The 60,948-nt window shown below is 39.0% G+C and overlaps 1 protein-coding gene, 2 non-coding genes and 1 pseudogene across 3 annotated transcripts; 2 read left to right on the top strand and 2 right to left on the bottom strand.

Moving 5' to 3' along the window:
* Nucleotides 1–706: 706 nt before the first annotated feature.
* LOC146137264 (uncharacterized) lies at nt 707–6,613 on the top strand. The gene is made up of 2 exons (XM_083393695.1): nt 707–1,280; nt 1,359–6,613. Exons 1-2 carry the CDS (start codon nt 707–709, stop codon nt 6,611–6,613), a joined length of 5,829 nt encoding a protein of 1,942 aa, XP_083249821.1.
* A 3,837-nt stretch (nt 6,614–10,450) lies between these two features.
* On the bottom strand, nt 10,451–23,217 carry LOC146137263 (fatty acyl-CoA reductase 1-like; annotated as a pseudogene).
* Nucleotides 23,218–41,316: 18,099 nt separating this feature from the next.
* Nucleotides 41,317–41,391, bottom strand: Trnaa-ggc (transfer RNA alanine (anticodon GGC)). Its single transcript has one exon. It is a non-coding gene; the product is annotated as a tRNA-Ala (tRNA).
* Nucleotides 41,392–41,829: 438 nt separating this feature from the next.
* Nucleotides 41,830–41,904, top strand: Trnaa-ggc (transfer RNA alanine (anticodon GGC)). Its single transcript has one exon. It is a non-coding gene; the product is annotated as a tRNA-Ala (tRNA).
* Nucleotides 41,905–60,948: the final 19,044 nt, after the last annotated feature.

The raw sequence follows: 60,948 nt of genomic DNA, 5'->3' as shown, positions 1-60,948 counted from the left end.
CCCCTGCTGTTAAAATATTACATGGGATGCTTGGTTGCCCATCGTGATACTTTATCATTTTGTTCGCCATTTTTGTAAGCTGTTTCAGTTGAATTCGTTGTAAGTTATTCTGCTTGTTGTTGACTGGTAAATATATACTTAAAGGTGTTTAAGTAAAAGTAAACCATCAAGATAAGTTTATTAAAGTAGCTGTATTTGTATACTGCAGATGTACAATAAGTAAATTGTGGCTGTAAATGCAACTGTTATGCCAAAAAACTATCGATACTCGGTAAGATACTTTGCATTTTTACTATTTCTTGGTTACAACATAAGTGACTTAGTTAAACTGAATACATTATTTATTTCCAGTTTGAACTTTGAAGTATTGTTGACCAAACTCTTGGTACTTTTCGTTGTTTTCCTTCCACGTTTTTGGTGAGTTGATTTGTACATTGTGACGTCATAGCGTTGCGTTGTGCTAATGATAATTATGTTTTCACAGCTTGCTGCGCTGCCACTGTGGGCTATACGTCACGGTTTTTAAACTGTTGGTGGTTACTACACTGAAAATAAAGTAATTCGTTTGAGGTTTTACGTTTTCCGTGGAAACTTCGATCACGATCGGTATTAAACCTTGAAAGCAGAGGCAGCGTGTGACGTAGCTAGGAAACTAGCCACTTCCAAAACAGGCCGCGTTACATCGTTTAAAAACCTTGTACTAATCATGTCTGTTGACAAGACAGCAATTGTTGCCGCAATGAAGGCACTGCAAACCAGCTACTTGCGTGCCGAAACCTTGATGATTAAACCTGAGGGCGCTGTTCCACTCCGTGGTTTTCTTCCAAAGTTGGACTCGGAATTTGACGTTTTCATGGATCTATGCGATGCCATGTCGGAAACGGACACTTTGCCGGAGACGGTGTCCCACAAGGGTGACTGCCGTCGGGAAAAGCTAGAATTCGATCAAAGGGTAAAGCAATGGTTTGCCAGTTTTAAAAAGGCCCATTCTTTGCCACCTGCTCAAAACTTGTCTATATCTGAAGATCAGATATCTGTTCACTCAAGCCGAATTTCCACCTCGAGCTCAATAAAAAGTGAGATACGACGTAGTCGAGTAAAGTTAAAGCTTGCACGGCTGGCAAATGATCAGGAGACAGCAAACTTACGTCAAGCTGAGGACACAGTGGAAAGGTTGCGACGTGATGCAGCTGAAAGGGCTAAACATCTTAGAGCAAAGGCTCAACGCGCGACAGAAGAAGCTCAACGTGCCGCTGAGGAAGCAGCCGCGAAAGCTCAACGTGCCGCTGAGGAAGCAGCCGCGAAAGCTCAACGTGATGCGGAAGAAGAAGTTGCCAGACTGCAGCGCGAATCAGAAGAAGAAGTGCGACGTCTAAAAGAGGAAGCTTGTCGAAACGCCAATGAAAGGCAACGACAACTCGAGATGGCCGAGGCCGAAGCGGACGCCTGGGACGAGGAGTCTTCATATTGTACCCCACCGCCGCCAGTTGCCTGCCATGCTCACCGCGCGCAGATAAGGTTTCGGGAACCACAGGTCAGTAAACCGTTGATAGAACCCCTACCAGCAACTGTCACTAACACCACAGTGACCCCAGTTGTAAGTGGTTACGATTCATACCCCCCCAAACTTTCTCCAACACATTCCAAACCTGTTGTCCAGACAAATAGAAACTTACTACCACGACCAACACAATACGACTTCCCGGATATAGGTGAACGCTTTCTGCCTAGACCTGTTGTAAAGAAATTCGACGGTGATCCGATGAACTACTGGTCGTTTGTTCGCCAGTTTGATTTATATATTGCTAAAAAGGCACAAAGCGATGACATGCGTTTGTTGTTTCTGCTTCAGCACTGCGAACCGCATATTTGCGAGAGGTTAGATCGCTTTAATGCCAAAGAACCTTCAGAGGGATACAAGCTCGCATGGCAAACTTTGCATGAACTTTATGGCCAACCACATGTAATAGCACAGCGTTGTGAACGACTATTAAAGGATACCCCAGCGATTGAGGCAAAGGACCCTGATGGTTTGATGCAACTATCGGTTCTTTTGGACAAGTGCTGCACCTCCTTGCACGATATAAAGTATGCGTCCTGTGTGGACTCAATGGATGTAATGCTAACCGTGGCAAGAAAGCTTCCTGTGTCGCTCCGCGAAAAATGGATAATCAGGTCAACCGAGATAGAAGAGAATACAGGAAAAAGAGCAAATTTTGTGGCCTTAGCCGAATTTGTTGGACAAGAAAGCAAACAGGCCAACTCAATATTTGGAAAGGCGCTTTTTCCGTCCAAAGAAGGTAGCAAGCTCACTAATCGCCGAGTCAAGGTGACGACTCACAACACAGTAACTTCTGTTTCAAGTTCCGCTAGATGCGCATTATGTTTGGATGCTCATGACCTTGAAAATTGCTCCGACTTTAGGAAAATGACCTACGTAGAGCGTCGTGGTCTAGTCAGAAACAGGGGCTTGTGCTTTAGGTGTCTCAAAGATGGTCACGTCGCCAATGAGTGCAATGCTGAAGGTAGCTGTAGCGTAAGAGACTGCTCAGCAACACTTCACCACTCTCTTTTACACAACCCAAACTACCGGCCAAGATTTACTGCTAATTCTGATGAAAGAAAGGCGTGCGCCGAGATACAGGAATATAGCGCGAGCATAAACGCCTCCAATGTCCTTCTGAATGTCGTTCCCGTCGTTGTGCGATATGGGGACACAGCAATCAACACCTACGCGTTTTTGGACCAAGGATCCACGACTACGTTTTGCGAACGTAAACTGGTGGACAAGCTTGGTGCATCCGGCAAGCCCAAACAGATCTTGTTGAATACCCTGACGACGCCACGTCAGTTGGACACCATTGCTATTTCTGTTTCAGTGGAACCGCTAAAGGGCGGAGAACCAATCAACCTCAATGAGGTCGTCGTTGTTGATAAAATCCCGGTGAAACCGAACGCGGTTCCTACTTCGCAGACGTTAAAGGCACATCGTTCACTACGAAATTTACAATTATCCAGCATTCCCGGAGGAACCGTCACCCTTCTAATTGGAGCTAATGTTCCAGTAGCTCACAGAGTGAAGTCTACTCGTCCCGGGAATGGATCCTGTCCGGATGCCGTGAAGACACCGCTCGGCTGGTCTTTACTCGGTAGCAACTTTGATTCCACAGATTATCATGCCTGTATCAACTATATATCTGCCGTTGAAACCGCGAACGCTATGTTTCTAAGTGACGAGAGTGATCTACTGCCTACTGATGAGGAGGTTGAGAATCTTGGAATGGCACTCTCTACTGAAGACCGAAGAACGCATCGTTTGATGAAAGATTCTGTGGAATTTGTCGATGGGCACTATCAGTTGCCACTACCCTGGCGGCATGATCACCAAATCATGCCCGACAATCTGAAAATGGCAAAGAAGCGACTTGGCTGCCTCGAACGCCGTCTGACTAAAGATAATGCGATGAAAACAAAATACGCTGAGCAGATGCAAGCTGCCATCGACAAGGGTTATGCTGAAGAGGTGCCAGAAAAAGAATCGTCCGGAAATGGTCGCGTCTGGTACATTCCCCACCATGGAGTTCTGAATCCAAACAAACCAGGAAAATTACGTATCGTTTATGATTGCGCCGCTCAGTATCGCGGTGTGTCGCTAAATCAATCGTTGATGCAGGGCCCCGATCTAGTGAATAGCCTAGTCGGCGTGTTGCTCCGTTTTCGTAAGGAACCAATTGCCCTAGTGGCTGATGTTGAAGCAATGTTTTACCAAGTTGGTGTTGCTCCGCGCGATCGCAACTGCTTACGTTTTTTATGGTGGCCCGAAGGGGATTTGTCCCTTGAGCCAACTCCCCACAGAATGAAGGTACACCTCTTTGGTGCAACTTCTTCTCCCAGTTGTGCTGCGTTTTGTTTAAGGCAAGTTGCTAGTGACTTTGGTGGCGAATTTGAGCCAATCGTTACATCAACTGTTGAACGAAATTTTTACGTGGATGATTGCCTTACATCCGTTTCTGATGTTAAAGCTGGAGTGTCTCTTGTGGCAGGATTGCGGTCCTTGCTAGCTAAAGCCGGATTTCGTTTAACCAAATGGTTATCCAATAACAAAGAAATATTGGACAGTTTGCCAGAGGAGGAACTGTCCAAGCCTCTAAGAACACACACTCTTGATGGAATGCAAGAGAGGATTTTGGGAGTACATTGGAACGTACACACTGACGAGTTCAAGTTCACGGTTTCTCTACCGATGAGACCACGCACCCGCCGCGGAATGCTCTCGACAATGAACTCACTGTTTGACCCACTCGGATTTGTTAGTCCGGTTGTGTTGGAAGCACGCTTGATTTACAGAAATCTGTGTCGACAAGAAATGGAATGGGACGAGGAGATGCCGGCTAAGGATCTACGAAAATGGGAAAAGTGGTTAGTTGGCCTGATAAACTTACATGACGTTTCTATTCCTCGTTCTTTTCACTTGCATGCTTACGACAACATACAGAGGAGCCAGCTTCACGTGTTCGCCGACGCATCAAAGGAAGCATACGGTGCTGTGTGTTACTTGCGTTCGGTCAGTGAGGATAACCAAGTAACGTGTAGCCTGGTAATGAGCAAATCGAGGTTGGTCCCGCAGGAAGAAATTTCTATACCCAGATTGGAACTAATGGCTGCCGTAGCAGCGGTAAAATTGGAGCAGACCGTAAGAAAGGAACTTGCCCTAGATCTGCGCCCATCAATATTTTGGACCGATTCATCGGTTATTTTACAAAGCATACAAAACGACAGGCGGCGATTTCCACTATTTGTGTCGCGCCGCCTCGCCTTTATCGAAAAATGCACATGTACACGCAATTGGAAGCATGTACCAACCAAACTAAATCCCGCTGACTTGGCGTCGCGAGGCGCAACCGCCGACGTACTCGCTCATTCTGATTTGTGGTTCTCTGCACCAGCATTTCTAAAAGAAGGGCCTGATAATTGGCCGAAATTGTTTGAAATCAGCCATGCAGGTGTTGACGTAGCCGTATTTGAAAAGAAACCTACTGGGGTATTTACTGTCGTGGTGGATTCCCCAACAAATCTGCTGTTGGAAAGATTTTCGGTCCTGTATAAGTTAAAGTGCGCAGTGTCGTGGATGCTACGTTACAAGTCTTATCTATTGGCAAGGGTCCGGAAAATTGCTTACAGCGCGCCGTGTTCATCATTGACGGTCGATGAGTTAAAAAACGCGGAAATGGAGTTGGTTAAGTATGAGCAACGGAGTCATTTCGCCCAATTGATGATCGGAATTTCCGGACAAGATAAACTCACAAGAATACCAAGGTCGTCACCGATGTTCCGACTGGATCCAATTATGGCGAATGGGGTTCTCCGTGTCGGGGGCCGTCTAGAGAAGGCACCAATTGCATACGAAGCACGTCATCCGGCCATACTACCTCATAATTCGTTACTGACGGATATGATCATCGTTCACTTCCACGAAAGATCGGGTCATTCCGGATTGAATCACACGCTCAACTTGCTAAATCAGCGTTTTTGGATTGTGAAGGGCACTGTCGCGATTCGTCGCGTCCTTACTAAATGTTTGAAGTGTCGCCGCCGTCATGCTAAGCCTGCAGGTCAAATCATGTCCGACTTGCCTCCTGCTCGTCTACAGATCAATTTGCACCCTTTCGCATACACTGGAGTGGACTATTTTGGACCGCTGCTTGTCAAAAGAGGACGCAGCGAAGTAAAAAGGTACGGATGCTTGTTTACATGCCTTACGACACGCGCAGTTCACCTCGAGGTTGCATTTGATTTAAGTACTAACGCCTTCATAAATGCGTTTCGCCGCTTCGTTGCTCGGCGTGGTGCTGTGTTGCACATGTACTCGGACAACGGAACCAACTTGGTGGGAGCTGAGCGAGAACTTCGACAAGGCATTCGCGATTGGAACCAGAGGCATATCGAACAATACCTGAAGCAGAAGGAAATTCAATGGACATTTAATCCTCCTTGCGCCAGCCACATGGGGGGAGCATGGGAAAGAATGATTCGTTCTGCCAGGTGCATTCTCTCCTCCCTGACTAACGAACGGATCCTGACCGATGATCAACTTCAGACGTTGCTTTTGGAGGTGGAGTCGATTTTGAATTCTCGTCCATTGACGCCAGTCACGCTGGATGTCGATGATGAGACACCGCTAACTCCGAATCATTTGCTGAGAGTAAGCCCTGATGCTGGCTTACCACCCACCGCCACAAACGACCGGGACTGCTATGCACGTCGAGGTTGGCGACACGTTCAATACCTTTCAGATCAGTTCTGGAAGCGTTGGGCGCGCGAATATTTGCGCACCATCATTGCCCGTCAAAAATGGCATCATGAGAAGAGGAACATAAGAGTCGACGATATCGTCCTCTTGGTCGACAACACAACTCCGAGGTCGTCGTGGTCGCTTGGAAGAGTCGTCGCCGTCCATCCTGATGAGCATGGAGTTGTACGAAACGTACTAGTTCGATCGAAGGGAAACGAATTACGGAGGTCAATTCATAAATTGTGCCTCGTCGTTCCCGCTGAACCCGGGGCGCCTGATGACCCTGTGGCACCTGCACTGCAGGCAAACGAGCAAAAATGAACTCAGTCGCGTAAACTGGTGCATTTGGCGAGCGAGTCAAAATTTGTGTATTGAAAATTGAAAGTGAACCCGTGCGACTTGTCAATTTTGGGGGGAGTGTAATAATTTCTCCACGCTCCCCTGCTGTTAAAATATTACATGGGATGCTTGGTTGCCCATCGTGATACTTTATCATTTTGTTCGCCATTTTTGTAAGCTGTTTCAGTTGAATTCGTTGTAAGTTATTCTGCTTGTTGTTGACTGGTAAATATATACTTAAAGGTGTTTAAGTAAAAGTAAACCATCAAGATAAGTTTATTAAAGTAGCTGTATTTGTATACTGCAGATGTACAATAAGTAAATTGTGGCTGTAAATGCAACTGTTATGCCAAAAAACTATCGATACTCGGTAAGATACTTTGCATTTTTACTATTTCTTGGTTACAACATAAGTGACTTAGTTAAACTGAATACATTATTTATTTCCAGTTTGAACTTTGAAGTATTGTTGACCAAACTCTTGGTACTTTTCGTTGTTTTCCTTCCACGTTTTTGGTGAGTTGATTTGTACATTGTGACGTCATAGCGTTGCGTTGTGCTAATGATAATTATGTTTTCACAGCTTGCTGCGCTGCCACTGTGGGCTATACGTCACGGTTTTTAAACTGTTGGTGGTTACTACACTGAAAATAAAGTAATTCGTTTGAGGTTTTACGTTTTCCGTGGAAACTTCGATCACGATCGGTATTAAACCTTGAAAGCAGAGGCAGCGTGTGACGTAGCTAGGAAACTAGCCACTTCCAAAACAGGCCGCGTTACAATAACTACTACACTTGAGCCTTTGAACGAAAACGCATGCATATAAAAGCCTTGACTAATAGACTATTGTTGGAAATGTGTCATTTAAATGGGCGGCAAAATCACAGTCACCCGTATTAGGCGGTATTTTAGACCGTGATGTGATTTACAAAGCATTCAATAATCATTGAAGGATTCACTAAAAATAGAGAACAAAAAGCTTAAATACCTCATTAAAGTAGACTTGCAGCTTTCAGCAGCAAAACTTAACACAGAGGTCAACTACAACACAACACAACTAGCTCAAGTGATACTCAAATACTTTTATCGTGTGATTGCTTACGGCTCATTCTGCACCAAACTGATTGCGTTTGCTTCGGCGCCTTTAATTCGTTGTGCTCAACATAAATCGGCCAGTTTAAATGGCCGCTTTCGAATAGCCGGCTCCTTTTTCATCACGTCTTGTCGCTTCATATAAGGCACAAAACGCGGCCAAAACAATAGAGCCGGCAGAATTAGAAACAGCCATATAAAGTGTCCGATTGCTTTGCAAGCCGAGATTACGAAACAACAAGCCAGAGTGCAATAAGGTGAGATTTTGTGGGGACAAACTTTAAAAACAAAATCATTCCAACATCAGGCGAGCCAAATTAAAATTCACAGTGGGCCGTAATTTGGTTAATTTACGATTGCAATTACCACAAAGTGATTTTGGATTTTATTTTTTATTTTTTACCAACTGTTTACCACAATAGTGATAATAAAAGTAAAGCAAAATAAAAACCATTTCACGACAGAATAAGTTTGTAAAACTTGTCTATTATTACTCTAATCAACATTTTTCAATATATTGATGGCTTCTAATACAAAAACTTCTGAACAGCTATAATTCAAATTAAAATTTAAACATAGTTCAGTATAATAAATAATAGATTCAATCTTATCCACCAATATATTGATTAATTTTAGTTTTAATAAAAATATTTCTTTGATTGCGTTGTTTTTTAGATTATTATGCCCTAAAAGTATTTTGTTATAGCTTTACGATTATTGCCTGCTTTATGGCAATCGGTAATAAAAAGAAAACAATATTATCTAATTTTTGTAAAATAGTCCAAAATTTTGGGTGGGGTATATATGTCCCCGGGCTTCAAAGTACAGGGGTGCCAAGATGCGGCTTACAAATGCCAAAATAAGGCTTTTTTTCTTAAAATACAATGTTCTAATAAAATTTGAATTGTTTGCCGTATATGAAGCAAGGTATATTATGTTACGTAATAGAATATGTGATTAAACATGGAGGAGGGGGCGCCAATTTTATAGTTTGCCCCCGGGCGCAAAATATCATGGCTACGCCACTGGGTACAATCAAGCCCTTATAGAGGTGTCCCTAAAAATCCAGCATTTTTATCCTGATTGTGTTATTTCTGTGTTTCTCAACGAACCTTAACTCAAGTGCTACGTAATATCGTAAATGCCAATGGAACGCGAGAAATTTGAGTTTAGCAAAATTACCGCAAATATAAAAATATTGTAATTGCCGTGAGTTGTATTCTCTATCTGTCACAATAATTTGTTACTTTGGTCTTGTGTTAATTCAGGGGTTCCCAACCTTGTTACGATCTCGTACCACTTGGACGCTCTTTACTGTCACGCGTACCACTTTAGCAGAAAAATAATTTAATTGAATCATATTTTGATCTATTTTTAGCTTTAAGGCTTAAGCTATAAAACTGTAGATTATATCTATCAAAAGCAATCATTTTTGACCTGAAAAACCTACGCGTACCACTAGTGGTTCACGTACCACAGGTTGGGAACCCCTGTGTTAATTGGATCAGAATGGCTTGCTGTGAAACCCGGCGGTACGCAGCAAAACTAAAAGCCACTATGCGATGTACACTGCCGGAAAAACGTACAGGTAAAAAAAACAAGACAGTGACTTAAATGTACGCCAAGGCTACCAGGCGCGGACCTAGGATGTTTGTTTGGGGGGCAATGAATTGTTTCGAATATGACGTCACAAAGCTGTACAACTAACCTCAAGAAAACCAGTTGGTTTATTTCCAGGTTGGAGAAGTGGTGCTTTTAATACAAAAGTCACATTACAAAGCTGTAGCACGAAGCGAAAAATTGCCTTTATATCTTTTAAGATGTCAACAGCATTTATATGAGGTGATGAGACTAACGATGCCTTCGGTCTAAAGCAACTTCAATAAAGCGGGCCAAGAGTTATACAAGAAGCTTAAAGATTCGCGAATTCTTTTCCATTTTATAGTTACCCTAGTGACAAAAATACAGTTTTTTTGGAAGCCATTTTGTGGTATTTGTGGAAACCAGAAAAGTACCACAATACTTCAGCTTTTAATTCCAGTATAATATGAAAAGCAACTTAAATATAAAACACAAAAAAACGGCTGTATTTATAAAAACGATGCGTTTCTACACAGTATTAAAATCTTTGTGATTTTTACAGTTACCTACATTTGAAAGGCATTGAAATAGAAAAACAAAGTCTATGTTAACACTAAAGAACAAGTATAAAGTCAAGTGTAAACTTTGAAACAGAACAATAACGAAGAAATAATTACACAGTAAAAATGGAAAAGTTAGCATTTGCACAAATGGATGACAACACTGAAATATTTGTTCTTCCTGTACAACATACCTTCTGCATAGCTGTTTAAGCCCAGAATACAAAGAAAGCTCTATTGCGATGAGATTCAAACCAAACGAAATCTTTACACGCGGGAAAATAAAACCGCTCAATGCTTCTTTGTAAGCCCCGAGAGAATGTCAAGTGAGCCACAAAACTTTTTGTAATATTGGAAAAGAAATTATTTGTATTACCAATATGCATAGACACAATCGTTTTAGACTTAAATACGCACTATCCATGAAAAATTATTAATATTGAGACATTTAGATACAGTTTGTCGTGGATTTAGGTTTTTGCATGCCATAAAGGTAACCCACTTTAGGTTTTGCAAGTCGTGGCTTATGTAAAACACAATGAATCGTGTTGCGATAAAATTGAACGCAAAGAGAATACTTTTGAAGTTATAGAAGGGCGAGTGAGTCGCCGATGAACTCTGTGAGTTGCCAGAGCGAACTCGTCAATCCACTTGCAACGGCGAGTCCGCAAACTCCTAAGGCAGCTCCCGAGTAGAAGCACTTCTCAACCAAACGCAATCTGAACAAATTAAACACAAGGTTAAAACGGGCTCAACCATCTTGTTTTAGTTGCAATGTTTTCTGGTTAACTAATCTTCTTAGGTTTCAACTAACATTAAAACGCAATCTGAATAAATTGAACACAAGGTTAAAACGGGCTCAGCCATCTAATCGCATTTTAAGATTAAACGCATGAATAAACTTTGTTTATTTTAACTTTTTGTGTAATACTTTTTAATAAAACCACAAAACAAAGATTAAATGGACACATTTTGGCGCCGATACTACGTCAGTATCGGACCAGTAGCGATACGATAAACCTGATACTATCGGACAGCCAAAAGTATAAACATAATAAAAACGGGCCCAACCATCCAATAGAGTTTTAGATAAAAAGGGAATTCGGTGATGAATCGGCGAAACTAGGATATGAACAAATATGAAGGCAGATTTTAAGGATTTCAATATTTTGGCGAAAAAAGTGTGATCTAATGAAACCACTACGAATTCTAGGGCAGTGGTCAGCAAACTTTTTTTGTCGCGGCCCAAAGTATTTTTTTCAGAGCTATTGTAGGCCCACTAAAACCACTACGAAGCAGTGTCGGATTCTGAATATTTGATTTTTAGGTGAAATATTACACGGCGCCTTTATGCCCAAAACTCTGCCATAGCATATTATAAAACATACTACACAACGAAGAATATACGCGCATAGCGAGAAAAATTTTTCAATTACACATAGTTAAAGTTGACAAAAAATATATTTCGACAGGCGTTTAGGACCACATTGGGCACGTGTCTTTTCAAACTGAGCCAAATTAAAAATTCTATGCCACACCAAATATTTACAAATAAAGTGCAATGAATGTACGGCTATCACGCGGCCCACAACTACATGATATCACTCAGCTGCTCAAAAGTAACTCGCGGCAGACATCTGGGCCGCGGCCCATAGTTTGCCGACCACTGTTCTAGGGATTTCGATATTTTGGTGGAAAATGTGTATAATGAAGTCACCACGAATCTTCTTTAGAAAAATGCATTGTTTTACGGTTACAGTGTTATGTCACAAATAAACATGAAAGCATTTATACGATCAAAATTTCTGGTTTAAACAAAAGTTCCACAAGCATAAAGTTCCTTACTTGGTTAGTTTTTGTTTCGACTGTAGATCGTTGTTCTTCTGCTTAAGAATGAACTGGTTGCAGCCGGCGATGTAAGTTGTGAAGTAATCTTCCCACTGATAAACCCCGCAATCAAGGTTGTAAGCCTGAGAAACAATTAACAAATAGCTTGATAATGAGTTTTAAAGCCAAAAAGGTCGAGTAAATCCACATCATCTTGATTAAGACGTTTCGATTCACACTTGTATCATCGTCAGTTAATCTCATTGTTTTTTAACAGCACTTTCTGAACACATAACTTATACTGAGCATAAAATTAATTCAAAGACTGTTCAAAAAACGTTGAGAAAATAAGGTTCCACAAAATATAGAGCTTTTTTCAGAGACTGATGATGCCAGATTGGCGAAATATATTTCTCTATTAATAACTAGTCTAGAACTTATAAATGACTGATTATGACTCGGACAAGAAAGTCTAAAGTATATTGCTACCATCCACTTGGAGTTATTGTCGTCATTAACGTGTATTAGGGCGAGGAGATTTCTTCTTTTTTACATATTCAGTTTGCGTTCTACAAAGACTTTTCAATACGCAAATTAATTCAAAGGCATTTAAACGCTTTTAAAAATTCAAATAATTTGTGACAAACGTGCAACACACAAATTTAACCCTATGATTAGATGCTCTGAACTAGAAGACATTTTCATGTTTCACCTTTTGGTCTTCAGCATTCAGTGAGGAACGCAGCTGATCGACATTCGTGTTGCTGAACTTGAAGTTCGTCGTATAAAAGAATTCCATCACTTCCATGGCGCTCATGATCTTTTCATTGAGTCTTGCCATTCTGAAAAAATTAGGAAATGTTGTAAGTCTTTGCCATTCTGAAATTAAACATTATATTTTGTAGGATTAGCGTAGCATTGGGTTCAGAATAAAGTATTTTTGTGAACTGGGACCAATAATTTCAAGCTAAATAAAATCCTATATTCTTGCCTAACTGGTGATAAACTGATAGTTATTCAAACAAGTAATCCAATTTTATGTCATATTGAAAAAAAAAAACAGACAATAGTTATAACATAATAAAGGAAGTTTAAATCCTAACAGTTTGAGATTTGTAAAGACAGGTTGACAAAAAGCTAGATATTGAATGATAAAATAAAGTTCCATCTAGATTCTAGACTAGGGCCTTAAATATTAAAAAAAAAACAATAATAAAACTAAACAAAACATTGCACCATTCAAAAAAGCAAAAATTTCAAAAAAAAGCAAAAATTTCAAAAAAAAGCAAAAATTTCAAAAAAAAAGCAAAAATTTCAAAAGTGTTCAATCCACAATAAAGCATAGGTGATAAACTAGAGTTTTCAGCTTCTGCTTGGACTTTATTTGAAAGTATAACTCACTTTTGTTTTTTCCTCATAAGAGCCAGACCTGCATCCATCGCATGGGCAGGAATAGTTTGCGAATAAAAGGTGGTGAGCTCGTACAGCTTTCTGCATATAAATAAAAAAATTGTTTAAATGAACACAACTTTGCCGAAAGTGTTAATGAAAACTATATCTCTTAAATGTTAGATAGGATACTAACTAATCAGGTGGCACTATATAAAGACAAATTGTATAAAATGTCCGACAAGCAGCTTTCGCACAACCGCGCTTTATCAGGTCAAATTATACAAAACTGACAACTTTTGTTTTTACATTAACCTGATAAAGCGCGGTTGTATGAAATCTCAAGAGAAATTAAATATAATTTGTCTTTATATAGTGCCACCTGATTACCATATTTAGAATTAGACAAATACGGTGATTTATAAAGACTCCTAATGTTAAACAATACTAACTGATTACCTGATTTAGAGCAAGACAGATATGGAAACCAACAAGGACTATATTTCTGGATAACACTAAATTACGCTAAAATTCTCCTAGAATTTTTTTTTTTGGGGGGGGGGGGAAACTATATTTAGCATTTTTGATAAATTGTGACAATCACTAAAGCAAAACTAAAAAATCTATTTCACCTGTTATTCGTGCATAACACCCAAGGGGCACGGAATGGGTCGCTTGGATTCTCTGCCACATTGTTCTTTGCAAGTGAAACTGGAAACAAAAATACAAATTGTAAACGATGAATTTAAGCCAGGGTTGTGGAGTCGGGACTCAACAGAGTCGGTTTATTTTGCTGGAGTAGAGAACACGGGGCTTAAGTTAGAAGTTAGACTACCCTTATAGGTTAATGAATTATATGACACACTACAAGCGGTAGGTTAAATATATCCACCTTATTTTCGTTAAATAAATGTGTGAAATATAGCTGTATAGTAGTTTAAATCGGGTTCATTTTTTTGGCTGTGTCAGACTTGTTTTTTAACAGACTTCGAGCCCTGCTTGAGTTTTAAGACTTCTGATGTATTGCCGTAATATTAATATTGCAACAGGGCTAGGTTATACCGTAATACATATCCATGCGGATTCCATTGTTTGCTAAACAGGGCTTCACGCGAAGTTGTATGTAGGAATTCTGTTTAGCAGGCAACAGTGCTATAGTCGGTAGATTAAGAACCCCACTGCAGGCGATTTGTTTTTCTAGCCTGGCAATGCTTGCACTACCACCATTATAAGGTGATTGCGGTAAAATTAGCCATGCCAAAGGCACCAAGGTAAAATTAGCCATGCCAAAGGCACCAACGTAAAATTAGCCATGCCAAAGGCACCAAGGTAAAATTAGCCATGCGACAGCACACAGAAGAAATGGACCAATATTTCTTGAAACGAGGTTTGGTAACTTAGTAAATATAAGTAGGTGTTTATTCACTTACTTCATACTTGCTCAATATACAATCCGAGGCAAAGTTATAATTCTAATCAGTGTTTCTCAAACTTTTTCACAACAACCCAAATATTAAGCGCATGAATCACATTAAAACTTTGTCGACCCAATTCGTTTAACTGAACTTTAAGTGATCAAAGCCATAAGACATCAGCATAAATAAAAAAAAAAAAAAGTTTGATTTATATGAGCAATGTCTTTAATTTGCCTAAAAATTTCGCTCAAATTTCGGCAAAATTTTGCCCAACCTAACTGAACAATTTTAGATATGTAAACTGCTGCAGCCTGGAACCCAAGAAAATCAACATGGCAACACAGTTTTTCCCATGAGTTGAGAAACACTAAAACCTACATTTACTGATATAACACTTTTAGTTAAAGTTATCCATTCTTACTCAAGCGGTCCATAGCAAGGCCATTTTTGATGCCAGAGTTGACGTGGTAGATGGGAAGCGATCCATTGACCCTTGGAATTCGGTCGCAAGTAAAGGAGCTGGTGCTTTCATTGTCCGAAGATGAATCCCCTGGAAATTCATGTTTAACTGGTTAAGTTTTAAATTGGTCAACAATAAATATAGGTGGAATTAGTTCTTCATAGTAAACAGCCTAAATACCTCTTGGTAATATAGAATGAACACACTAGAGTAAAAATCCAGTTTTGGAACAGATTTTTTATACAGGACTCAAAATACAAAAAGAACTCAATATTAAATTAAAACAAAATTTACATGTTTTCGAACAGGGGTTTATTTATCAAATGAATACGAAATTAGTGGTAATAAATTCAATCACTGGCTAGATACAAGCGTTTTTTTTCTTAAAAAATAGTTTTGTACAATTTAAAACAAAGTAAATTGTAGAATGAATATCAAGGCACATGTATAACTAAGTAGCATTTTGTGGAAATTTAAAAAAATTCTTCGTTGATTTTCACATGGTCAGATGACAAAATGCAACCTACTTCTGTATGGGCTTTGATATTCATTCTACATCTAACTACAACACCAGCGGATATGAACAAAAACGCCAACTTTTTGGTAATCTATCTGTATTTACAACCTTGTAAGCCAGTTTCCCCAAGCGATGAAACTGCACTGTCACTCTCATAGCCGAATGAGCACCTTCTTTCTGCTGAGTCACAAGCGGTCTTCATCGCTGCGCAAATCACGCCGTTCACTACAAAGTCGACCGGTATGAGGTCACAGGTTATCGAGTTGTCGACAATCACAGAACGAAGCACACCCTTGGCGTACGCTATTATGAAAGCGGTGGGTCCGTACACGTTTGTACACCAACCCTGGAGAAAAAGCAGTAATTTTTGCTATGAAAGATAATTATGCAGTGAAATTTGGAACACGATTAAGCAGTACACTGGAAGCCTTTAATAGACTAACCCAGTGGTTCCCAACCGGGTGCCATTTGGAAGCTTAAAGGGTAATTGAAGTTCCTTAAAAACATAATTATCGCTCTTTTTAAAATCCTATTAATACAACTTTTTGTGTATGATTTGGGTACAGAAATCAAATGATATGTTTCTACATGCAAATAAATTTGATTGCGATGTCCCAGTTCCGTTTTTAGTGACACTACAGAAATCAACTTTCAAGATTCAAGTAGTTGTGTCGCAATCTATTTGTTGTTCCTTATGGGTGCCGCAAACCATAAAAGGTGGGAACACCTGGAGTATCAGAATCAGGAACACTAAACACGGATCTGTTGATTATCTTCAGTAGAAAGAGAGTGGCCCAAATAAATGATAAAAGATTCGTTCTTTTATGAGCAAACGTTTCGGCAATTTCTTTTGCCATCATCAGTGCAGTAAGTGAGACTAAGATAAAAACGAGTCACTATATAGACGCTCGGACGTTTTAGAACGTTATATAAACAGAAAAGGAAGTCGCAAAGTAACGGAGATAAGAACTGCAACGAAAAATTACATCCGTAAGGCGAAAGTAGGGCAAAGATAAGACAATGAGGTCAATGGGAAGCAACAAGATACACGTAAGAGGGAATTAGTAATAAATTAAAAATAAAATATGAACACGACGATGGAATTGCGCGAATATACCATTTAAGTATTAAACAAATACAGGGGGACTGAGACCGTGTCAACATTGAGAGCGGGCTTGTGCTGCTGTATAAGCAGCGACTCCAACAGAAGGAGGCGGTAGCGGTCTCGTGCCGAGCCCAAAATCTCTGGGGAAGTGAAGTCCACTCGGTGGTTAGGATTGTTCTGCAAATGTTTGCAGACTTCGGAGGACGCCGAACGCTGGTGTTCATGCATATATAGTGACTCGTTTTTATCTTAGTCTCACTTACTGCACTGATGATGGCAAAAGAAATTGCCGAAACGTTTGCTCATAAAAGAATGAATCTTTTATCTATTATTTGGGCCACTCTCTTTCTACTGAAGATAATTATCAGAATCATTCGATCAACTAAGAATTTTTGTGCAAGCAAGGCCAGGCTAGAAATGCAACTGCGGTGTGGTTTGCACTCCAAACTGGCCTTGCTTGCATGAAATCCCTAATTGGTTGAATGATTTCATTATTCTTTATCAGTGATTTAAGTTTTAAAAAAGGGCAATTTAAAAAAGCTAGATTTATAATTATTTGTGTCACTTACTTAATTTTACAGGAATAATGGCTTGGGGAGAAATTGATAAGGAAAGTAAAATAAATGTAAATTCATTGTTCGCAAGTATCTCGCTAATGCACAGTTGAATAAATATCTGTTTCAAAATATGTTATGCTGTTTTTTGTTCTAAACCTATTTCTTAGTTCTTTTTTATTTATAAAAAAAATATTGAGCCACAAAATTTTTATGCAACGAAAATGTTATTTGCTTAAATTGGCAAACCCTTGAATATAACAGTGCTTTAAACCTAAGTTTCAAAGATTGAATAGGACTGCTTCAAGTTATTTAATCCTTCTAAATGTTTAACATCAAGAAACCACACAAAAAATTTTAGTATTTTAAACACATTTAACTCTTTTCGTGTTCTTTCTGCACTGAAAAAATATCTAACTTATAGCAAGTCTAAAAACATACCGGCAGGTTCTTTGTAAGCTGGTATTATCATGCTTGGCCTGACGATGCAGATTGGAAGATGAGATCCTTCTCTTGCAACGACGTCCTCAGCAAGCGCCTTCGTCAGCGTGTAAGTGTTCGGTCTGAAACGAAAACGCAACAGGTTACATTTCAGTCAAGAGAGATATTTTGATACAAAACTGTTCTTTTTTGAAGCATTTGGCTTAGTTATTTCACAAAAACATGTTGTATTTGTGTGATGTGATATGTATAAATTGTTTATTGGAAAGTTTGTATGGTCCCTGTTCTGAGGCGAATTTTTTTTTTTAGATTTTTGTTTGCTTGACAGTTTTCAAGTTACGTCAAAATACGACTTAATAAAACAATAAATTTATAAAAAAAAGTTTTTCCAGCGAACTTGTGCACAAATATGCAGCTGAACAATAGCTTAATTGCGTGAAGGACTAAAAAATTTGTATTTTCATAGTAAAAGAACTTGAAAATATAGTTTTTTGGGAAAATTTGAAGTAGTCTCTGCTAGAAACTAGAGAAAAGTGTTACGAAGGTCAACACAAGAAGAAGGACAATCGTGCAATATGCCATGAGTCCAGTTTTTGAGATATATATATATAGTTAATTATTGCTACCGCTAGATGATAACAAAAACGAACATAATGGCCAAGGTATCTCAGGCAGTGCATATTAAATATGTGGTGTTAAAACATTCTAGCTTGTGGCACATTAAGTATAAAGTATTTTAGGCACTGTTTTCTCCTAGCAACACTTTTAAAACTTGGTATTTGTCCTTAATATATTGGCAAGAACACGGTTTAAAGCAGGGGTGACAAACCTATTTGCTGTCGCGGGCCACTTTGTCAGTTACCGCTGACGGCGCTAAGTACAACATTTTTTTTTTTTTTGTTACTTATACTATAAAACCTGTTAAAATCCCAAACAATTGTTCATCAAACCAAACTAATTGAAACCCATGCAAACCATACAGCTTAAATTATTTAATGTAATGTTGAAATATGAAATAATAAAAAATAACAAATAAACATTTAATGAATTTTGTTGCTCAATGAGAAATTTGGAAACATTTTTGCTTTGCTAAGCGCTTGATATTAGGACGAACTGTCGATGTGGCAACTCTCAACTGCATACTAAGATTTTTGTCTGTTAGCCTTGACCTGTAACGACTTTTTGTGATTTTCATTTTAGAAAAAAAATGTTCGCATAGATATGTGCTTCCAAAAACCCGCGGGCCACGTTTTCGTCACCCCTAGTTTAAAGGATTAAAATAAAAACTTAAGCAGTGTAAAAACGAAATAATGCAAGAGTTCACAATTCAAATATTAAACTTCTTGGGCCACTTCCAGGGTAAAACAAACACTTATTTCAAAGTGACCTTTGTCAAAATGTCCTAATAACTAACCTAAGGACTTTAATTTCGCTTTGAATTAGCGAATATGGTCACCTACCTCTTTCCAAGAAGCTGTGGTGTGACCTTGGTGATAAGGGCATCGCCCATCCACCAGAGGGAGCCCTCAAGATCGAGGTAATCGATTCCAACATCGTAAAGCTGTTCATCGGTTTCTTGTTGGTTGCAATAGACGTACGATGGACAAAAATGATGTAAATTCGTCTACCTTCTACTGCTTTATGCAATATTCTCTAGATATATTAAACGATACAATGGTTTAAGTATAGACTAAAAAAAGTTATAGTTAAAAAAAATAACTCTTTTTCATAGAATATAATATTATAGTTTACACAAAAAAAGTGTATGACAATAGCACTTTATAAGGTAGTTACAACGTCAAAACAATTTTCTGGCTTTTTAATTAAATATATTAAACCTTATCCTTAAACAAAAATATATCGGTAGGAAAAAGCTTTAAATTACAATTTCTCGTGACAAAATTCCATGGATGGGGGAGAAGTTAAATCGGTAGTTCCTAAACTTTTCAGCTTGCGGCACAGTAAAAAAATAAAACATTTCATGCCACACCATGTACAAAAACAACAAGTTTAACAGATAAATGCCTTAAAAAGGTCTATGAAATAAATCGTCTATCTTTGCTGGTTTATTTTTGATACATTGAATTTCGGAATCTTTGTAACTGTTTTTTAAAGTATTGTCAGTAGTGAATGAAATTTATAACTCTACAACAATTTTTAGCTCGCTACATGATTATTTAATTTTCCTCATTTGAAGATAATTTAATAAAGTTAATAAATATTGACAAAAGAGTTACACCTGGTCTGCGCTCGTACATCCTAACAGTTAACCGACCTGCGATGGTCAGGCCTAACAGTTACCCACCCTTCAGGAAAAAAAATGGTAACCCTCGGCCTAGTGTGTGGAATATGGGTATATTTACCCTATAATAGAGTAACCTTAGCACAAATTTACAAAGTTAATCACATAAAGCATTTGAAAAAAAATGTGATTTTGAAAGCTTTATCATTTAATAAAACAGCAAAACTGAAATTATTTGTGTAACACTGCATATTGCTAATAAACACCTGTGGAGATGTGAACGAATGCTTGGAGGTTGTTTCGTTCAGGTCAAAATATTTTGAGAAGCCTCCTCACACACTGGAAGTTTATCTCGAAGGCCAACCTGTAGAAATTAATAAAGAAACCAGTTAAACAAGCTTTTTTATATGGCAGCAAACTAAACAGACAAAAACAAATTAAGGGTATAATTTAACACCATCATGTAATTAACACTTAACAAGCATGCGGGGCAATGGGGAATTATGAACTATATACATAATTTAACTTCAGTAACTGTGATATCAAAATGTACATACGATTTTATATAAGTAGACATTTATATACAAATCAATATCATTCCATTAGTAACTTAGTAAAACTGAGTTACTACATCTGAAGCAACAAAATTTAAAACAATAATAATAATCGCATTTTTTTTATTCCAGACCAGGGGTAACCCCTTGGGAGCACCCATGCACACTTAAGAATCAGATGTATGCGCTGGTCAACAATCCTACCACAGCGTTCAAACAATTAAAGCAGCGCAAAATATTTGTGTTAGGGTGCAGGTTAGTGCGTGGGTGAGGGTGGGTCAAGTATTATTTTTATTAGTACTGTTTAACCTACCCAAACCCAAACGCTAAGCTGCACCGACCCTAACTCAAATAATGTTCGTTGTGGGATCCTAAACCTGCGCCCAGTAGCTTGATTATTTTGAAAGCGTAATACTTTTGCCGAACATATCAAATAACAAAAGTAGATCGTAATTAAATACTAAGTATCGGAAATCCTGAGACGTTGTGTATACTTAAGTGCCCTCACCGGAGGTGTTCGTTGAACTTAAGTGTCGTAACCTGAGGTGTTCGTTGAACTTAAGTGCCCTAACCTGAGGTGTTCGTTGAACTTAAGTGCCTTAACCTGAGGTGTTCGTTGAACTTAAGTGGTCCTAACCTGAGGTGTTCGTTGAACTTGAGTGTTGCAGCGCAATGGATGAAAACCTGGCATTTCTTCTGTAGAATCTCCCTCGAAGTTTGATCCAAACCAAGATCTTCAGCGCCAAGGTCGCACGAAACAAATTCGAGGTTCGACACAAAACCATAGTTGCCATTTTTTTCTCACAGTAATCATCTAGATTTACCAAAAAAATAATCTAAAAACATCTAGATTTTTATGGAGAAATCTAAAAAAATAATCTAAAGATGATTTTTGAAAATATTCAATACTTTTAGACAAAAAATCAACATAAAAGCTTAATCAACGCCTGAGGCTTAATGCCGTATAAAGTTGCATAAAGGGACTTGCTTGATGCTTTAGATTTAAGATTTCATTTTACTGAACATGACGAGTCGAGTTACTGAAATTTCGATTTTATATCTCATCATTTTTTTTTTCAGTTTGAAAAAAAATCTTTTGAAATTACTGAAACATTTATCGTCAATAGCGAATCTGTCACTAATTTTATACAATATTTTTTTATAATAATCTAAAAAAACATCTAACATCTAGATTGTATAATCCTACATCTAGATTCAAACCAAAACATCTAAATCTAGATTAAAATAATCTAGAATGGCAACTATGCGCAAAACTCGGCTGCAGCTCACCCAGGTTGGAAAGTTTGGCCTGCGCAGTAGCACTTTCAGCCGCGGTCACAGCCGCGCATTTTATAGAAAATGTGTTCAGCCGCGCAAATCTGACTCGAGCAAACGCGCAAAACTTCAGCCGCGCAAACTTCTGTATGAAACTAAACAAGCACAAAAATATTGCCGGGCCGCATACTGAAGTTGCATAACATTTTTTAACGCTAGTCTATAAGACGTATATAATATAATGCATCATATAGAATCCCCTGCGTTTATTTTAACACAAACATATGAAAATTGACAAAAAAGGGACCATCGCCTATTGCCCAGTTTGTAAAAGAGTTTGGTCGTAAGTTGCCGACCCCTGGTTAAGAACATGACCCTCTAACCCTGGATACACATACCCTTGGGTAAGCAAGGTTGTGTGCAGTTCCTTATCTCAAATCGACAAAATGTTTTGCAAACATATTACTAAACTAAAAGAAACAAAAACCTCATACCCGTTGATGTGTTCGCATAGGAGCATCTAGTTCGGTTAATCCCCTAAAAACGCACAGTTCGGCGTTTTGGTCACGCATCAGTGGACAACGGTCACGTGTATAGTGACGTCAAATTAAGCGATATCGAGTAATATTGCATATTAAATGCTACAATATCAAACTTTTTAAATATTTAGCTGCGCCCGCACACCAACCAAAAATTTCGCAAAAGTATTCTATGAGTTTAATATAATTTTTGCAATTTACAACTTTCGGTAGCCTGATGGTTTATTTTCAGCCGCGCAAGTTCAAGTTGAAATTTTATTTTCAGCCGCGCATTTTTTCAGCTGCAAAACATCTCCCCCGCGCAATATCCAAAGTTTCCAATCTGGCAGCTCACGAAGAACGTCGAAAGCCTGGAAGGGTAAAAGGTTTAAACGTCAAATGACTCAAAGAGATTTAAACCAATGAGTGGAAAGTTGGGGAAAATGGCGAATTTGTTTGGTCGTCTGTCACGCTCTGGTGCATATGAAGAAACAACAAAGTTTAGAATAGACTCGTTTACTCGTAGTTCTGTTTGTGCCATCAACAGCGTCTGATTGGTACAGGGTTAAGCACCTTTTTGCCTAGGATCGCCAAAAAAGTGTTGAAGAGATTGGCATGGCTTTTCAACTATGATTTGAGTTCAGGCTAAGTCATTTAGCCGCGGTATATACTACTACCACAACGAACATTATTTGGGTTAGGGTGTGGTGCGGGTTAGCGTTTGGGTTTTGGTAGGTTAATCAGCAATATTGTTAATGAATATCAATAATACTTGATACGCCATCAACCAAACACTAACCAACACCCTGATCAAAATATCGTGCTTTGCTTTAACAATTGTTTTAACGCTGTGATAGGATTCTAGACCAAAATCGTACCACAACGAAGCGAGCCAAAATTAAAATATTCAAAGAAGAATTCTGTAGTAATCTGTAGCCATATATTTATGGATTCCTTAAGCCTTGCAATTAAAAGCAAGTCCGCTTGTGAGAAGCTGAGGCAATCTGGCTTACTTTGTTTGCCAAGTTCTCGTCTTTTAATGATTACAGGTCCCATATTAAATTATATATTTTTAGTTTAAGAAAAATATATAAATATTTTATAAACAAAAGCGAAGGTGGTCTAGAATCCTAACCCAGATGTCTCTTTGAATGACTAATAAGGTGAAAGTTGTTAACGTAAAATCCTGGAAGGGTGAAAGTTTTAACTTTAAACGCCAAAATTATTTAAAGGATAAAGGCTCTAACGTCAAAATCAAGAAAGGGTAATAGTTTAAACGTCAAAATTCCAAAAGGGTAGCATTTCAACTAATATCAACTCTTGGAGAGATAGATGAAAAAACGTCAAAATTCTGGAAGATTAGGGGTTCATCCCCAGGGTTTAAGTTTTTAACGGCTAAAATGCGACCCCGAAAAAACACTGCGACTAAGATATATAAACGTCGAAAACATGAAAAGGGAAGGAGCTAACGTCAAACACTTGGAAGCGTAAAGGTTTTAACATCAAAAACCTGGAAGCGTAAGGGTCTTACGATTTGTTCGCTTTGAGCTTAAAACAGTTGAGTGAAGAGAAATTAGGTCGCCAAAGCTTCGCTGTTTTACTTATGCCTATAGTATTCGGGTCGCAACCACAAAAAAGGTTTAGAAACACTGTTGATCACAAGAACAACTGTACATTTAACCCAGAGGCTGTGAAACTTTGAAACGCGGACTCATGGGGGTACATGGACCAATTTTCGAGGTCTAAGCATGCCGAGGTAAAATCGTAGTGTATATTAAAAATAATAGAATAACATTTTTTTAAAAGAAAAATTTAGTTAAGAAAAATTATTCCTTATAGTTTCACATTTGCTGAGCCGAATACGCAACCAATTATTTTTAGTAGACTGCTTTAAAAAAGTTTAAGAACTCCGGTTCTTTGAGGCTGCTTCTTCTTTAAATACAATGTTCTTTTAAAATTTGAATTGTTTTGCCGTATAAAGTAAGGTATATTATGTTAACGTAATAGAAAATGTGATTAAACATGAAGGAGGGGGCGCCAATTATAAAGTTTGCCCCCAGGCGCAAAATACCCTAGCTACCAATCTGCTTATGGAGTTGGAGAATAGAAAACCAGGGATAAAAAACAAGAATGCATAGAGTTACTTTCTTAAGACGAGGTTTTTGGGTAAACGAAATCCGTAAGATGAGGTTAGTTAGCCTACTTCCCGCATTTCTTTAACGTAATGCTGGTCCATATGCTATTGCTCAATGCTAAATTTGCAAGAATTCAATAAATTCATTTGGACACTTTTTGAAACTATTGATTGCGTGGGCTCCAGAAAACGATTGGTGTTGAATAATTTTGTCCTAGCCATGACAGAAAATATTATTGTGGTAAGGCTGCATCCGGCCAAGGCAGCCATGTCAAAACGTTTCTAGTTGCGGTAAAGAACTTGGTTGACTGATAGTTGCTATTTTTCGTCAGCTGGCACTTTTACATTTGTAAAAAAAGTGCGTTTAGCGGATACAGTGGTGGCAATCAGGTATAACTTAGTTTCTTTAACGTTTTTATTGGATCGAACGAATTTCGTAAGAAGATCCTCGGCATGATTTTAATCAGGGCTTTCCAAAATGTTCTCTCTGCAAGTAATTTTGCTCGAAAAGACTTAAGTCTTGACTTAAGGGCACCAGCATCGGCCGAACTCGTTGCGCGCTTTGTCGCCACCCGGCGGCACCGCCATAAGAAATTACCTGGAAAAAAGCGGTCACTTGAAGCGTGAGTGAGCGCACGAGGTGCTCGTATCGCGTGACCCGATCAATCGGCGGCCGCCAAAGTTATTCAAGTTCTTAAACGCATTTAAAAGCATTGACTTGGGTCATTGCAACACTGGTTATTTATCTTAATTTTGGAAGATAAAACAATTCAATTGCTATATGTTGCGTTTATGTTATTTTTTCCTTAAGATTTTGCTCATATTCGCACGAGTTTACCAGTTTTGTGGTTTAATGTTTACTTTTTAGACAAAGAATTATATTCAATTTGACATGCTTTAATCATAACTTGACTGAGAATTGAGTTGCTATTTATTCTAAAATACTTTATTTAGATAAAAACGTAAAGGTGTAACGGCGGGAAACTAAATAGGACAAAAAGTGAAGAGCAGTGAAGCAAATTAAACAAACAAAAGGAAACTTGAAAAACAAATTTAACTGCATTGTGACGTAATACAAAGTCAGAAATGATCGCGATCTAGTTAAAAGCAACAACATCCTGAAAATAGAACTTAGTGCAAACGGGGCATAGGCGTAGCCAGGGTTGAGCCTCAGAGGGCATGGCCCATCCAAAAAACTTTATAAATATTTTACTCTTAATAATTTGTTATTTTAGCATTTATGAGCAGTACAACCTTCAATTGTCATGCTCTGTTACGTCACAAACAATGTAGTAAATATAACGTTTGCTATACGTTAATGCAGTGTTTCTCAACCTTTTTAACCCCAGGGCGCACTTGTAAACCTTTCAAAACCTAGCGGCGCACCTTACGGTCGAGGCGACTGCAAACTTTGTTTGGATATTTTGTTTTTTGCTGGCAGTTTTTATTACATCAGGCTCCTAATTTTATTATCTATAAAGAAGCCTGCGGAGTCGGTTAAAAAACATAATCCAACTCCCGAGTCCGACTCCGGTCAAATGTGTGATTTCGTCAAATTCCGAGTGCTTCTGCCTCCCTACAGCATTTATTTTTCCCATTTACGTAACTAAATTAAGGTGGATTTTCAACAATCCCCTCATAGGGGTGTCATATATTTCATAAACCCACAATACATTGCTGGAAAATATCCACCATATGCTATTTCGCCTTTTTAATTTGCATTTGGCGGCATTGTCAGTTTTAAAATTGTTACTGCGCACGTCGGACTCGGCTCAGGCAGTCCGACTTCAGCAAAACAAATCGACTACGGTACGTCGAGTCTCAAATTTGACTCCCGACTCCACAGACCTGCTTTAAAATACGATGAGCTCAATAATACATGCCTAAAGAGAAAGAAAATAAATGAAATAGGCCTTTCGTGTTGTAAATTATGAAAACACACGGTATGTTAGTTAAAGTTCGATGGAAACACAGAATAAGCCCCAAAGCAACAACATCTAATTCGGAATAAATCAAAAATGTAACGGAAAAAAACCTAAATGGACAAAATAACGCCCAAAACTGTAAAAAAAACATGGTATGGGACGATTAAAGGACATATTCTTGGCATCGGCCGTTTTGGTGTCAACGTTTGGGTGCCATAGTGTTTTGGCACAGGATTGTTTGCCTCTGTTTGGGGTTAGGCACGAGTAATGGGTAAAATTAGAATTTGGGTTATGGTAAAAATTATTAGGTGAGTTTGTGTTGAAGTTATGGGTGGGGTTTGGGGTTAAGTAATAGGTTGCAAAGGCCTTATTCTTGCAATTTAGGCCTTATTCAGAAATTTAGGTCTTATTTTGATTTAAACGCTATTACGAGTATTAGGTAGTAGTCCTATTTTGGTCTTACTCCGAACTGTTTTTTATGCCGAAGTTGCTTTTGTTTTAATTTTGGTCTTATGGCGGAAGCCCCGCTAGATTGCAATAGTTTCTCTTTCTTTGTTAGCGAAGAGCCAACATCAACCATTGGGACTTTAATAGGGGCTACGAATCCAGTCATATTGCTCAGTGTTTATTCACAGAAAATAGTGACTAGAGTTTATTCTAAAATTATTCGCAAATCCTACAAATAGGCCTCATACAGAATTTTTGTAACATTTTTTCCCCATTTTCTCGCGGCGCACCTGGCCACCTTCGACGGCGCACCGGTTGAGAAACGCTGCGTTAATGTATAGTTTTACTAATTTTAGACAGTTTTTGCTCTTTGAACGGATTTTGAATATTGCTTTAACACTCATTCAGTTGTTGCTTAAAACGGTTTGCTAACATTGTTATTTGTGTTCGTTACGGCAGTTAATACAAAGAATTCATACTTTTTGCTCCCCTTCCTCCTAATTTTCGGCTGGCTGCGCCACTGAAACGGGCAACTTGACCAAGTCGAAAGACGAAAAAAAAAGATTTGCTAAAATATACGTCTCACGCAACACCTATTTATTACTAGTGTCAAGTTTAGCGCGAATTTTAGGAAAATGATTCGTCATGCTGCAAGTATAGGGATGTCCGATAATATCGGATCAAAGCCGATACCCGATACCAAGTGGTGGTATCGTTGATACTCGTCCGATACTAGGGTTGTATCGGTGCCAATCCTAAACCAAATTACGGACATTCCTAAATGCAAGTAAGAAAGTCTAATGGAGTTATTATCATTGCGCCAGTGAAGCAACTAAACTAACTATAGAACAACAAGAATACGCATTTCTATGCAACCGAAATTCAAGCTGGGGATATTTTTACCTTAACAATAGCTCGCGTGATTTCCAGACAGGAAATGAGTGAAGGCGTTGGAGGGCAAACTAAATGGATGGAGCCCTAACGTAATTTCCTTTAGAACAAGGAAATACTTCGAAGTCCGCCTTCAACAGCTTAGAGTTTGGTTGTTGCCTGTAGTTTGGTGCAATCGCCTTACTGCTGTACTCAGGTAAATGTGTGATGTTGTGTAGGTATATGAACAGGAATGTCAGGTTGGTTTATAAGATCAAAACCTTAAATCAGTGGATCTCAACCTTTTCCTGCCGCACTCCAATCTGTGGTGTTTTTAATGTCACTTCGAGCTACCTGGTTTCAAAAGAAACCATTTTTACTCAAGTTTACTTAGATTTAATAAGCCAAATAAAGAATAAAAACAATTATTTTCAACTCTAGCCGTAGATTTAAGATTATGGGTCGTCTTGCCGCAATGCACTTGCGTTCATTTCTATAAAACTTCGATTGCAGCCAGAAAGCTGTTCGCGTAAAATTGGTCCGTGTGCTAAAGGTTGACAATCACTATTTTCCAAACATGAAATTGTATGTACGAACAAGATCCAGCAGGCAACGCTGCTATAATTATCGTTTCACGACTTGCTCCCACTGAGCCTGCGTACCTCTGAACCTGGTATAATATTATGTGTATGCCAATCGTTGGTCAGTGTTACTTCAACAGTGCTAGATCACAGATATCACAGTATATATCCAAACTGTCATTTAACTTGGTATCTTGTTCCATTTTACAGACTATATTTGGTAAAAAAAAAAACTGTATCAACCAATCAAGCACAAGGAATAACATGGCCGATACTCCAAACCAAAACCAAGTAAGTTTTTGTCGTATAAAATAATAAGAATCTTTGCTGCTTTGGATTTTTAATTCCACGCCAACCTCCTCATAAATCCGTCTAGCACTGGTATTTGTCAAAGTGAAACTTATCTTATTAACTTTATCACAATACACATATTGCATAGTGTCTGAAAAATGGAAAAATTGTTTTTCAACGTGCCTGTATAGCATACGACCTTGTAATGCGTCTGTACTAACTCTTTCGGTTTATTAGTTTGATTTTAAATAATTTTAATGAATATAATACACTATAATGTTAAACCAATTAGGTTAAAAAAATTATACTAAGTTTTATAGTGACCTTTTGGGAGGTTGGTTTATTCTTTAAAATCGGTCATTTTATTCAATTACTAGACGAAATACCCGGCGTTGCCCAAGTTATATATAGGGTACTTACTTGTACCAATAATATGCAGCCTTTTGCTATAAGCGCGATATATTCTGCGCATTCGGGCAATGCCACGATTTTGCGTGGTTATAAAGTGCTGGGTCGAGTAAATACTTTCTCACAATTAAAGTAGGATGCGGCCCTTATGAAAGCAGCAACAGTATTAGGTCTCACTAATCTCGCAACTTTAGCAAAACAGCAGCAATTACCAAACAAACGATATCAAGTTTAAAAGTACGTAACCAAATAGCGATTCTGTCGCAGTGTTTAAACTGTATGGCAATATAAAGCCCGTAGTTCAGCTGCGTGTCTATATATACTGATAAGCAGCAAACATAACTGTCTTTAGTTTTACGGTTGTTACCGAACAGCGATCAACATTAATTTGAAACTTCGTATAATCCGACAAAATTTATTTTACAAAAATCAAGCATTATTAACAAACTGTTTTGAAAATTTGAAAATATTCGCACAGCGGGGTTATTATTTGTAATCTTGCGACTTTGTCAAAACCGCCGGCGCCACATCATTTTCGGGATACTTTAGTAAATAAGCGCTAACCTAATCGGCTCCAACTAAACGATATTTCGTGATGTGCATATCGATCGGAAATCACTAACATACCTAAACCTTATTTTTTTTAGAGAACCCTCACAAATGTAAAACCTTAAGTTGTAGCAGCCAATGTTCGCATTGCGTGGTATACAAGCAAATAAGTAATCCCGGTACCATACTGCGTCCAACGTAAGTAAAATCTCGTCTAAAACTGAAAAGTGGTTACTATTAAACCCACCGCATTAAATGCGATATTTTGCGAACTCTATAAACCTAATTTTTCGCGGTAACATAGTTCAAGGAGTTCTTAATTACAAAATTCGCAAGTTGGAAACATAAAAATTTATTTTTATTAAGCCAATATACTTCATTTGATTTTTATTTCCACGCAGGTAATTGCGCTTGAAAAAAAGTTTTGCACGGTTACGTTAGGACAGGGTTTCTCAACCGTGGCCCTCGGCCACCCTGGGGGGGCACGGAGTGGTAATTAGGGGGGTCACGGTCATAGGCTTAGCCAGTGGAACACAGGGGCTATTTCTCTCAAGGAAATTATGAATATTTTACTCTTAATTATTTGTTTTGTAGCATTTATGAGCAGTACACGACTGTCGATTAAAAGCATGTCACACCTCCATTTGTCAAGTACTGTTACTACACAAACGATTTAGTTATTACGTTTGTTGTATACATTAATGTAGTTTTACTACTTTTAGTCATTTTGTTTTTTTCCTTTGAATGGCTTTTGAGTATTTCGTTAAAACACAGTCAGTTGCTGCGCGAAACGGTTTGCTAGCATTTTGTTTGTGTTCGATACGGCAGTTAATACCATGGCCAAAGCAATCAAGTTATAACGAGCCTCGCTGGCGGGAAGCGGACTAATGGACTTTTAATCGTAGTGTCATTACTGATTCGTTGTAAATAGTTATTTGTTTATGTTTTATATCAAGTTGATTTATCGCTGTGAGGTAACAGTTTTAGTGTCAAGTTATTTAAGTTGATAGTTTGCCTACTCAGGGTGTCTAGTCTTTTTCTGCTTCAAGAAGCGGTGTTTCAAATAAAGTACTCTTACTAGTTCAAGTTCAAAATTTTCGCCCCTCACATATTTCGGCTGGCTAAGCCATTGACCACGGGCAAAACTCTCTAGTTAGGTATTGCAAAACCAAAATGTCACCATTTGTTTGCCATTTAACCTAATTTTGTGTTTTTCGTTATGACTGTAAAACTTTTTTGTAACGTTTTGTAACACATTTTTCTAAAATGTTTCTTGACGCGTCAGTAGAGTTGTTTAAAACTAGAAGAGTGAATCCTTTTTATTCGTTTATCGCGGAAAGTTACACCTAATTGTACGTACGTGAGTGGCAAGTTTGGACAAATGCCTGTCGCTGTGACGAAGTAATTACTGTGCTGCTTTATATGTATCCATTCAATATCCATGTAATGAGGCGTCAGTGTTTTACGGGCGGCAGGTCGATTGCTTGCCGATAAATCATTAAGTTTCCTTCAAATGGCATTGGGCGAGAAACTAACGAAGAGATTTCGCAATTCCCTTAAGGGGCGTTAATTTGCAAAAGAAACATTCCATAGTAAAACGCATAAGGTGCGCTGTAAGGTTACTCAAGGTCATTTTAGGCCAATATTCAGCTAGAGTATGTCAAGTAATAGTGTTACGCCAAACTAATCCAGAACTCTACTTAACGGCCTGCCGACTGCCAAGCACTGCAACGCGTGTCTTTTACTTGTATTATAATAAGCGACAGTAAAATACTAAAACACTGAAACAACGAAAAGCGGCCAACGCCTAAAAAGGTGACTTCAACGTTATTTCACATGGTTTTCTACAATGCAATGCACTCAAGCTAGACCCCAAACGCGACTGCCCACATTAGATTTCGTGTCCCCATTCACTACAACCAGAGAAAAAAGGTGTGCGTGTCATTCAGTCGTTGGGTGCGGTTGTGCTTCAGGTGAACGTGGCGTTATAGTCATGGTGAGGCGAAATCCGATGTCGGTGGGGGGCTCCGTTGTTGGTTCTTCGGTGTTGTCTTCTTCGTCTTCTTCTTGATCATATTGCGTGTGATGTCCGCGGCTACGCTTCAAACGGTTTCGATGGACGTTCTGTTGTCGTCCGTTGGCCGCTTCTATTAAATAATTTACCGGTGGTCGCACTTGGATGACCTTGTACGGGCCTGCATAAGGGAAATCAAATTTTCGGTTTGACCCTACAGGGACTACGTTATCCCTTAGTAAAACCGAGTCGCCGACGTTGAATGCGGTGTCATCTGCATTCCTCTTGAAATGCGCCTCCATTCGCTGGCGCTGCTTGACGAGGGTAGTCCGAGCAACATCTTCGGCACGAACAAGTCGGTCGTGAAGGCTTTTGATGTTGTCGTTAATGAAATGCGACTCTTCGGATCCTGCTCCGACCAAGTCCGCAGGTAGCTGCAATTGTCGACCTGTTAATAAGAAATGTGGCGAAAATCCCGTACTTTCGTGGGTACTTGCATTGTACGACGCCACAACAGCAGACAGCGCTTCATCCCAGGAGCGTTCATCTTTTTGAACGTAATTTCGAATCATCGAGATTATTGTCCTGTTGTTTCGTTCAACACCTTTGTTTCCGGCGGGATGATAACCAGTCGTGCGTGACTTACCGCAACCAATCAGCTGAAGCAACTCCTTAAACATCTTGCTTTCGAAATTCCCGCCACGATCTGAATGGATGATGTCGGGAACTCCGTGAACAGTCATCCAGCGGTTGTACAATACGCTGGCCGTTTCGGTTGCTGTTTGCAAGCTCGGACATATTTAGTAAACACATCACAAGCAACAAGGACATATTGGTACCCGTGGCGTGTTAAAGGTAACGGCCCCATGATGTCCACTTCTACCCTTTCTAAAGAACCTTCTTCGCAAGATGGTACCAAGGGGACTTTTGATGTTTTTGAGGGTTTCTTGTTTAACTCGCACTCACGACATTCCATGCAATACCGCTCAGTCTCCTCGCGCCAGCCTGGCCAGAAGTGTCGTTCAGCGACCTTGGCGCATGTTTTACGAATCCCCAGGTGACCACCGCCTAACTTTGCATCGTGAAGTAAATCGCAGATTTTGGGTTTTAGTTCACGCGGTGTTACAAGTCTTAAAAGTGTTTTATCCTGGTCATAGAAATGAATGACCCCGTCTCTAAGTTTCAATTGACCAAAGTGACTCCATAAGTGCCTGGTCATACGCGATGTATTTGACACAGCGTTATATGGGGGTCTGTGTCCTAGGCTTAACCATTGGAAAGCTGAAGCTATTTCTTGGTCTTGCTCCTGTGCTTGCGCAAATCACCCATTGTCAAACCACTAGAGGCACGAACATCGATAGTGGCAACCTTGGGCGCATCGGTCAACTGGTCTTCGCCTATTCGACTAAGAGCGTCTGCATTTTTATGTTTGACACCCGGACGATGTATTAGATTAAAGTCGTATTATGACAGGTGCTCGACCCATCGGGCACACTGGCCATAGAGGTCTTTAGACTGATATAGCCACTTAAGAGAAGCGTGGTCAGTGCGCAAAGTGAAAGCTTGGCCGAGGAGGTAGCAGCGAAATAACTTGGTGGCATGAACGACCGCTAATAATTCTTTGCGAGTGGTGGAATAATTTCGTTCTGTTTTGGTTAAAGTCCTGCTGCCATAGGCTATAACGTGTTCTTTTCCCTCGTGCCACTGCGCTAACACGCATCCAATGGCAAAATCAGACGCGTCGGTGTCTAATACGAAAGGCTTCTGGAAATCAGGGTAGCGAAGGACTGGTGATCTTATCAAAGAAGATTTTAGTTTTGGCGAAGCTTGTCTCGACTTTTCTGTTAGACGGTGAAGCGGCGCAGCTATTTTGGCATAATCACGTATGAACTTGCGGTAATACAAAGTTAAACCAACGAACTGTCGTACTTGCTTTGTATTCTTCGGGGCCGGCCATGATTTTACTGCAGCAATTTTTTCGGGGTCACATAAAACACCTTCGGCAGAAACAATGTGGTCTAAAAACTTTACCTCTTTCTTGAAAAGAGCGCACTTCTTGGGCTTAAGTGTCAGGCCCGCGTCGGCAAGTCGTTGTAGCACGCCCTCCAATAGCTCCAGATGTTCCTGAAAGGTACGCCCATACACAATGATGTCATCCAAATATGCGAGTACTCCTTGCCATTCTATGCCATTTAAAACAATACGCATTAGTTGCTGGAAACTAGCAGCGGAATTGCAAAGACCCATTGGCATCACATTGAATTCGAACAGACCCATATGGCTCGCGAAAGCGGTCTTTTCTCGGGAACTCTTATCCATAGGAATTTGCCAATACCCAAATTTTAAATCGAGTGTACTAAAATAAGATCGAGGCTTTCGTCTACTCGTGGTATAGGGTAGCTGTTTTTCCTTGTCACCTTATTAAAGCCCCGATAATCAATGCAAAAACGAGTTTCACCTGACTTTTTCCTCACAAGTACGATCGGGCTCGACCATGGGGATGATGATGGACGTATAAGACCCTGGGTCTTCATCTCGTGGACGATTTCCTCCACTTTCTTCTTTTCGGGTGGTGCCATCCGACGAAAGGGTTGTCGCACTGGGCGAGCATCTCCGGTGTTAATCACATGCTCGGCGAGATCCGTCCGTCCTATTTCTGTTGAGTGGGTCGCGAACGATCTGCGATATTGTTGCAGTAAGGCCTGAACCCGTGCGATCTCGCTTGTTGTAAGACCGCCACCAATTTCAATTGTTTTCTTCAGTTGGGTATACGGAGCTAACGCTCTGTTGGGTAGGACAAGAAAAGTCCACGCATCCCTGGTCATTACAATAACATGTGTGTGTTAACGACTCGACTGTGACACAAGTACCACTTTGAATACATGCGACATCCCCGGATGTTAGAATGGGCGAAAGTGTGGCAACGCGAGTGCCTTCAGGCAGCTAGATAACGTCGTCGGTAAAATTCGCTATTCGAGTCAGGACTAAACAGCCTTTAGTTGTCGTTAAATATGACCCAATCATTGCACCATATTTATTCATTATTTCTGGTCTCCATTCAATAAGTACAGAATGGGTAGGTACTGGGCGACGTTCAGAATTATGAATAAAATAAGCTGGAACACAAACCTCTGTGGACGGTTGGATCAGGACTTTATCATCGAGAAAGACGTCTCGGCTGCCAAGCTTGAATGGCATATCGAGCAGAGGTACACTGCTGTTGCCGATTTTCAAGGTCTTGTTGCGGTAACAAACGGCGCACTCCTGCGTTTCTAGGAAATCTATTCCAAGAATGCAATCGAATGAAATAGAGTCACAAACGAAAACATTCATACGTAATTCTTTAGCAGCTACTGGAAGTTGTACTGGAAGTAAACCATCCATATTTAGTTTGTGGCCGTCAGCATTGGCCAATGACAGGGTCTCGGGGCACTTCGACAAGTTACGTTTAACTTTAGCCTTTAAACAGTTCCATACTTTTCCCGTAATGATGGTAACTGCTGAACCCGTATCAACAAGGGCGCATACTGGCAGGTTCTCGATCATAATATTTATGAAGGAATGAGGCCTTTGACCAGATGCGATTTGTACGATAGGCTGTTTAGTTAAATCACCAAGGTCAAACCTGCCGACGTCCCTGTCCAGTTGTTGGTATTGGCCGGAGAGAAGGTCGGCTACCTCTTGTCGTAGATGGTCGATAGTTTCCATAAAATCACCCATTTGGCGTTGGAATTCCATTTGGAAAGCTGCAAACGGGGTCTGCAGCGACACTCTCCGTCGTAGCATTACTGCTAATGTGGCCTACATCCTGTGAGGGCTGGCACGCAATGCTGGCGTGGACAGCCATCTTCGCAGCTTTAGTGAAGTCGCGCTTTATTGACGCGTCCTTACTAATTGCAGTGGCGAGTTTTCTGTCGCTCAAGCCGCGCAGTAGAGCCAGATACAAAACCTCATTTTTTACTGTAGGCTTGTCGCCGCCGTCTGGGTAAGCTTGTTCGCCAAGGGTTTGCAAACTGTAAACGTATTCCCTTATGCTTTCTTTAACCATTTGACCCCTTTCTAGTAACTGGTCACGTTTATCATAGCCACATTTTTCGCCGTTGGCCGCTGAAGCAAGTTCAATTATAGCGCTAGACGATAGTTCGTACAGGCTACTTGCGCCATCACTAATATCAAACAAAAAATCACGGTCGAGACATGTCAATAATAAATGTCTCTTAACATCTTCATTGGCTGCAATGCTCTTACAATACGATTCAAAAACTGGTAAAATCGATTTAAAATTGTCGCCTGATCTATAAAAAGGCGGTGGCAACGTAAAAGACATGCTGCATGTAGCGCTTCTCCCCTCGGCTGTAGAGTCCTGGCGTGCTCGCCATTTTGTGACGCCAAACTAATCCAGAACTCTACTTAACGGCCTGCCGACTGCAAAGCGCTACAACGCGTGTCTTTTACTTGTATTAAAATAAGCGACAGTAAACTGCTAAAACACAGAAACAACGAAAAGCGGCCAACGCCTAAAAAGGTGACTTAAACGTTAATTCCCAGGGTTTTCTAGAATGCAATGAACTCAAGCTAGACCCCAAACGCGACTGCCCACATTAGATTTCGTGTACCCATTCACTACAACCAGAGAAAAAAGGTGTGCGTGTCAAACGAGGTGCCAACCGAAAACGTGATAAGATAAGAAATCAGGCGTGAAAGGTGAGGTGCAAAAGTGGAAAAGCGATATAATTTATGTGAGTGAGAAAGAAAGAGGAAAACGAAAACACGCGTTCAGACGATAAAACAGAGAAACAATAACACACATAGAAACTATAAATAATCGGTGCAACAATAGTAATTCATTATAACCGAAAAACCATAAATCATTTCGACGAATAACGTTTGCTTGGCTCAGTACAAAACAAAGCCGAATATAAACAAATACCTTCCCACCATCAAGCTTTGTAATCACTAAATATATTCACTTAAATTAAAATAAGTGATATGTTAAATTTTGGAGAAACTAAGTGCATTGATGCGTTGATTAATGGCTGTATTTCTTAATAACGTGGAAAAGTAAAACAAGAAAAAACACGTAGAAACAATGCTAAATATTTTAAAAGCATGGGGGCCACGAGGGTTGGGAACCTTTTAAAGGGGGCCACGAAGCATAAAAGGTTGAGAACCACTGATTTAAGGTATAACGGCCATTTTTAATTGCAATTTTACTAACTTAGAGATATACGATAAAATTCATCCAGCGTTAGATCTATTTTTTAATTATATTTTATATAACAGGCTAGCATCAGGGGGACTCGAACTTTTATCGCGATCGATGTTTTTTTGCAATATTGCCGTTGTATTGTATGTCGTCACATCTTTTGAAACACGATAACGCAATGTTTAATTTTTTCGCTTGACTATTTTATTTGCGCTCGACATCACAGCCTTACAACTGTGGAGTAAATGCCCTCAGAACACGTTTGTCAAAATCAGCTCGTGCACGAGCAATTTGTTGTGTGCCCAATGAGAAAAGCCTCCTGAATTTACAGTTTAGCGCCAATTCAACCAATTAAACTCAATTTTTACCGAAACCAATCTTTAATATTTTCAAGTTGTCTCAGTGATATTTCATTATAAAAGACCCAATTGCGTTTCGTAGGGGGTGTAGGGCATAGGAAAATTACCAAAGGGGCGCGGCTGATAAGAGGTAAAGAACCACTGGTCTATCGCATACAGGTGGTTCTCAGCAGATGCTTTCATTTTTCTGCATTATTCTTTAAATTTAGATAACCATAAGGCAAAATAAGCTATAAACTATAATGCCGAAGAGGAAAACTCTGTTTAGCGATGTTTACTGCTACGCCAGAAGTATGCTTGTTTCAGAATACGACGTATTAATTTCGAAGCTGAATGCATTACCTTTGGATATGGCACGTTTTTCTCAAATGTAACAGTTCTACTTTCGTTTTACTTGCAGGAAAAACAATGTCCTCTTTTTGGGTGCTGAAAATATGGTAGCCCTATATTTACTGAGCTTGGATTTGTCATAGATTTAGATGAAAACTATACACTTGGCTCGCTGTGTTGTTCGGTCATATACCACAATTCATCATTGGAAAAGTACAAACTGAAAAGACACAGAGACGCAAGCATTTTGAACACAAAAACAAGTCGAAATCCTTTTTCAAACATCAAACACGACATTTCGCTAAGCAAAAGCAAAAATTTGATCAATTGATGAAGGCATTTTCTTATTAACCTCTGTATGCATAACTAAAAATAGCTCATGTCCTTATGTCTCAAAGGGAGCCCATTTACTTTGGCAGAAAGCGTTGCTAAACCGTGTTTAGAGGTAGCAGCGCAAGAGATTCATGGAGGAGCTAAAGATGTGGTCAAAGTGCAAAAGCTAGCATTGTCCGATAATACGATGCAAAGGAGATGTTCATTGATTGCTGCATCACTAAAAAAATTTTCTAGCCAAGCTTTGTCATGTGCCCTGCTTCGGGCTTCAATTAGATGAAACGACTGACATTACCAGTCAAGCTCAATTGATCGTTTATGTTCGCTTTCCAAACACAGAACGCAAGACAATTTTAGATCACTATCTGTTTTGTCTTTCTACTGGCATAGACACTACTGCTTTAAGTATATTTTCAAAAGTAAACAATTACTTCTCCGAACATGCAGTAATGTGGTGCGAGTACAAGGCTGTATCCACCGACGGCGCCAGGGCTATGGTCGAAGTGCGTAACGGGGTAGTTGCTCTCATAAAGCAAGTCACAACAGAGGTTGTGTATATTTCAACAGTGGAGACATGACCACCGTGCTATGTGAACTCCACTATATCGAAACTAAAACAATCTGTCATTGCATTTCAAAGTGCATACTGTCAGGTCGCTTATAAATTTATTGTACGTTCAAATAATTCAGCATAGCTCGCTTTAAATAAAAGAGCTTACAGCGCAGTAAAAACACGTGTTGCCAGTAAGGAGTGCATCGTTGACTGGATTGCAGTACAATTCGGATACGACTAACGTCCAGGAAAAACGAATGCGTTGGGGATTAAAACTGGCCAGTTAACGAGCAGGATGCAGGGAAAGGAAAATGTGACAGAAAGACTTTAGCAGAATTTTAGCACACGCACAACGAACACAGTAAATAACAAATACAGACGCTGGCTCCTCTACAGTTGTGTATTCACTGCATTTTACACCGTGAAGCATTGATAGCGAAAAAACTTGGCAATGAAGAAGAAAACTGCCAACTCGCGATTTCTAATGTCATCAAAATTGTGACCACAATACTAAAAACAAAATCGTATCGCGCTTTTAATGAACTTGTCAGCGAAATGGAAGATGATGGGCGTCTTGTTAATTATTCCAAAGTTTAGTGGCTCTCTCGTGGAAGAGTATTGGAAAGAGTGTGGAAACGGCGAGGGGAACTTGTTGTGTGGTTCAATGGACAAGACGACAATAGAGCTAATTTGTTTCAAGATTTGTTTTGGCTAGCTAGGCTAGCTTATCTTGTTAAAATATTCGATATGCTTAATGAGCTCAATACCACTTTACAAGGAAAATTAATTGATACATTCATAAAGCTATACCTCCAAAATCGCATCATTCAAGCAAAAGTTCAATGTTTGGAAAAATAAATTTCTAGTAACAGCCTGAACAGTTCGAAAACCCTGAAGACCTTCGTGTATGCATGTAAATGAAAAAAATAGAGAATAAGCTGGAGCGACGTATCATCAAGGCGGCGAGCTCTCATTTGCACACACTGCTTGAGAGGTTTGAAGCTTATTTTCCGCTGTGGATTTTGAACCCCTTTGGCGAACAGCAGCCTCCGGGAACTTTAGATCATATTCTTGAAAAAGGCTTACCATATGTTCTCTTTTAGGAGGATTTGTCCTCATTCTTCAAGAAAAGTAAACGGTCCTCCGAGGACGCTCAAAAATGCCCAAATGTCCTCTTTTTTTTCATTTCGAGTTAGTTGCCTATACTTTCAACAGGACTTTTAGGCGAGACGTATTTATTTCCAAAAAATACTGCAGCCATGAAACATGCTAAATTACTTGTTTAAAAAGGTTTTACAACAAATTACCCTACTAGCTCTACCTTCTTAATTGTTATTGCAAACATTGCGCCAAAAGAATTGCAACAGAACCTCACATGTAAAAACAGCTTACTTTTCTTTGCTTTGTTTTTGTAACTTTTGCCTCCAACTACTAAGGAACTGTAAAACATCATCAAAGTCAAAGATAACAATTTTACTTTCGTTTTACTTGTCGTCAAAAACGTCATTTTTGGGTGGTGAAAATCTGGTAGCCCCATCTTCAAAACGATTTCTGTCAACAAGCGTTTTTTAATCGTGAAAAACAATGCTTTTGTTCCCAATTGGGCTGAAATTTCCACAAATATTCAGCAGCAAACGAGTCATTAATCACGTACATTAATGACTGCTAATTCTCTTTGTGTATAAATGGTCGTTGTTATTCTTGTCGTTGTTAATTAAGGTAAATCTATTGCAGCATAAGCTATCTATATTTATATCGGTAAAGGCTCACGGTTTCAATACACAAATTATTTCATTGTAATTTTAGAAATAGGGGAAACTAAAGGGTGCAAACTTACTGTGCTTGTTTCGTGCGGATAAAACTTTTCCAAAAATAAAGTGCGGACAGTTCTTTTAAAGATTGAAAAGCGCTACACTAGGGAACAGTCATTCGTTTTTCTGGCCTGCGATACTGATGAGCTTGTATAGCACAGTTACCTTGGCACAGTAATCTTTGTAGTTTTGCCATCAAAAATTTAAAATAACAACAAAAGAGAACTATTTTCTGCTCTTAAAACCATAAAAAAAATGTTAGATCGCAATTAAATTAAAATTGAACATCAACGTATTTATACAGGATGAAAATGCACCTCAGCTTCCACCGGCAAACAACCAGCCAATCAATGTCCTGCCTGTAAACATTGGTGATGTTTACGGTCATCAAGGTCCCATACAAAACCTCCATGGCGACGTTCATATATATGGCCAGCTACCAGGACCTGAAGTGGTTTCCGACTCAACAGCGACCTCATCTGACAAAGGTTGGTGATAACTTCAATTTAAAACTAATGACCAAGTGTGGGTGGCGCCATAGCACGGCTGCGGAGTCGGAGTCGGGACGCGTGTAAGAACACGTAAGACTAGCCGAGTCCCGAGTTGTACGTGCGCATGCGCAGTACCATATTACAGAACTAATATAGTCACCAACTGTAAATCGTAAAGGCTAAATAGCATATGGTCAGGGGCGTATCTAGAAATTCAAAAAGGGGGGTTCCGAATTTTTAACTTAGGGAATTCCCCGTTGTTTTTTCGTCTGACGTTAATGACGTCATAAAATAGTGACGGATATAACGTCATAAAATAGCGGTGGTAATGACGTCACAATAAGGAAAAAAATCATTCAAAACAGCCAATTAACGTCCAGCAAAAGCGAACATTTAGACGCAAAGCGAACACGTGCGTTATCGACAATCCTGCCAGGCGCCAGCTGCGAAACCGCTTAGTGTGCAATCGTTAACTTCAGGCGATAATCTAAACCACTACCGTGAAATATATGTGATTGATTTTGGTGGATCCAAGTACGGGACCACGCTAAATTACAAGCAAGTCTGTCGCCACCTGCAATACTAAACGGAGATCGTTTTTCCCGGGTGTTTTTCGATTAGCGCGACATATCAAACTACTTCGAATAAACGGTATAACTTTAATAGTTAGTTAATCTAGTTCAGCGTTCGATAACCGTTATAAGTTTGGGCGCACCTGGCGAGCCAAGCGAGCGCGATTTTTTTTGGTATAACGGCATTTATTTTAAATTTCTTTTTTATTACATTGCCGAAAATAAAAAGTTAAAAAATATGTCGATCAATGATGCAAGCAGAGCAGACTAGAACAACAACTAGCCTGCAGTGAGGTTCGAACTCACGACCTCCGGTCAAGCCGGGACCGTCGCTCTACCAACTGAGCTATGCAGGCTCAGAAGGGAACGAGTCGAGAAACAACCATACGCCAATGCTTGCTCAATCTGTTAGTGCAAGCAGCTTCATAACGAAGGGGATCGCCAGTATCATATCATAATACAATGAAACATATGTACACACATATATGTGTGCTTACAACTGAGATCTAGCCCTTCTGAAGCTGCTTTTTGACCAACGATAACGGCTTACGTCGACAGATTCGGTGAGTCTGCAATGGCTTTTCGGTGTACTAATAATACGTAAGCCGTTATCGTTGGTCAAAAAGCAGCTTCAGAAGGGCTAGATCTCAGTTGTAAGCACACATATATGTGTGTACATATGTTTCATTGTATTATGATATGATACTGGCGATCCCCTTCGTTATGAAGCTGCTTGTACTAACAGATTGAGCAAGCATTGGCGTATGGTTGTTTCTCGACTCGTTCCCTTCTGAGCCTGCATAGCTCAGTTGGTAGAGCGACGGTCCCGGCTTGACCGGAGGTCGTGAGTTCGAACCTCACTGCAGGCTAGTTGTTGTTCTAGTCTGCTCTGCTTGCATCATTGATCGACAGATTCGGTGAGTCTGCAATGGCTTTTCGGTGTACTAATAATACGTAAGCCGTTATCGTTGGTCAAAAAGCAGCTTCAGAAGGGCTAGATCTCAGTTGTAAGCACACATATATGTGTGTACATATGTTTCATTGTGTTAAAAAATATGTGTCAAATATTTTTGAATACGTTTTCAGTGTGTCCGCGACGCACTCGGCAGCTTTCCACGGCGTAACGGTAAAGAAGCGCTGATCTAGTTCAAAATGCAGCATGAAAACGTTAACAAACCGGACGTAGTGAAATCATTCGCGCGAAGCGCGAAAATTTTTCGCACTTACGTAGTTAAAATAGTCAAAAAGTAATTGAAATAAACTTGTATATAGTTTGTCAAAGAAGCGACGGGCCCGATGAATTACAGTAGGTTGCCGACCCCAGTCTTACACCAACATCTGATATTAACGCAGACCACTAACAGCGACCAACATCAGCACCGTCTAACTTGACGTTTTCAAAGAGAAAAACCGCTTGATTTATATTATTAATTGTCGAACACACACTTGCTGATCCGCCAACCCGAACGAATAACAATAGGCGTAAGAGAAAAACTATCGAGCCTTTACGGTCGACTAAACAAAAGACGAAAAATGGCGTTTTGCGTTTGATTTTGGTTTCGCATTTGGTCAAGACGCGTGACCCAATTCCATTAAAAAACACGCAGCTTCGGACGGTGAGTAAAACTCCGACAAAAACGAACAAAAAACGATGATGTCACTTACGAAAAGGGATACGCCACTGCATATGGTGTATATTTCCCAACCATGTATTGTGAATTATATGAACCCCTATAAGTCGTTGCAGAAGATCCACCATATGTAATTACGTAATGGGTGAAATAAAGGCTGTAGAGTCAGGGATGGACTCGGGACGAAATGTCACATTTGACCGGAGTCGGACTCGGGTTTACTTTTTTGGCCGGAGTCGGACTCGGGTTATTTTTAACCGACTCCGCAGCCCTGCACCACAGTAGTGATTTCTTTGCGTGCATTGAGCCCAACCCCTTAAACGCGACTGTTTTTGCGAGTTATCATTATGGATTTGAAAAATATTTATTTTGATAGATTTTTGTTGACATTAAAAGCGGCTACAATAGAGCAGTGTGCGTAACCAGGGAATATTTCACCGTAGGTATAAATTGACGTCATTCGTACCACATAGTGACATCTTTGCGTGTAATTAACCCAACCCCTTAAACGCGACTGTATTTCAAGTTGCTTGTGTTGGACTTCAAACACATTTGGTTTTGATCGGCCTTTCTTAAAGTTTGAAAGCGTCTAGATTAAAGCAGTGTGTTTAGCCAGGTTATATTTCACCGTGCGTACGAATTGACGTCAGTCGGCAATACCTTTATGACTTATAATGAATACAAACTGATAAAACACAATCATCATATACTAGTAATTAGGCCTAAAATTATGATTCGCATGTGGCTTTAAAGCACATTAGCAGCTGGACAGCAATGGTTGCGTTGTTTGGAATACAAAAATTAAAAAAAAAATCCCCATTTTAAACAATATAATAGTATCCCCATTTTAAACCTTTTCCGGACAAAATAAGCGTTTTTTAACCGATTAGTGTCATTTTAAGGGTTTTTGCATTTACCTATAATTAACGGCAAAAAGTAGGTCATGGGGGAGGGGTATGGCTTCGTTCCATTTAAGTTGTTATACGACGGCGTTAAATTAGTCCCATAATGATGGTAATGTCGTTTGCTACAACGATTTCCGATATTGCTGATCCCAGTATAAGCCTTTTGCTTGTTAAAGAGTTTTTAAGTTGGAGATACATCAAAAGTGATTAGCGATTATACAATAAATAAAACAGTGTAGGTAACTTGGTATAGGCCCTAAAGCAAAATCAGTTGCTGACAAAATAACACACATTAATTTTGGAAATAAAAAAAAGTTTATTAATATAACTGAGCAAAGCCAGCCTACGCTTACAGAAGGCATTTCTAGCTTATCGTTTGCTCGCGATTCGAGTTGAAGTAAATTAAACACGAGGCGTTAACCATTTACTAACTGTTCGGTGGCTGGGTTAATCTAAGCGTCCAGACAAAATGTTACGCTACATATTCATATGTGCTAGTTAACTCACATCATAAAACAAAATGTATTATATTCGTTTTATTCCTGCCTGGTTTGCGTTCATCTTTAAAGAATAGTTTTTTTTTCAGCAACATCATGGCAAGAAAAGTCTCAGGAAGCAGCTGATAAGGTCATCGGAACTCTACCAAGCAACCCAGTTCCTCTTGACATCATTCGTGATTCGCAAGAAACATTGGAGGAATTTGGTTTGAAAGGATTGAAGCAACTCAGAGGCAACCAGGTCAACTCAACCATGCTTCAACTCAACAAACTTTTTACTGCTGCAAAACAAGAAGCAATCGATGAAGCCAAAAGTAAGAAATTTAGAAATAAAGCAGCATATGACGATTACGTGGAGAGGCATGGCAATGTGGTCGGTATGACTGGAATAGCTGGAATTGGAAAAACTACAGCTATTATACAGACACTATCGGAGCTTGCAGATGAATTACCAGCAGATCAAAAGGGATATTGGCTTTTTAAATACCTAAAGACTTTAAATCTTAACAAAGAAATGGGTGTTCTAGAATTGCTGTCATCCAACCCAAACTTGAAACACACAAAAGAAATAGATGATCAAATACTGGAAAGACTTTCCAAATCCAACAAGCTGTTTATCTTTCTGGATGGTTTGGACGAACCTAGGTTCAAAGATCTTGGCCTGGATGCTCCAGTGATCGGATTGTACGATCGCGCAACGCCGGTTGTCATTCTACAAAACCTACTCCGTGGCGACATTCTTCCAAATGCTCACAAGCTGCTTACTTCACGACCGGGAGCTTTTCTCAAGCTACACCCAAGCTGCAAGCCCCACTTTGTAGTCAAGGTAATCGGCTTTAACGAAAGCTCTCAAGATTTGTATTTCCGACAAATTTGCCCGAAGCAAGAAGATTATGAAAAGGTCACAAAGTCACTTGATAAAAACCCACATGCAAAGGCTTTGTGCTTTCTTCCTATATTTGCCAAAACCGTCGCACCTTACATCATAAAGCATGGCACTAAAGATGGCACTTTTACGCTCACAGATGTGTTTGCGGCTTTTGTGGCTGATTGCATTCGCTCGCCTAAGTTTAAGGAACACCCAAGAATTTTGCGCAAACTTTCAGACTTGGCTTTATACGGAATGCTCAATGACAAGATCACATTCGACGAAGAAGACTTTGATGAAGTCGGACTTGATGCTGAAGGAATGGAGGACTTTCTCAACATGCAAGCTGTCTCCAGCGACCTCAACCTTCGTATACTGGAAGGGGATAAAGTATTCTTCTTCATTCATCTTCTGTGGCAAGAATTTTATACATCACTCAAGCTGTTGTTCGATACAGACCTGGCTACATTTTCTGGGCAGCTGCAAATCATGGAAAGTAATACGTGGGAAATGGTTCTTCGGTTTCTTTTCGGGTTGCTAAACACGGGACTCCACCGTAAGCTAAAGCCTATTTTTAAAATCTCTTCCACCGATGTTGCTAGCAAGAGAGGTTTGCTAAAAGGTCTGATTGATTCGCTTGGATCCCAACTTTTATCACACAATGGCGAGAGCTTTAACTCCAAATTGTTTAAGCTTTGCAGTTTGGCGCAGGAATCAAACGATGAAGAAATCACCGCGAAAGTGGCCGATACCCTCCCTGGAGAGCTTCGTATAAAGGTTGGAACGATCCTTCCCAGTGAAGTGTCAAGTCTCTGCCACGTGCTTCGAGCAACACAAAGGGAGCTGGTCATCAGCATCTCAGTCACATTTACCGGCAACGGTTTAGAAATGTTGATGGAGACTATGGCGAGAACCAAACACACGGTTTGTGAAGTTTTACTGTTGTTTTAAGTTTTAATTTTTATACACTATTTTCAAATGAATGCAACAAAGCAGCGGTAAACGCTAAACGAACCCTGCACCGTTTTGAAGCCACACAACATTTAACTTTCTGAAGCAAGAGTCGGTAACCTTTTCTAGTCGCGGACCTGACCAAAATTTAAAAAGGGCTCGGCGAGCCGTAATAAATATAAACTTGAAATTTTCCTAAAATGTTGAGTTTTAAGCGTTTCATTATAATAACTGTTAATCAGGGACGACCTAGTTTTTTGGTTGTAAATTAGCTATTATTTAACACTAGACGAAATGCCCGGCGTTGCCCAGGTTAAATAGAATATTTTCCAGTTATTCTTACTGGTTAAAAAATAATTACACCTACAATAACCATCATAATGTACGAAGTCTACCTGAATTTAATCTGGTTAAACAAAATGAAACAATCCATCATACTTTGGCTCTTTATTACTATTGCACATTACGTTGTACCATGCTAAACTGACAGCCTCATGTTATAGCCTATAATTATGGAATCAGCAAATAACCCGAAAGTTATGTTACGGATAGCGTATAAAGTTCTGAAGAGGCATAAATAATGCAAACATATTTTTGTAATGTCATAACAAATTTGCTTATGCCTAAACGTTTGTACTGCGTGTCACTAAATAAAAAATTCAAATCATGTCATATCGTAGGTCTAAAATCAGTTAACCTAATGTTTTTCCACAGTCAGAGTAACACCCCACAGCCTGTGTGAAAGCGGCATTAATAGAATGTCGTGTTTAATTATATGACTTATCTGCGTGGCTCTAAAGATCTAATTCTTTGTCTCCGTAATTTCCCAATACTTATTTAATTTGTTTAACACAATCTAAAGACTAAAAATTAACGTAGGCCTGTAACCTAAAAAGCAGTATCTAAAAGCCCTCTTGCCCTTTGCCAAGGGGGGCAAGAGGAGGGGCAAAAGTGCCCTTTTCATAAAAAGTGATATATTGCTTTCACAACGTTAAATATTATGCGACGGAAATCATAAAGGGGGTAGGGTTGAGCTACGGAATAATGCAATAAATTCGTAAAATGACATGCTTGACATTTGTTAAAACATTTTTAGTATCATTTTAAGCCAATCTAGAGGGCGTGGCTGCAAAAATTTTGCCGGGGGAATACCCCCGCACCCCCCAATATTTCGGCTCGCTACGCTCGCTTGCAGTCTATGTTGCCCTTACCAAAAAATTCGCCACCCTTGCCCTGAAATCGCTCCGGCGTCTCTGTAAACACACAAACTTGGCTAAACACGTCTCGCATATATTTCGTAACGAAAACCTGTGAAATTAGACTTTTACGTGGTTAAACAAACTGCAAAAAGCTATAAACGTTTGCACTGCGTGTCACTAAATAGAACTTTAATTATTAGGTCATATCGTGTGTCTAAAATCGGTTAACCTAATGCTTCCCCACAATCAGAGTAACACCCCACAGCCTGTGTAAAAGCGGTATTAATGTGAAAGCGGAATGGCGTGTTTAACTTTGTGACATATCTGCGTGGCTTTAAAGATCTAATGCTTTGTTGCCGTAAATTTCCAGTAAATTGTTCATTTGGTTTAAACAGTTTAAAGATGAAAATTTAACTTATAACCTAAAAAGCAGTTTTGTGTCTGAAATAGGTCACAAAAAATCACTAATTCACGTGTTACCAACATTGTATAAGCTGGCTGAAGCCGTATATTATAGCCGATAATTACAAAATAATTGCGGTATTTACAACAAACAAATTGCAACGTTGTGTGTTTTTTTAAATGGAGCTACTAAACACGACTCGCATATTTTACCTAACGAAAACCCGTGACATATATCGATGGAAAATCGCTTAAAAAGTAGTAGCAGCAATTATTCAAATTGGCGAAATTCAAGCAAATACGTAAAACCCATACTGCATCCAAAGAAAGAAAATCCTCTTTTAAAAGTAAATTTGCTTAAAGTTCAAACCGCTACAATAAACGCGATATAAACTTTGCCACATGAAACTTTATTTTTTAAGGCAATTTACTTCACGCAGGTTATTGCCTTATAAATGTGTGAAAAGGTTTAACCCGTTTCGTCATAAGGTTCTGCAAGTCGCACGCCCGCTCTTTCAAGTTAACATGCAACGAATGTTGTGTGATGTTTTTGAAATGGTATAAAAATTGCTCACCCGTGACCGGTTTGCGACGGCGTTCGCTTGAGATGCGAGACTTTCTCTCATAGAAAGAAAACAATTTTTTCTGTCTGGGAGCACACGAGTTTCTTTCTATTTTACCGACTTGCGAGGCGACTCGATTAAGAGGAGCAATAGGAGCCATACGTTTCTCTGTCTGTTTCCCTAAAACGCGAACATGCTGACCAACAAACTTTTCCATTTTATATATTAGATTTGAAAAAAGGACGGTAAAGCGTTTGCGCCAAGCGCGAAGAAAAGCTATTGTGCAAATATTTCATGTCCCCCGGGGGTAGCGAAAGGACGTGAGGTTCATCGAGTGTGCTGCCGCCGATAAACATAGTCTAATCATAACCAACAATAAAATTCAAAAAAAAAAGATATGCGGAAAATTTAATCGTTAATCTATGATGTAATTTGAATAGGATATTATGTAATTTAAATAGAACCGTTAAAATGTCGATATAGTTTATTTTTATATTTAAACCACACAAGAACTATAGTGTGCAGCACCATAAAATACAATCAGACATACTAAGATAGCGTAACGTTCATTGTTGATAGTACTAGTAGTTTATGTACTTCGCATCTTGGCCGAAAAAAATAAAATTTTTACATTTATGTAGTTAAAATAGACAACAAATTCTGGCAACGGCCTTTTGCCAAGTTGTAAAAGAGGTGGAGGGCCGGGTGAATTATATTGGCGGGGTTGCCGACCCCTGCTCTTAAAAGATACTTTAAACTTCTATCACCGCATGATGACAGTAGAGTGTCCCCGAGTTTTTTGACATTAGTGGACAACTTGTTTTTTTCACAACGGTTTGATTTCCTGTTGTTCACCGAGAATTGATGGCACACATATTGCTGTATAGTCGGCAAAAAATATTCATGGTCTGATGTTACGACGTTTAAATGGCGTTGTTATGCCGAAAAACAGACCGCCATTGCTCGCCTCTGAGATTAAACCGGTGGAATTAGAACAAATTACCAACGCGGTTTGTACAACTTTATTGCGTAATAACATGCGCGACTTTAATTGAGTCTATTTAGCTAAAAACGCAAAACGCTTTTTTTTTTTATACACTAATATTTTTCTGTTTTATTTTCTGATATAACCCTCTTAATTGGCGCGACAAATTACGTTTTTCAGTTTGTTATTGGACATTAGTGTTTGGGATGTTATACTCCGCACTCCCCAAACTCTTCGTAGTCACTGTCTTCCCTACAGCGTTAAACGCTTCCACCTCCAGCAAGTATTTAAGTTTTTTAATTCAGTATCCAGATTTTATTATTTCGTTGATGATACTAACTGGAAACGTTTTAACGCGAGTTTCATGTTTAATGAGGAGATAATTAATTTACAAATACAAAAACAAAGTTTTAAATAAAACAAAGTTCAACAAGCGCATTTTTAGGAGCAATAACTACAGTTTGAGTTTAAAACTGTTCGCATCTCATGCCTTAACAATGTGCGTACTCTATAGCTGAGTTAATAGGAATTTTAGTAAAATTGTTTTAGGCGCATAAATATTATGGCATTTCAACTTTAGGAACGACTCAATTAATTACAGTTTACAATAAAACGTCATATTAACCCGCATTTTTCCTTCAGCGACTTTACTTACACTTTTTAAACCACGTCATTGACTAAAGGTAGCCAACAATGGCGGGCGAGCAAACTGATCGGCGCATAAGTTGAACACCTCATCTATCCGGGACAGCGCACCCATCAATATATCTTGTTGTTATTTTGTAGATGGATGAAGTACATGTGGAGACGACAGGAGCACGTGACTTCACTGCCTTGTCCACCTGCGTCCAGAAGATAAACCGCCTGCGGTTGTACACTACGAGCGATCTGTCCGGTTTCGAAGTTCTTACTGCAGCAATCGCACGCAGAGAAACACCTGTAAGTTAACTTACGTGCAACAATTGGCATGTTTATGTCACAATGGTCATTAGAGTGCGATGGGGCGGGCGCGATTATCCAATCACACTATCGACAGTCAAGCGGATAGGGGATGTCCCATTGGTGAAACGGGGACGTGTGAAATAAATAAGGGGCATCCCCGTGGGTCAACCATTGCACAGGGGAAAGTCCCACCAAGCATGGGTAGTGTTTGGGATGTTCGTAGTCACCATCCAGATTTTAATATTTCGTTGATGATACTAACTGGAAACGTTTTAACGCGAGTTTCATGTTTAATGATGAGATAATTAATTTACAAATACAAAAGCAAAGTTTTAAATAAAACAAAGTTCAAACAAGCGCATTTTTAGGATCAATAACTACAGTTTGAGTATAAAACTGTTCGCATCTCACGCCTTAACAATGGGCGTACTCTAAGCTGAGTTAATAGGAATTTTAGTAAAATTGTTTTAGGCGCATAAATATTATGGCATTTCAACTTTAGGAACGATTCAATTAATTACAGTTTACAATAAAACGTCATATTAACCCGCATTTTTTCTTCAGCGACTTTACTTACACTTTTTAAACCACGTCATTGACTAAGGTAGCCAACAATGGCGGACGAGGCAAACTGATCGGCGTATAAGTTTGAGAACCTCACCTATCTGGGAAAGCGCCCATTCCAACATATCTTGTTGTTATTTTGTAGATGGATGAAGTACGTGTGAAGATAACTAGATCACGTGACTTCACTGCCTTGTCCACCTGCGTCCAGAAGATAAACCGCCTGCTGTTGGACAATACGAGAGATCTGTCCGGTTTCGAGGTTCTTACTGAAGCAATCGCACGCAGAGAAACACCTGTAAGTTAACTTACGTGCAACAATTGGCATGTTTATGTCACAATGGTCATTATTGCGATGAGGCGGGCGCGATTATCCAACCACACAATCGACAATCGAGCGGATATGGGAAGTCCCTGGGTGGAACGGGGACGTGTGAAATAGATAAGGGGCATCCCCGTGGGTCAACCATTGCACAGGGGAAAGCCCCACCAAGCATGGGTAGTGTTTGGGATGTTCGTAGTCACCATTCAGATTTTAATATTTCGTTGATAATACTAACTGGAAACGTTTCAACGCAAGTTTCGTGTTTAATGAGGAGATAATTAATTTACAAATACAAAAGCAAAGTTTTAAATAAAACAAAGTTCAAACAAGCGCATTTTTAGGATCAATAACTACAGTTTGAGTTTAAAACTGTTCGCATCTCACGCCTTAACAATGTGCGTACTCTATAGCTGAGTTAATAGGAATTTTAGTAAAATTGTTTTAGGCGCATAAATATTATGGCATTTCAACTTTAGGAACGATTCAATTAATTACAGTTTACAATAAAACGTCATATTAACCCGCATTTTTTCTTCAGCGACTTTACTTACACTTTTTAAACCACGTCATTGACTAAAGGTAGCCAACAATGGCGGACGAGGCAAACTGATCGGCGCATAAGTTTGAGAACCTCATCTATCTGGGACAGCGCCCATTCCAACATATCTTGTTGTTATTTTGTAGATGGAGCTTGTAAGTGTGGAGATAACTAGATCACGTGACTTCACTGCCTTGTCCACCTGCGTCCATAAGATAAACCGCCTGTTTTTGAACAAGACGAGAGATCTGTCCGGTTTCAAAGTTCTTACTGACGCAATCGCACGCAGAGAAACACCTGTAAGTTAACTTACGTGCAACAACTGACATGTTTATGTCACAATGGTCATTATTGCGATGGGGCGGGCGCGATTATCCAAGCACACTATCGACAATCAAGCTGATAGGGGAAGTCCCATGGGTAAAACGGGGACGTGTGAAACTGATATGGGGCATCCCCGTGGGTCAACCATTGCACAGGGGAAAGCCCCACCAAGCATGGGTAGTGTTTGGGATGTTCGTAGTCACCATTCAGATTTTAATATTTCGTTGATGATACTAACTGGAAAAGTTTTAACGCAAGTTTCGTGTTTAATGATGAGATAATTAATTTACAAAAGCAAAGTTTTAAATAAAACAAAGTTCAAACAAGCGCATTTTTAGGAGCAATAACTACAGTTTGAGATTAAAACTGTTCGCATCTCACGCCTTAACAATGGGCGTACTCTACAGCCGAGTTACTAGAATTTTAGTAAAATTGTTTTAGGCGCATAAATATTATGGCATTTTAACTTTAGGAACGACTCAATTAATTACAGTTTACAATAAAACGTCATATTAACCCGCATTTTTTCTGCAGCGACTTTACTTACACTTTTTAAACCACGTCATTGACTAAAGGTAGCCAACAATGGCGGGCGAGGCAAACTGATCGGCGCATAAGTTTGAGAACCTCATCTATCTGGGACAGCGCACATTTCAACATATCTTGTTGTTATTTTGTAGATGGATGAAGTACATGTGAGAGCAACTGGATCACGTGACTTCACTGCCTTGTCCACCGGACTCCATAAGATGAACCGCCTGGAGTTGGACAAAACGAGCGATCTGTCCGGTTTCGAGGTTCTTAATGAAGCAATCGCACGCAGAGAAACACCTGTAAGTTGACTTACGTGCAACATCTGGCATGTTTATGTCATAATGGTCATTATTGCGATGGGGCGGGCGCGATTATCCAAGCACACTATCGACAATCAAGCTGATAGGGAAAGTACCCTGAGTGAAATGGGGACGCATGAAACTGATAAGGGGCATCCCCGTAGGTCAACCATTGCACAGGGGAAAGTCCCACTAAGCATAAGTGCCTCGGAACCAGGATAGTTTAGTAATTTAAACTTAAATAACTACTTTAATAAGTTGCGCGACAAATGCAATATTAGCGTATTACACTTTGTTAATGCACATTAGTGTTTGGGATGTTATACTCCGCAACCCCCGACCCCTTCGAAGTCACTGTCGCCCCTAAAGCGTAAAACGTTTCCACCCACTTTTGGTTTTTTTAACAAATGGATAAGTTTTTAATTCACCATCCAGATTTTATTATTTTGTTAAAGATACTAACTGGAAACGTTTAAACGCAAGTTTCGTGTTTGATGAGGGATAATTTTTTGTACCAATAAAAAAGCAATTTTTTTTAAAAAAAACACAATAGAAGCAAACGAGTTTCAGGTACATTAAACCACAGTTCAAATTTTAAAACTGTAATTAGGAATTTTAGCAATATTGTTTTAAACGCATAAATATATGAAATTTTAACTTTTACAACGACTCAATTATGTACAGTTTGAAATAAAACGTTATAAGAGCGATCTATCCGGTTTCGAAGTTCTTCTATTTGAAAGAAACACCTGTTAGTCTTACGTTCAACAATTGACATTTACATGGTTTTGTCACTACCGCAATTATAATTCGTCTATTGACTTTCAACTTAATTTCATGAAAAAATGTATTTTGTTTCTCCGTCATTCAGCAAATATGATATTTTGTGCCCGGAGAGTTTACGAACCAATAAAAGATGCATACACATTTACTTGTCAATTCAACGGCTACGTTTTATGCAGATTTCACATTCCGTTACATAATACTCGATATTCGAACACGGTTCAAAAATCTGGAAAATCAATTTTGTAAAATGACTGAACTGAATTATGAATTTTTTTGGTAAATTTACTAACTCCGACTATAATGATGAATCACGTGTCGTGTACGTTTGATGTGTTTATTTCTTTAGAGCAATTGGTCGCGCAAATATTTATCGAGTAGAATCTAAAATTAACGTTAACAACTTTTCCGGTTTACAATTAATTTGACCTCTGTCTGTATTTAGCAGTTTAAATAGGTTTTATCAGTAAGTTTAAAACTTTCGTTAACTAACCAAACTATATTTTCTGTAGATGGACGAATTAATCGTGGCCAACTTGGGGTCACGTGAGTTGCGTTGCTTTGCAACAAGTGCAAGCATCATAAACAAGCTGACGTTGTTTGATTGCAACACTGCTGAGTCAAATCTGCAACCTCTAACTGACGCCATCTCATGCAGAAAGCATCCTGTATGTTTGTGTTAGTGGTTATGAGTAAATAAGTTAGCATTAACCGCACATGCATGAGTGTCTGCATATATTAGAGGGATGGGGGGCAAAAAATTTCTACGGACCATTTATATTAAACATACCGAGACATGTAGCTTTATCCTAAATACATCAGTGAGAATATAATACACGCTTCTATACAACTCGCCAATTACATACTTTCATAAAAAGTTGCATGGCTGGACGTTTGTGCTTCACTTAAAAAACGTCTTTTAAGCATAAAGTTGGCACTTGTTTTGACAAAATTACCCTCTCTTGTTTTGTCTAGTTAATAATTCAAACTGTTCTAACAGCCTTGTGCATATTGATAGATGTTTGAAAACGTCTGCAAACAAACACTCAAAAACGTCAGCCGAAGAGGGTTTGGAGACCTGGGACAAGCACATGGGACATTTACTTGGAAGCAATCTGTAAACCACAAACGTTCAAAAAACTGGTTGTTTATTCGGATACACACTATTTTGCGCGTTCAGTATTCACAATTGGGTTTATTTGCACCAATATCTGGATATTTTGTGCAAACGTTTGTAACACGACAAATAAGAAAAATTCAGTTTCGACAGCTTTTGCTTTCACACAGACATTGCTATATTCATTAAACACATTCGGTAGTGGCATGTTTTTCAGGCAAATATGTTGACTTATTTCGGTACTTCAGTATTAAGACACTAACGCAAATTTCTCGCATATTAATAATCTACTGCGAAAAAATTATTTTGCGTCATAGACACAACAGTTTCTTGTTTATCCATAATTCTCCAGATGTTCTACTTCAGCACAGCAGACAATGCCTTAGACCAGTGGTTCCTAACACGGCGCCAAGCAATTCTTAGGGGGTGCGAGCTCTATTTAAATTTTTGTAGTGATTTTAATGGTTTCGTTTCGTGTTTATTCTGTTTTTAAGATGTACTTTTATTTACATTAAAATTACACGCGTGTAGTTAAGTAACTCAAGTAATAATTCACGGTTTTGCAAATTTTTTTGAATTTTTGGACTAATTGCTAATTTTTACGACAGATTTGGATTATGTTTAGATACTAACTCACTTTTTTGCCAACATTGATTTAAAATGCATATTTTCTGCAAAATAGTTATAGTTTTGACAAAAATTCCCTGTGATTAGCCTACCACTGCATGATTTCTGTCTAACACATATTTATTTTCTGAAATACACATATTATCGAACGATAACGGCCCTATTCAAATATAGTTTGGCTGAGTTGCAGATAAACGATAAATGTTATCCTCCTATCCAACAATATTTGTTCATATTTTAATATAATAACACCCAGCAACTGGGGGATGCAACTGCTTTGCGCGAATCTATAATGTTTTTGTATTGTGTGTCGTCACACCTTTTGAAACATGATTAACGCAATGGTTAATTTTTGCGCTGCAGGCGACATTGTTACGTGGTTTCTACGGAGCCTTGTTACTGCTGTGGAGTCAAGGCCCTCACAACACAATTGTCAAAATCAGCTTAACAAAGTCAATTTATTGCACTTCGCGCCACCAACAGTAAATACTTCTTAAAATTGTCTCATTGATATGTAATTCAAAAAGACCGAATAGTTTTTCGTAGGGGGAAGCAAAAGGGAATGACCAAAACCGCCTTTATATTGTTTAAGTTGCCCAAAATTTTATTTTGGAGTGTGCGATGGGACGCACGACACCTTTGGGCTAAAACAATTTGATCAAAGTGGGCTAAACCTAAAAATATAATTAGATACGCGCGGAACGCTAAAAAAAATTCCATTTACTTGATCAAAATATACAGTTTGTGTGGGGAGGGCATAGCAACGTATTATACCTGACAAAAAAAATTTGCGTTAAAGACGCAACAGTTTCTTGTTTATCCCATACTATTCCCGATGTTGAGGGGGCAAATGCTCCCCTATTGCAGGCACTTATGGTCCAGGATTAGCAGACGACACCTTCGATGTTATGGAAGCTAATAGAGGGGAGATACGTAACAATTAAAATTTCTTGTCATTGCAGATGGAATTGTTGAGACTGTATAACAGCAAGCTGGATTTACGTGGTTTAAGTTTCCTGGCAACAACTGTACACAACATCAACAAGCTGGTATTATGGGATTGCAAAATCGCTGGTTCCGATCTGCAACCTCTAACTGACGCCATATCACGAATGAGTCGACCTGTAAGTCTGTGTTGTATCAATGAAGGGTGTGTTGAATATTGATATAACATTGAGGTGGATAAACCACGCAACAGCAATGCGTGTAAACTTTGGTAACTGAACCACTGTCTGGTGTACAATCGATTTTTTCGTAAACGGAATTTTTGTGACACTATTATTAAGTAATTACCGGCAGGGGCGAATGCCGGATTTTTGTTTGAGGGGTATGAAAAAATTGCAGATATGATGTCACAATGTTACGTCAAATCGTGACGTCACAAGTAACGATATAGCGTTACGTCTAAATGTGAATATTTTTAATATTACGGTATAACGACGGAAAACCACTCGCGTGCAGCGTGAAAAAATGTCTTTGTAAAGTATAAGTTTCCTAAACTTTAATTTTCGAGGGTGCGATAAGACGCACGACCCCCATGGATAAACCGGTTTTCAAGGGAGCTAAGACACCCAGAAACATAACTAAGATTTGAGGGTATTCCGAAATACTTTTGCATTCACTTCGTTACAATAGGAATAATACAGTTGGGGGGAGTCATGGTCACGTGCACTCTACCATGGATCCACCCCTTAATGGCTTCTAAAATGAACCTGACCTGGGTATATTTATTGTGATAGTACTTCTTCTCAATGGACCTTTATTAACTTGACATCGATTTTTGATTGGGTTTACTTATACATTCAATTTACCAACCAAAGCTTTTTACGATTATTAGCTCGATAAACATGTTCCTGATAAAATGATTGCACCCCAAAAAAAGATCCTACTTTGGCGCAAAAAACATTTCTGGAATTTGGTAGCGACATTTAGTGTTTTTTTATTTGCTACATCGCTGATTGCATAGCTCGGTTGTTTGATTGACGTTCCCGGTATGGCCGAGGTCATTAGTTCGAATCTCGCCGCAGGTAATTTTTACTTGCCTTGCTTGCACGGACATCCTTGCAAGGCCAACCGAATACGTTTAGTCCTTCTCAATAAATAACATTCGGCGGTGGTTGTTTTTTTAAACGATAGGCCTAGGTCGTGGAGATATTTATTTTCGTGCATTCAGTGCAGCATCATACTTAGACTGTACTGTACAATTCATTTTTTTGGCTACAATTCAAATTGTTTGCCCAAAATCGATGCAACAACATTTTAAAGTTAGACCGCAATATTATTGTTATTAGATTTGCAATTTTCATTTAATGCCACTTTAATTCGTATAGCTTTAATCTATCGTCAATGAATGGATAAGAAATACGAATAAAGTTAAGCAGGAGGGTTTACGTTAAAATACAAACGCTGTGTTCTTTCTGCATTTTATTTTTGTGATTTTGCAAAACCTAGGTAGAAATAATTAACCTGTTGTGCATTTTTTGAAAACTCGTACACGGATGTAATCACCTGGGGCCTGGTTAATTTTAGTGGATTTAACGAAAAATAACAATTCATTTAATAATTTTAAGTTGCTAGAGTTCACTAAAACGACCCATAAAATTATTTTGTCCATCATTGCCCCAATACGTAGTATATATCCCAGAGTTGTCATCTGACCTATTGTTCGGAGGAAAGCGAGTCTTTGTGATTTTGCGTATTTGTTGCTTGACCTATTACACAACCTTAGTATGCGGCCTGCCAAATTGTTTGTTTTTGCTTGTTGTGGCCCTTGCACCATTTTAATTTGTACAGGCCTGGTTTAAACTCATCTTCCTTGTACAATTACACTGTGCCCATCAAGTTTCGAGTTTTTTGGATTTGGCATTTTAAACGTGTTGTTTTGTAAAAAACAACACAAAGGCTAGATAGTTATTTATGCGAGAGTTAAGCAGAATATTTAACACTATAGGTTGTTTAAAGTGAAATATTAATATAGCTCTAATATTTTAAAATACGTTTACTGCTTCAACCTTAATTTCCCTTAAGTTAAGCTCTCTGAAATTTAATTTCTCTTCTACAGTAAATATTTACAAAAATTACTCTTGATAAGTGCATTATAGGCGATGGTCAATCCTAGCACACCCAAATATAATTAAATTAATGCGGTTCAAGTCACCAGTTCTATATTCGTAGATGTTGTGTTCGTTTATAGAGTAGGCAAATCTACCAATTTATTATTGTCACAGTTGGAGAAACTGAATCTAAATGACACCAAGATGGATTCACGTGATTTGAGTTGCCTGGCAACAGGCGTACACAACATCAACCAGCTGGAATTACTGAATTGCAATATCGCTGGTTCCGATCTGCAACCACTAACTGACGCCATATCACGAATGGATCGACCTGTAAGTATATTTTGTTAGAATGAAGGGTGTGTTGAATATTGAAATGACATTGAGGTGGATAAACAATGTGCATTATGGTCTATGGGGCAACAGCATTGCGTATAAAATTTGGTAACTGAACCACTGTCTGGTATAGAAAAATTTTTTTCGTAAACGGAATTTTTATGTCACCATAAGTAATTACTGCCAAAGGCGAATGCGGGATTTTTGATGGCGCGTTAAAAAATTCCAGGTATGATGACACAATGTTACGCCAAATCGTGACGTCATAAGTAACGGACATAGCGTTTCGTCAAAACTTGACTTTTTCAAAACGTAAAAGCAATAGCGTGAAAAACTGCCTTTGAATAGTTTAGATTGCTCAAAGTTTAATTTTCTATGCTGCGTTAAGACGCACGGCGCCCATGGATAAACCGGTTTTCAAGTGGGCTAGGAAATACTAGAAACATAACTTAAATTGGCGTGTATTGCGAAATATTTTTACTTTCACATAGAAACAATAGAAAAAATGAGGTTTGGGAGAGCCATGTTCACGTGTTTTAAAAAACTTATGTAGAAATAATTGAGTGTAAAAAACACGTAGCTGAAAAAATGACCTGGGATCTGGTTGATTTTGGACTCATGCAAATTGTGTATTTAATGAAAAATAACAAAATATTTAATCACAAGGCATTCAATCAGTTTCAGCTGCTATAGAAAATGTCAAATAAAATTATTTCAGAGATATTAGATATTATATATACCAGAGTTGTTACCTGACTTATTTCGAATAGCAGTTTTTATTTGGTGTAAGTTGCGAATATGTATTGTTTAATTTGGTAGAACCTGTATGCAGCCTAACACCTGCTTGTAACTTACATTATGTTGTGCTTATGTAGATGAAGTTGGACCTGAGCTACAACAAGTTGGGATCGCAAGGACTCGCTTTCCTCCGAACTTGTGCCCACAATGTGCAAGAGCTGGAGTTAGAAGGATGCGGCATCGATGAAGCTGACGGGGATTCTCTGCGCAAGGTAGGCACTCAAAATTTGGGAATATGTTGCCGGGGCAACGTTGCGACACTAGTGACGTCATGATGCTTCCCGTTGCATCGAATGTACAACTTTAGTGGAATAACATGTCGATAGTTGCGAAATACCCATCTCTAGCTTGATGGTAGTTAGTGGCGTTCAGGCGAATAATTTGTGAAGTAAGGAGCTTGGAATTCTGACCTTTTTGCGATCGAATGCATTCGCTTGTTTCTCGCTGAGATCAAGTTTGCTTGGATCTGTCCAGGCCCGACTGAACTAAAAAGCGGAACTAAAAGCAGGAAAAGCTAAACACGAAGCTTCGGGTTCAGAACGAAACAACCTGGCTTGACTCGGGCGAGTAACAAGTATAGAGCGAGTTGCGCAATAACGAATCCGCGAGTAATTGGTTAAAATGACTTTACTTGTATAATGCCGTTTAATCAATTTTTATATCGTGGCAAATGCGTTTTAAATAGGCGCATGTTCTAAGTTCAAATGTGATAATTTATTTTTTAGTCTGACGGACAACAAATGTTGTTACACAAATACGCGTATATCCGCTATAGCAAGTTTTACTTTTATAAATAACCGACCAAACGAACAATACAAGTACTCAATGTAATGAGGTAATCACAACATTTTTGCGCATTGACATATCCTGAATTTTTGTCGCCAAAAGAAACTCTCAAGTAGTTTGTTAAGCACTTAAACAGAACACAGATTGTGTTTTACAGTCTCCACTACGTCTTTATATTTTATACTTTCGAAGTAGTAATTTTTGTAAACGATTATAATGGATTCACGTCTTAACAAATTTGCCTTCACAGCTATACCAAGAAAAGCAAGCCACCGATAAAGCAAAATCAAAACTGGAACCAGAAGCAAGTCAAAGCCAAGAAACCTACAGTGAACAAGATTCGGACGATGGGACGGATCATGTAAGAACATTTTAACGTTAAACGACCAATACATGATTCTAACTGGACATACAAATGTTGTGTGAACACAAGAAACCCCAGTTATAGTGGCAAACAATAGCAAAAATTAAATATACACAGTGTAACTATCTTTACGTTTTAGTGATCATGTAAATTTGAACTCTTGTGTAAGCCAGTTTGCCGACAAACAATATTCTCTTTTAATAGCACTGTTATACACAAGGTGTGGATCAATTTTTTAAATTTATCAAAAATAAAGTTTTAAACTATTTGGCGGTAAATATTGTATTTGTTTATTACTGGCGTGTGTTGTGACAAAATCGTTTTATAAAGACAAAGTAATGACTCCATTCCAATTCTTACAATAAAATATAAATGGATAACTGACTGAAAATTTATAAACTTCAACAGGGATCAACACAGAGGTCAAAACAAGGATCAACACAGGGGTCATCGCAGAGGTCAAAACAAGGATCAACACAGGGGTCATCGCAGAGGTCAAAACAAGGATCAACACAGGGG

The sequence above is a fragment of the Ascidiella aspersa genome, chromosome 7 (genome assembly GCF_963924565.1).
Source record: "Ascidiella aspersa chromosome 7, kaAscAspe10.2, whole genome shotgun sequence".
Taxonomy (NCBI): Eukaryota; Metazoa; Chordata; class Ascidiacea; order Phlebobranchia; family Ascidiidae; genus Ascidiella; species Ascidiella aspersa.
Note: the sequence above shows the minus strand (reverse complement) of the source record. Positions and strands in the feature narration are given on the sequence as shown.

Excerpts from the sequence above, each read along its gene's own strand:
- LOC146137264 (XM_083393695.1), top strand. The coding sequence starts at position 707 with ATGTCTGTTGACAAGACAGCAATTGTTGCCGCAATGAAGGCACTGCAA. Across the intron at positions 1,281-1,358 it reads AGCAGCCGCGAAAGCTCAAC|AAGAAGTGCGACGTCTAAAA; the intron begins GTGCCGCTGAGG and ends GCGAATCAGAAG.